At 36.9% G+C, this 72,089-nt stretch overlaps 1 protein-coding gene across 4 annotated transcripts; it reads right to left on the reverse strand.

Annotated features, from left to right (window-relative positions):
• Positions 1–17,894: 17,894 nt before the first annotated feature.
• Positions 17,895–47,725, reverse strand: YPEL1 (yippee like 1). 4 transcript variants are annotated; one of them, XM_053701939.1, is made up of 8 exons: positions 47,571–47,725; positions 42,004–42,082; positions 34,303–34,581; positions 29,035–29,078; positions 23,950–24,058; positions 21,750–22,586; positions 19,544–19,608; positions 17,895–18,871 (listed from the first exon to the last, which is right to left on the reverse strand). In XM_053701939.1, exons 3-6 carry the CDS (start codon positions 34,417–34,419, stop codon positions 22,497–22,499), a joined length of 360 nt encoding a protein of 119 aa, XP_053557914.1. In that variant the 5' UTR covers positions 34,420–34,581; positions 42,004–42,082; positions 47,571–47,725; the 3' UTR covers positions 17,895–18,871; positions 19,544–19,608; positions 21,750–22,496. The 4 variants fall into 4 exon arrangements, with proteins under 4 accessions (XP_053557914.1, XP_053557911.1, XP_053557913.1 ...); XM_053701936.1 differs by having other exon boundaries at positions 19,544–22,586; XM_053701938.1 differs by lacking the exon at positions 47,571–47,725 and adding an exon at positions 47,137–47,299 and having other exon boundaries at positions 19,544–22,586.
• Positions 47,726–72,089: the final 24,364 nt, after the last annotated feature.

Genomic DNA, 72,089 nt, shown 5'->3' on the forward strand with positions numbered 1-72,089 from the left:
ACTGCAATTCTCCGAGACCTGATCACTGCCTTTGAGAAAATTCTGGGAGCTGTGGCAAGGCTAAACGAAAGAACCACAGACAAAGGTGAATCTCAGGAACTTGTGATGATCCCTGTAGATGGGAACATGAAGATACACATCCTTCAGGTCTATGGTTGTCATGAACTGAATGGAACTAATGGTTTACATTTTGAAGGACGGTACCCTGAGAAACTTATTGAGACACTTTAGGTCTAAAATGGGTCGAAAGGTTCCCTCTTTTTTGGGAACCACAAACAGATTTGAATAGAATCTTAGACACTGTTCCATTACTGGAACAATCACTCCCAGGGAGGAAAGTTCCTGAACGCAGTTCAAGAATGTCTTTTTACCTGGTCTGCAGATAATCTTGAGAGGAGGAATCTGCCCCTGGGAGGGAAAGTTGTGAATTCTATTTTGTAACCCTGAGATACTATGTCCAGAGCCCAAGGATCTGGGACATCTCATATCCACGCTTAACAAAACAGGGAATGTCTGCCCCACACTTGATCCGATCCCGGATCGAGGGCCGACCCTTCATGCTGACTTAGACTCATCTGAGGGTTTCTTTGATTGCTTCCCCTTATTCAAAGACTGATTGGGCTTCCAATAAGACTTTGACTGTTCCTGCTTGGAAGAGGGAGACTTTTGACCTTTGAAGCTAGGAAAGTAACGAAAATTACTTTGATGTCCTTTAGGTCTGTTCTTCTTGTCTTGTGGTAGAAAAATACACTTTTTCACCCGTAATATCAGAAATTATTTCTGCCAGAATTAACGTTAAAGAAATTCTTTTCTGCTAATGAAAATGTCTGTGCTGAAGAAATACATAATTTTTCCCCACGAAGTCTGGGAACACAATGTGATGTTAATTTTGATGAAGCGAGAGACTATATGTCTCTTTTGGAATTGGAAATGGAAACCTACAATTTTGGATTGACAAGAGGTAGTGCAAGCTTCAAACCTCAATCTATTTTTTTACCCGACAAAGTCAAGGTGAAGTGTTTTAGAGGCGTTTCATCATCGAGTTCAGACAGACCTCAGAAGCTTGCATAGCCTATTGCCGACCAAAAAAACTCAATCTAACCTTACTTTTAAACAACGAGAGGCTTTGAAGACTCTTAAAGAAAGAGAACAAGTGGTTTACAGGCAAGCAGATAAAGGAGGGAATATTGTGGTGATGTGGAAGAGTGAGTATATAAAGGAAGCCAAGCAACAGATAGAGGATAATCAGGTATATTGCAGATTGCCTAGTAACCCCACAAGTGTTTTCCAGGGACTTGTGTACCATATTTTGGATGATGGTAGGGAGGAGGGTTACATTGATGAACCCACTTTTGAATTTTTGTATGTTTCTGAACCTGTCGTTCCGATCTTTAACCATCTTCCAAACATACACAAGTCTCTGGTGGACATAAAAGGTAGACCAATAGTCTCAGGAATAGGGTCTCTTATGGAAAAATTATCAACATGGGTTGACTCATTGTTACAGCCAATACTTAAGCCGATTCCCAGTTACATACGAGAAACTAAACATCTCCTGAGACTGTAGATGAGGTCTGGCAAGGAGATTTTTCCTGGCTGACTGTTGATATTGTGGGATTGTATTCTACAATCCCACACGACAAAAGAATAATAGCGATTAGATTTTTTCTTGATAGATTTACTAATGTTGATGATAATTTTAAAGATTATGTAATAAGGGTTCTCACCTTCCTTCTTTATCACAATTACTTTCTGTTTAATAGGGAATACTATCTCCAGAGACGTGGGACAGCGATGGGGGCTAAATTTGCCCCATCTTACGCCAACCTGTTTATGGGTTGGTGGGAGCTGTCTCACGTCTATGGAGATAGTAACCAATATAAAAACTGTATCCAGTTTTACAAGAGATACATAGACGATCTAGTGGAGGATTTTGTAAACTACCTTAATGACGATGCAGTTGGTCTGCAATTCCCCTATGTGTTTAATCCCAATGAAATAGCCTACTTGGATTTGTTGCTTAAGGGCAATTTGGAAAAGAGCAAAGTAGATAGTGAATTATATCGTAAGCCACTACAATCAAATACAATTTTTGCATGCCAAAAGTGCCCATCCAAAGCATACAGGTTTTGGGATTATCAAGGGTGAATTTATAAGACTTAAACAAAATTGTTCAGAACAAGATACTTTTTTGGAAGAGAGTCAGAGGCTAAGGGAAAGATTTATTCAGAGAGGTTATACTCATGAAATAATAAACAATGCCTTCAATCAAGTTTTAGGAATAGATAGAAAGGATTTATTGTCAGAGGAACCCAAAAACAAAAGAAGACATGACAGAGATAAACTTACTTTTGTTACTACTTTTTCCAGTCAATATGAACAAATCAAAAACATCATAAAGAAACATTGACCAATCCTGAGGGGAGATAATGACCTACATGATGTGGTAAAACAGGGATGTTGCTTTGTTCCTAAACGAAATCGCAATTTAACCCCTTAATGACCGAGGACGTGCAGGGTACGTCCTAAAAAAAAAAAGGCAGTTAACGCCTAAGGACGTACCCTGCACGTCCTCTGTGTGGAAAGCAGCTGGAAGCGATCCTGCTCGCTTCCAGCTGCTTTCCGGTTATTGCAGTGATGCCTCGATATGGAGGCATCCTGCAATAACCTCACATGGCCATCCGATGCAGAGAGAGCCACTCTGTGGCCCTCTCTGCACCGGACATCGATGGCCGGTATCGTTGGTGGGTGGCCATCGGTGTGCCGCGTGACGTCACGGGGGGCGGGACCGTCGGGGGCGCGCGCGCACAGAGGGTGGCGGGCGGGCGCGTGCACGGGGCGGGAGCGGGTGGGAACCGCTACACTACGGAAAATCTTTTCATAAAACCTGCCTAATCTTGTTTGTGCAAAAGCACAAAAAGCGATCGTGGAGGGGTGGGGGGGTTGGTTTGTGTGTGGGGAAGCTACACTACAGAAACTTTCAACAAATTAAAAAAACAAACAATTTTTTCTTCTAAACTGGGTACTGGCAGACAGCTGCCAGTACCCAAGATGGCGCCCATTAAGTTAGAGTGGGAGGGGATAGAGCTGTTTGGGGGGGGGATCAGTGAGGTTGGGGGCTGAGGGGGGGATAGTACACAGCAGCATATGTAAATATGCTTAAAAAAATCATTAAAAAAAAATATATATAGCTTTTATTTTAGTACTGGCAGACTTTCTGCCAGTACTTAAGATGGCGGGGACAATTGTGGGGTGGGGGAGGGAAGAGAGCTGTTTGGGAGGGATCAGGGGGTCTGATGTTTCAGGTGGGAGGCTGAGCTCTACACTAAATCTAATATTAACCCTGCAAGCTCCCTACAAGCTACCTAATTAACCCCTTCACTGCTAGCCATAATACACGTGTGATGCGCAGCGGCATTTAGCGGCCTTCTAAATACTAAAAAGCAACGCCAAAGCCATATATGTCTGCTATTTCTGAACAAAGGGGATCCCAGAGAAGCATTTACAACCATTTGTGCCATAACTGCACAAGCTGTTTGTAAATGATTTCAGTGAGAAACCTAAAATTGTGAAAAATTTAACGTTTTTTTTAATTTGATCGCATTTGGCGGTGAAATGGTGGCATGAAATATACCAAAATGGGCCTAGATCAATACTTGGGGTTATCTACTACACTACACTAAAGCTAAAATTAACCCTACAAGCTCCCTACATGCTCCCTAATTAACCCCTTCACTGCTGGGCATAATACACGTGTGGTGCGCAGTGGCATTCTAATTACCAAAAAGCAACACCAAAGCCATATAAGTCTGCTATTTCTGAAAAAAGGGGATCACAGAGAAGAATTTACAACCATTTGTGCCATAATTGCACAAACTATTTGTAAATAATTTCAGTGAGAAACCTAAAGTTTGTGAAAAAAATTGTGAAAAAGTGAACGATTTTTTTTATTTGATCGCATTTGGCGGTGAAATGGTGGCATGAAATATACCAAAATTGGCCTAGATCAATACTTTGGGTTGTCTACTAAAAAAAAATATATACATGTCAATGGATATTCAGGGATTCCTGAAAGATATTAGTGTTCTAATGTAACTAGCGCTAATTTTGAAAAAAAAGTGGTTTGCAAATAGCAAAGTGCTACTTGTATTTATGGCCCTATAACTTACAAAAAAAGCAAAGAAGATGTAAACATTGGGTATTTCTAAACTCAGGACAAAATTTAGAAACTATTTAGCATAGGTGTTTTTTGGTGGTTGTAGATGTGTAACAGATTTTGGGGGTCAAAGTTAGAAAAAGTGTTTTTTTTTTCAATTTTTCCTCATATTTTATAATTTTTTTATAGTAAATTATAAGATATGATGAAAATAATGGTATCTTTTGAAAGTCCATTTAATGGCGAGAAAAACAGTATATAATATGTGTGGGTACAGTAAATGAGTAAGAGGAAAATTACAGCTAAACACAAACACCGCAAAAATGTAAAAATAGCCTTGGTCCCAAACGGACAGAAAATGGAAAAGTGCTGCGGTCATTAAGGGGTTAAGAAATGATCTTTCACCAAGTATGGTTACAGAGAAGGATACAGGCAAAAGTCATTGGCTCACCAGCATAGGCCATTACAAATGTGGAAATCACACATGCAAAGCATGCGACCATGCATGGGTAGTCAAGCAATTTCAGTCATGTGTAACACAAAAAGTGTATGATGTGACAAGCTATACTAATTGCAGGACCAAATATGTGGTCTACTTGGTTCAATGAGTTGCACGTAACATGCAATATGTAGGTATGACCACTAGGGAGGCAAGAGTAAGAATCAGGGAGCATTTGAATGATTTCGTCATCAATTCCCTGCTCTGCTCTTGCAGAACATTTCAGAGAGAAACATGGCGGCCTTGTGAACATGTTCAAATGGCTGATCATAGATAAGGTCAGGACTCCAGAGAGGGGTGGCAATCTGGATAGGCTTCTGTCCAGAAGAGAAGTCTTTTGGATCTTTGTACTATATACTAGATTACCCAATCAATTCAATACAGAGGCAGATATAATTAATGTGTGGAAATAGTACTCTTTGACTCATGAACATATATACTTTTATTACTCCCTTATAAATCCATAATTTCAAGTTCATTAATATATGATGTTATAGATGTCTAAATAATTTTGGCTGTGTGTTTTTAGATATGTTTCTAAGGCACGTTTGGGCTATTGAAATTACATAGTGCATGAAAAAACACAATGTGGCAGATATAGGTAAGAGTTTAAGCTTAGGTCATATATAAATACATAAATAAATTTCATATGTGCAAATAATGGGTATTTTTTCAAAACATTAGGGCAGTTGCTATACATATGATATATAAAAGGGATTTAAGGGTTAAATAACAATGAGGGAGTGAATGGGCATATATATGTATGTATGTTTTTCATCAATGACCAACAGATGTTCCCAATCAGTATAAACAGATGCCTATAAAAGGCTAAAGTATGAGTTAATACTTAGGTATCTGATGACGGCTTAGGCCAAAACGCGTCATACCGCTTGTCTTGTACTTGCAAGTATATAATTTTATTGTTTATGTGCTGCTAATTCAATTTAAATAAATGCTTTAGTGCTTTCCTGGGCTATGCTTTTTTCCGTTTTGAATTATTACAGGTCCAAACAAGGTCTTACCCTTGTAAGGAAGTGCCAGAAGCTTGGCCTTAGAGGTAACATCAGCTGACCAAGATTTTAGCCACAAAGCCCTGCGGGCTAAGACAGTGAAGCCAGGCATCTTGGCTCCCAGTCTATTAATTTGCATGTTAGCATCAGAAATAAAAGGAATTGGCTAGTTTGAGAGCCTTAATCCTATCTTGGATCTCCTCCAACGGAGTCTCTACTAAAATTGATTCAGACAAGGCGTCCCACCAATAAGATACTGCACTTGCTACTGTGGCAATACAAACTGCAGGTTGCCATTGAAGACCTTGATGAACATACATCTTTTTTAAATAAGCCCCCAGCTTTTTGTCCATGGGATCCTTAAAGGGAGCAGTTATCCTATAGGGATTGTAGTTCTCTTAGCCAGAGTAGAAATAGCCCCTTCTACTTTAGGCACCATCTTTAATGGAGTCAGCAACAGGAAAAATCTTTTTAAAAAGACAGGAGATGGAGGGAAAAGGTATCCCTGGGTTCTCCCATTCCTGTGAAATAATCCTTGTCACACGGTCTGGAACAGGAAACACTTCCACAGTGGAAGGAACATTATAGTATTTATTAAGTTTACTAGACTTCTTAGGGTTGACAACTACAGAAGTATGGGAGTCGTCCAAAAGTAGCCAATACCTCCTTTAACAGTACACAAAGGTGTTCAAGCTTAAATCTGAAGTTTACTTCTTCAGTATCAGATGAAGGAATAATACTGTCCGAATCGGAGATTTCAACCTCAGAGGCTACCAACGTATCCTCCTCATCAGACTTATGAGGGAGGGCAACCTGTGTAGCAGTAGGTGGAACAGAAACCTTACTATCTGAATGTCTAATTTTCTTCTTGCGTTTTCCCAGCATAGGAAAAGCAGATGTCGTTGCAGATACCGCAGAAGATACCTGTGCAGCAAAATCAGCCGGCAAATAAACTCCTCCAGGAGGCTAAGAGGAACTGCAGGGCACTGTATGTGACGCCATATAGACTTGGGATGTTTGAGAAGAAATCTGTGGCATTGCCTGAACACCATCATCCTGAGAGACATTGGGCTTTGTGTCTCAAGGCATAACACGCATTTGTCTAAAGACACAGTCTTGGTCCATGTCCATAATACTAAATAAAAAATTCCCCAAATTGTAGATTTTTTTTTAAATACACTCACTTTAAGAATTTTTAATTCCACAGCCACTTAACGTTATGCAAAAATTCTATAAAATAATAAAACCAATCAGACAGACTCACACTTATACACAATTTGGCTGCCAGAAGTCTCTAAAACGATCATATAGTAGATAGACACTGAAGAGACTGGAATTCAATGATGCCGCTCCGCTCTGTGAATATCTGACAGCAGAGAGAGGAAACTATGCAGCAAGTAAAAGGGGCGTGTTTCACCTTTGCCTACAACACCAGAGCTTAATATACACAAATGCTCAAGCAGTCTGTCAGTTAGCCTGTTCTAGCTAAGCAAGGTAAGAAAACCAACTGCCAAATTTTAAGTTTATACATAAATCCCTGAATAAAACATAAGCGCCACACACATACTAATAAAGTGTTAACAAAATTAGCCCAAAGAGGAAAAACGTCCCAATAAAGGGAAGATTAACCCCTCGTCTCAACATACATAATGTGCCTGCCCACTGCGAAAGAAAATCCTGTATAAAGGATTTTAAAAATGTCCCCATCTACTGCTTATGACATATTCTTCTTAAGCGCAAGTCTCCAAGACCTAGAAGACAAAAGCACTTACCTGCAGTCTAGCTGTCCGGCAGGAAGACCGCTCACAAGGTGTGAAAGGACACACATACTCCTTACAGGGGCCTGTAGAAAAAGAAAGAACAGAGTAATCAACTCTGGCTTTCTGAACCACCCACTGAAGAATGCGGGTCACCTTCTTCATTGTGAACAAACTGAGTGCCTCCCTGGCAGTTGATGAATGTCACCAAGGAGTTGTCCAATTGGATCTGATAAACTGGACCAAAGCCAGTTGAGACCAAGTTGTCAAGGCATAGAAGACTGCTCTCAACTCTAAGATGTTTATGGGAAGAGAAGACTCCACTCAAGTCCAAAGGCCCTGAGCTTTTAAAGGAGCTCCAAACTGCTCCCCCGCCTAAAAGGCTGACATCCTTGGCCAGGAAGGTCTCAGGAAGCCTGTACCCCGAGACAGATGGACTTGTGAAATCCACCACCAGAGACTCTTGAAGGGGATCCAGAGCTATCCTCTGCAAGAGATCAGAGTGATCTCCGTTCCACTGACTGAGCATGCATAGCTGTAGAGGACTCAGATGAGCCGAGCAAAAGGAATGATGTCCGTGGAAGCAACCATCAGACCAATCAACTCCATGCAAGGAGCCAGTGAAGGACTTTGGATTTTCTAACATTCGTCACAATTTTTTTTTCATGGATAAAGAATCTATTATTGTTCCCAAGAAAAAACACACCCTGTAAATGGAATGAGGGAACTCTTTTTCAGATTCACTTTCCACCCGTGGGAATGTAAAATAGACAACTTTGAGGAATCGTAGTAAGATCAAAAGGAAGGGCAACAAACTGGAAATGTTTGTCCTGAAATGCAAACCTCAGAAACTGGTGATGTTCCCAGTGAAAGGGAACATTAAGATCAGCGTCCTTCAGATCTATGGTCGACATGAACTGACCGTCTGGACCAAGGGAAGAATGGAACAAATAGTTTCCATTTTGAAGGATGGAACCTTGAGGAATTTGATGAGACACTTAAGGTCTAGAATGGGACGGAAAGTTTCCTCCTTGTGGACCACAAAAAGATTTGAATAGAATCCTTGACCCTGTTCCTCTATGGGAACTGGAACAATCACTCCCAGGAAAGATAGGTTCTTTAAGTAGTTTAAGAAGGCCTCTCTCTTTACCTGGATAGCAGATAACCTAGACAGGATAAAACTGCCTCTGGGAAGACAAAACTGAATCCTATTCTGAAACACTGGGATACTATGTTCACGGCCCAAGGATCTGGGACATCACGTATACAAGCCAGTGGGAAAAAAAAAAAAATTATGCTTACCTGATAATTTCATTTCCATCGAGGGGAGGAGAGTCCACAGCTTCATTCATTACTTGTGGGAATTAAGAACCTGGCCACCAGGAGGAGGCAAAGACATCCCAGCCAAAGGCTTAAATACCTCCCCCACTTCCTTCATCCCCCAGTCATTCTGCCGAGGGAACCAGGAACAGTAGGAGAAATAACATAATTTATGTAAGAACTTACCTGATAAATTCATTTCTTTCATATTAGCAAGAGTCCATGAACTAGTGACGTATGGGATATACATTTCTACCAGGAGGGGCAAAGTTTCCCAAACCTCAAAATGCCTATAAATACACCCCTCACCACACCCACAAATCAGTTTAACGAATAGCCAAGAAGTGGGGTGATAAGAAAAAAGTGCGAAAGCATAAAAAACAAGGAATTGGAATAATTGTGCTTTATACAAAAAAATCATAACCACCACAAAAAAAGGGTGGGCCTCATGGACTCTTGCTAATATGAAAGAAATGAATTTATCAGGTAAGTTCTTACATAAATTATGTTTTCTTTCATGTAATTAGCAAGAGTCCATGAGCTAGTGACGTATGGGATAATGAATACCCAAGATGTGGATCTTCCACGCAAGAGTCACTAGAGAGGGAGGGATAAAATAAAGACAGCCAATTCCGCTGAAAAATAATCCACACCCAAAATAAAAGTTTAAATCTTATAATGAAGAAAACTGAAATTATAAGTAGAAGAATCAAACTGAAACAGCTGCCTGAAGTATTTTTTCTACCAAAAACTGCTCAAGAAGAAGAATACACATCAAAATGGTAGAATTTAGTAAAAATATGCAAAGAAGACCAAGTTGCCGCTTTGCAAATCTGAACAATCAAAGCTTCATTCCTAAACGCCCAGGAAGTAGAAACTGACCTAGTAGAATGAGCTGTAATCCTTTGAGGCTGAGATTTACCTGACTAGACATAAGCATGATGAATTAAAGATTTCAACCAAGATGCCAAAGAAATGGCAGAGGCCTTCTGACCTTTCCTAGAACCGGAAAAGATAACAAATAGACTAGAAGTCTTTCGGAAATTCTTAGTAGCTTCAACATAATATTTCAAAGCTCTAACAACATCCAAAGAATGCAATGATCTCTCCTTAGAATTCTTAGGATTAGGACATAATGAAGGAACCACAATTTCTCTACTAATGTTGTTAGAATTCACAACCTTAGGAAAAAAATTAAAAAGAAGTTCGCAACACCGCCTCATCCTGATGAAAAATCAGAAAAGGAGACACAAGAAAAGAGCAGATAATTCAGAAACTCTTCTAGCAGAAGAGATGGCCAAAAGAAACAAAACTTTCCAAGAAAGTAATTTAATGTCCAGTGAATGCATAGGTTCAAACGGAGGAGTTTGAAGAGCCCCCAGAACCAAATTCAAACTCCAAGGAGGAGAAAATTGACTTAATAACAGATTTTATACGAACCAAAGCTTGTATAAAACAATGAATATCAGGAAGAATAGCAATCCTTCCGTGAAAAAGAACAGAAAGAGCAGAGATTTGTCCTTTCAAGGAACTTGCAGACAAACCTTTATCCAAACCATCCTGAAGAAACTGAAAAATTCTCGGAATTCTAAAAGAACGCCAGGAAAAATGATGAGAAAGACACCAAGAAATGTAAGTCTTCCAGACTCGATAATATATCATCCTAGATACAGATCTACGAGCCTGTAACATAGTATTAATCACAGTCAAAGAGGTTTCTCTGACTCTAAGAATCAAGCGTTCAATCTCCATACCTTCAAATTTAAGGATTTGAGATCCTGATGGTAAAAATGGACCTTATGACAGAAGGTCTGGTCTTAACGGAAGAGTCCACGGATGACAAGAAGCCATGCAGACAAGATCTGCATACCAAAACCTGTGAGGCCATGCTGGAGCCACCAGCAGAAAAAAACGAGCATTCCTTCAGAATCTTGGAGATTACTCTTGGAAGAAGAACTAGAGGCGGAAAGATATAGGCAGGATGATACTTCCAAGGAAGTGACAATGCATCCACTGCTTCCGCCTGAGGATCCCTGGATCTGGACAGATACCTGGGAAGTTTCTTGTGTAGATGAGAAACCATCAGATCTATTTCTGGAAGTCCCCACATTTGAACAATCTGAAGAAACACCTCTGTGTGAAGAGACCACTCGCCCGGATGTAACGCTTGGCGACTGAGATAATCCGCTTCCCAATTGTCTATACCTGGGATATGAACCGCAGAGATTAGACAGGAGCTGGATTCCGCCCATACCAGAATTCGAGATACTTCTTTCATAGCCAGAGGACTGTGAGTCCCTTCTTGATGACTGATATATGCCACAGTTGTGACATTGTCTGTCTGAAAACAAATGAACGATTTTCTCTTTAGAAGAGGCCATGACTGAAGAGCTCTGAAAATTGCACGGAGTTCCAAAATATTGATTGGAAATCTCACCTCCTGAGATTTCCCAAACCCCTTGTGCTGTCAGAAACCCCCATACAGCTCCCCAACCTGTCAGACTTGCATCTGTTGAGATCACAGTCCAGGTTGGAAGAAAAAAAGAAGCCCCCTGAACTAAACGATGGTGGTCTGTACCACGTCAGAGGGTGTCGAACAATCGGTTTTAAAGATATTAAATGAGATATCTTTGTATAATCCCGGCACCACCGGTTCCGCATACAGAGCTGAAGAGGTCGCATGTGAAAATGAGCAAAGGGGAACACGTCCAATGCAGCAGTCATAAGAACCTAGAATTTCCATGCATAAGGCTACCGAAGGGAATGATTGAGACTGAAGGTTTCGATAAGCTGAAACCAATTTCAGACGTCTTTAATCCAACAGAAACAGAGACATGGACACTGAATCTATCCGGAAATCTAAAAAAGGTGACTCTTGTCTGAGGAATCAACAAACTTTTTGGTTAATTGATCCTCCAACCATGTTCTTGAAGAAACAACACTCATAAAAAGCTGGAAAGGATCTTTCCATTGAAAATGAGCAAAGGGAATTGAATCCAATGCTGTTAAAACTTCTATGCATATATAGCAACTGAAGGAAATAATAGAGACTAAAGGTACCGACAGACGGAACCCAAATCAAATTGTCCCTTGTCTGATAGAGACAAAGATAGTGACATAAACCATCTGGAAACCTAAAAAAGGTGACCCTTGCGTGAGGAATCAAGAGCTTTTGAAAAAAAGATCCTCTAACTATGTCCTAAAGAGCAAGTGAAACATATGAGATTCCGCATCCACAGGAAATAATCTGAATGAAAATGAATATGCATTTATTGTATCTAATGAAAACAAATAATGCTATCAATGACCATAAAAAAGGCAGAATAGTTTGAATAAAACTCCAAAACCCAGTTCCTAGAAAAAGAACTGGAAGAAATACCCCAGAAGATTCCAGGTCTGAGCAGCGCTTGAGCCATGCTTCAACAGTATCCAGAATATATAGGACAGAAACACACTGAAAGAAAGTGTTAGCCTTACTGGAATAAAATCAAAGAAATTTGGACAGAATAGAACCAAATAAATTTCAAATAAGTCTTAACCTGCCCCTTACCAGCCAAGCTGGAATACGGCACGTACATCGCAATATTAGGGAGCTGATTTCGAACCCCAATTATAAACATGTTACTTGGGAAAGAACTCAGGAATTCGTTCCTTAATAAGAACAACCAAACTAATATAAGCTTAAAGTTTAGTCTTAGAACCCAATCTTGAAGCCCATAGTAACAGTTAAGAATTGAATCCAATTATAATTGATTATCTTAGAACAAAAGAAATATGGATTTTCTTTTTGTTTTTTTTGTTCTTTGTTTTTTTTTTTTTTTTTTTTAAAAACACAAAATTCTTCTAGCTAAAATAGCTAAAGACATAGATTAACCCTCATTTGCGAATATATTCAATGAAGTCATTAGCATGATAGTCCAGTTTAAAGGACCAGTCAAAACAGAGGACTTGCAAAATGCAAAACAACAAGACAAATGCAACAGCACCTAGTCTAGTAAATGTTGTCCCTTTAACAATGCTAAAATAAATCATAATCTGATACTTAGAAAAGTACCTGAAACTAAATAATTTTCCATAAATAAGATATAACTATATAAAGGAAAATAAATACTATTTTGCTATAACAACAATAGCATAATTAGTAGGAGTAGAGATAGCTCCAATAAATTGGAGAACCCTCCAAATTAAATTTAACTGCTGACAAAGAATATAGTTTAAAAATAAAAGAAAATTCTCAGCCTATTCCATTCCCTAGTATGGGGAATTGGAAGGAAAACCTCTGAAATCACAGAAGAATAAAAAGGCAGAAATATAGTGTCAGCTAGTTTTAAAGAACTAGTTACCTTAATATCCAAAATAATCAACACCTCTTCAACAAAGAACAAATCTACTTTAATAATAAAAAATTTATATAAAAAAGTAGATTTGTTAGTGTCAATATCTGATGAAGAGAATTTCTGAAAGAGAAAAAAACATCATCAGAGAAGGATAAATCAGTATGTTGTTGGTCATTTGAAACTTCAATAATTAAAAAAGAAGTGAAAAAGACCTAAAAATTGTATTAGAAGGCACGAAGTCAGACAAAGCCTTAATCAGAAAAAATATTTCTTATAAATCTTCTAAACATTTCTTGTACTTAAGAATGGAAATGTATAAAGCATAAATACTAATGGAATCTGCATGTAAAAGTATATCATAATAACTTAATACAAACCATAGCTAAAGATAAACATTTATAACATTTAAAATAAATGTAGAACTGAAACTCAGTTAAGCATTTTTCCAGAAGTGGCTTCTGACTCAGGGACAAACGGAGACATCTTGCAATATGTAATAGAAAAAACAACATATAAAGCAAAATTGATCAAATTCCTTAAATGACAGTTTCAGGAATGGGGAAAAAAATGCCAGTGAACAAGCTTCTAGCAACCAGAAGCAATAAATAATGAGACTTAAATAATGTGGAGACAATAGTGACGCCCATATTTTTTAGCGCCAAAAAAAGACGCCCACATTATTTGGCGCCTAAATGCTTTTGGCGCCAAAAATTACGCCACATCCGGAACGCCGACACTTTTGGCACAAAAAAAGTCAAAAAAATGACGACACGTATGACGCCGGAAACAGAAAAAAAAAATTTGCGCCAAAAAAGTCAGCGCCAAGAATGACGCAATAAAATGAAGCATTTTCAGCCCCCGCGAGCCTAATAGCCCAGAGGGAAAAAGTCAAATTTTAAGGTAAGAAAAAAATTGATTAATCCATATGCATTATCCCAAATATGAAACTGACTGTCTGAAATAAGGAACGTTGAACATCCTGAGTTAAGGCAAATAAATGTTTGAACACATATATTTAGAACTTTATATAAAAAGTGCCCAACCATAGCTTAGAGTGTCACAGAAAATAAGACTTACTTACCCCAGGACACTCATCTACAAGTAGTAGAAAGCCAAACCAGTACTGAAACGAGAATCAGTAGAGGCAATGGTATATATATAAGAGTATATCGATCTGAAAAGGGAGGTAAGAGATGAATCTCTACGACCGATAACAGAGAACCTATGAAATAGACCCCATAGAAGGAGATCATTGAATTCAAATAGGCAATACTCTCCTCACATCCCTCTGACATTCGCTGCACGCTGAGAGGAAAACCGGGCTCCAACCTGCTGCGGAGCGCATATCAACGTAGAATCTAGCACAAACTTACTTCACCACCTCCATAGGAGGCAAAGTTTGTAAAACTGATTTGTGGGTGTGGTGAGGGGTGTATTTATAGGCATTTTGAGGTTTGGGAAACTTTGCCCCTCCTGGTAGGAATGTATATCCCATACGTCACTAGCTCATGGACTCTTGCTAATTACATGAAAGAAATCAGGGTAAAAAAAGGTGCCAGAAGATGAATAAATTTAGGGCCGCCCAACGGAGATACGGGCGGGAGCCGTGGACTCTCCTCCCCTTGATGGAAATGATATTATCAGGTAAGCATAATTTATGTTTTCCATCTAAAGGGTAGGAGAGTCCACGGCTTCATTCATTATTTGTGGCAAACAAATACCCAAGCTCTAGAGGACACTGAATAAAACCGGGAGGGTAAAAAGGCAGAGCCTAATCTGAGGGCACCAGTGTCTGTAAAACCTCTCTCCCAAAAGCAGCTTCCACAGAAACAAAAACGTCAAATTTGTAAAACTTTGTAAAAGTGTGTAAGGAGGACCAGGTAGCCGCCTTACAAATTTGCTCCATAGAGGCCTCATTCTTGAAGGCCCCAGACGAAGCCACAGCTCTAGTTGAATGAGCCTTGATCCTCTGAGGAGGCTTATGTCCCGCTGTCTCATAAGCCAAGCGAATCAAGACAAAGTAGCAGCAATGGCCCTTTGCCCCTTGCGCTTCCCAGAATACACCACAAAAAGAGATGTAGACCGTCTGAAATCCTTTGTAGCCTGAAGATAGAACTTCAAGGCACGAACCACATCCAGGTTATGAAGTAACCTCTCCTTTGAAGAAGAAAGGTTAGGACACAAAGAAGGAACAACTATTTCCTGATTGATGTTACTGTTAGACAACACCTTGGGGAGTAATCCCAACCCAGTGCAAAGTATAACCTTATCCGCATGAAACACCAGATAAGGATGATCACATTGCAAGGCAGCTAGTTCAGATACTCTGCGTGCCGATGCAATAGCCAGCAGGAAGAGAACCTTACAGGACAGAATCTTAATGTCTATGGAATGCATAGGTTCAAGCAGAACCCTCTCTAAAACCTTAAGCACTAAGTTTAAGCTTCAAGGCAGAGCCGACTGCCTAAAGACAGGCCTGATTCTAGACAGAGCCTGAACAAAAATATTGAATGTCAGAGAGCTCAGCGAGTCTCCTATGCAACAAAACTGATAATGCCGAAATCTGTCCCTTTAAGGAACTAGTGGCAAGACCCTTCTCCAAACCATCTTGGAGAAAGAACAGAATCCTGGATACCTTCACCTTATGCCAAGGATATCCATGCTTCTCACACCAGGACAAGAAAGTCCTCCACACCTTATGGTAGATGCGACGAGTGACTGGCTTCCTTGCCTGAATTAGAGTATCAATCACACTTTCTGAAAAGCCTCTCTTGGCTTAGACTAGGCATTCAATCTCCACGCAGTCAGCCTCAGAGAATCTAGATTTCGATGTTGAAAGGGGCCCTGTGACAGGGTAACCTCCACCGCGAAGAGGATGACATCCCCAGAAGATCCACAAACCACGTCCTCAGCGGCCACGAAGGAGCAATCAGAATGGCCGAGGCCCGCTCCGGTTTGATGCGTGCCACTACTCGAGGTAGAAGTGGTAGCGGTGGAAAAATGTAAGCTAGGCTGAATCCCCATGGAACCACTAAAGGCATCTATCAGTTCTGCCTGGGGATCCCTGGACTTTGACCCGAATCGAGATAGCTTGCAATTGAGTCTGGACGCCATGAGATCTATCTCCGGCGTTTTCCATCTGTGACAAATCTCTGCAAAAACCTTGGAGTGAAGAGACTATTCCCCCGGATGGAAGGATTGTCTGCTGAGAATGTCTGCTTCACAGTTGTCCACACCTGGTATGTGAATGGCTGAGAGCAAGCAGTTGTGGGACTCCGCCCACTCCAGAATCCGAGACACCTCCCTCATTGTAAAGAAGCTCCTCTTACCCCCCTTATGGTTGATGTAAGCCACCGAGGTAATGTCCGTCAGGAATCTGATGCAACTGACCGACTCCAGAGAAGGCCATGCCTTCAGAGCATTGTAAATTGCTCGTAGTTCTGTTGATCGGAAAAAGGAGAGACTCCTCCCTGGACCACCATCCTTGTGCCATCCTGCCACCCCAAACAGTTCCCCATCCTGTCAGACTGGCATCCGTGGTCACAATCTCCCAGGATGGTCTCAAGAAGGATGTCCCCATGGACAGTTGCTCCGGACAGATCCACCAAGAGAAGGAGTTCAGAGTCCGAGCATCCATGGATATCAGCTGTGATACATCTGAATGATTGCCGTTGCACTGTCTCAACATGCACAATTGAAGAGGTCTGAGATGGAACCTGGCGAATAGGATGACATCAATGCTTGACACCATGAGATCTATCACCTCCATACATTGAGCCGACTGGCTTGTGGAGGACTATAGAGCAAGACAGGTGGACGTAAGCTTCCTGTGCTGCTGATATGTGAGAAATATCTTTATGGACAGAGTCTATTATCGTGCCTAGGAACTCCACCCTGTTGCTGCGAAACAGAGTGACGAAAAAGCGCAACACCTCCGTGACTCCCAAGGAGCAAAAAAAACACACACACAAAAAAAAAAAAAACACAACGGTTAGTCCGGTCATAGATCTAAAATGTGAAACACATAAGTCTCATCTTATATACTTCGCTAACCCCACTCATGAAATAGGTATCCGAAATTCCCTATGCCAGACCAGCCTCTCCATATATAATAAATAAAAAACTCCTTGTGCCCTTTTCCATATTAAAGATGCCTCCACGGCCCAAAATGACCCTGCCATGTGTCTATTGGAAGGGATAGGTCTAATCCCCACCAGGAATCCTTGACCTTAACTCTTTAAGTGCTGTCCTCCCACCTGGAAGGTAAAAAGATACTTACCTGTTCGGTTGTAGGACAGGAGCACTTCTAGGTGTGACAGATTACCATATCTATCAGGGACCTGTAGAGAAAGAAAATGCAGAGTAACCAACCCTGGTTTTCTATAACAGGGTAGCATTAATGTTAAAAGTTAAGCAAAGACTACCTCACCATCTTCTATCTGCTAAAAGCCACCATTACTCTTACTAAAAAGATTGACATGGACACAGCATAGCCCGAATTCTTGCTTGCAGGGAAAAGTACCCATTAAAAGGATTAAATCTTCTGACACCATCTTTGTACATCCTCCCGTGACAGAGGCAAAGAGAATGACTGAGGATTATGGGTAAGGGAAGTGACACTTAACAGCTCTGCTGGGGTGCTCTTTGCTTCCTCCTGCGGGCCAGGAGTTGAATATCCCACTAGTAATTAGAATGAAATTGTGGACTCTACATGCCATAGGAAAGAAACAATGTCCTAAATTCATATATGAACTCTACGTTAATTTGTACAAAAGAATATTTTTAAGCCAGTGATGTAGCAAATAAGACACAGAATTGCTGATTAAAGCTTTTTATTGTGATATCTCAAATAGAATACAACGTGAAACAAACAATCACACAAGTGTTGTACAATATTGCTAGACAGAACAACAAAGCTATGTCTGCTTAAAAAAAGAAAGCACTGAGTGTAAATAAAGTGACTTTGCGGCTTATACTATGTGTAATGCATCATATCATGCAGTAATTCCTCTCACTCAGTAGAACGGACAGAAAAATTGTATCTTCAAATGCAGTATCAGAATTCAGTTGCCTTGGTGGCTAATTGTGCTGGAGCACTGCTCTGTAGGTGCCTAACACTATGGATTATCCATATGAACTCAGCAACTCATCCAAAAGTAGTGACCTATCATTCCTTAAAGGGACAGTCTACATCTTAAAGTCTTACTTTAGATTAAGCTGCAAATATCCTCCTGCACCCTCTCTATATCACGCAGCAGTAACAGTAAAAAAAGGTATTTTAAAATGACTTGTTTGTTACCTTTGAAATGGCTGCAAAGCTCTGCTCACTGATGACATCACGACACAGGCTGCATTAAAGGCTTCACTAGTTACAGAAATATCACTAATTGGATTTATCAGACTGTCAATGCTATTTAGCAGAGTGCATAGATGCAGCCAAGATTGTGATGTCATCAGTGGGCAGACCTTGGCAGCCATTTCAAAGTGACCAGCAACAATAGTCATTTTAAAATAACTTTTTTACTGTGACTGCTGCATGATATAGAAAGGTTGCAGGAGGCTATTTGCAGTTTAATTTAAAGTAAGACTTTAAGAAAGTGTAGACTGTCCCTTTAACTCTACAGAGGGTCTGCAAAGAGATGAACTAACCTTGCCTGAACCATCATCAAAAACATATAGAGAATCTGCAAAAGCTTACAGATATTCACAATATACTTTCAAACAGTGCCCAGTTTTATTTATTTTCATATTGCTCTGGTGGAGATGTTGCTCTTCAATGCCAAGGATAGAAACTGGATTTAAAAAAAAAAAAAAAAACTAATGAGGATGTGTGTGAGGAAACCTATGTGCCTTAAATAAAGAAACATTCTTTAAAAAGATCAATGCCACAAACTCCTGGTTCTCTCTCAATACAGAAACTTTAGGTGCTGGAGAAATGACTGTTGTAAGAAAAAAGAAAAAAAAAAGAATGACAGGAGTATAGGAGAGGAAAAAAAAATGTGATAACCTTTTAACTACTGTGATCGCATTGCTATGTGCAGCAAGCTGCTTTGGGAATAACAGGTTAAGAACACTTGAATATAGATAGTACAAAGACAGAAAAAGTATTTACCAGAGTTACTCAGTTACCAGAGTAAAAAAAATCTTTAAACAGATGAAGATATAAATATGCAGTAAACAGATGAAGTATGACATCAGAACATCAAGTAACTGTATGTGGGAAACCCCACATGCTCGTTGCACATTGATCTCCAGCGCACTAGAGCTCAAAGAATTCACTCTGCAAAGGGATACGCTCCATTACATTTTAGGTCTATAGATGGAGTAACAGGTGTCAGAGTCCTTTTAGCTACTAAACTGTTTTGCCAATGGGGCGTAAAACGTCATTTTATAGCAGACAGACTAAGCATGTATTCTGGGTAAAATATACACTCCTAAAAAAAAAAAAAAAAAAAAAAAGGTACCTTTGTTTCCCTGCACCCCCCTGCCTACATTGTGGAGTTGGTTCGTCAATAAGGGCATGGAGACACTGAAGATGAAAACAAAGGGTGAAAACCGATTTCACAATAGCTTTTGAATACAGCTTATTAAAATACGCACGCACACAAACATCCGCACATGTTAAGTCACTACAATGATCATAAAAAAGTATGGAAAGGTATAACAAAAACAAACTTTTCACACATTAACACACAAAAAAAAACAAAAATCATTTTAAATATTATCCATATTATGTACAAAAATTGGTTAAATGGAAAATGCTTTTTTTTTCATTTTTATATATATTTCAAGTTTTATGCAAATTGCTGGAAAAAAAAAAATAGGATCAGTGACCAGACTGACCCGTGTATTACCTTAGCCACAACCAGGAGTTTTTTTTAAGCGGGTGCTTTGTTCATGAGGCAAGAACTGGCTTTTGATGGCAGCTGAATAGATTTGGTTACATAAAAAATTGTAAGCAATATTTGCCATAATCATAAGCACAGAGTTAAACAGCAGAGAGCATGGGGTGGTAATGGTTAGGAATTCTAGAAAATATAATTCAATTAAACAATCTTATGTAGAATACATCTCTGCACTACTAATTAAGTTAACCCGTTGACAACCAAAAGGGCAAAAACCTTTTTTAAAGGGTTGACATTAGCACATTGCATACAAAGATTACCCCATTTTAAGATAACCAACATAATATATATATATATATATATATATATATATATATATATATATATATATATATATATATTAATATTACACATATAGACACACATATACAGTTATCGTCTCCACCGCCTGTAGCGATTGCACAGCAAATGGTTTCTAAGCAGGGATGGAGTTAATGGGCAATTGAGATAGGTACAATATTTTGTTGCATAAAAAGGCAAATTTGCAACTACATAATAGATTTAGTCTAAAGTAATTCTGTACATGAATCAACAATGCACTGAAAAAAGAGGTTTCATATCTTGAACTATCTTTAAGCAATAATAGAAATTGAAGCATACCTTATGATTAAAGTGCAATCCAGCGAACATCTATAGAGAATGCATTAAGCAGCATTAATTATTTTATCTTACTGAAATAGTTTAGAGAATCATATAGTAAATATTTGGGGAAGAAACACAGTTTCTATTGCAAGAATTCCCATATTATTTAAGTCAAAGTGCTTACAGTAATTGTAGTGTTGTATATAAAAATAAATTGTCCTGCAAACCCACAGATCTATGTTTACAATTCAGTAATGTGCTTTCTTACAGGACAGAACTGTGGCTAGAATTTGGCTAAATTTAGCCAGTCCTGACCAGCTAGCTAACATGCAAGACTGCATTACAGACAAACACAAAGCCATAAGCTAAAAGGATTTAGCAAACGTCCTGTTGGCAGCTACTAGGGGAAGTGCGACATGCATCATGTATGAAGAGAAAAAGCGGAACCTTTCTAAAAAGCAGCACTGCAAAATAAGGCTGAAAATGCACACATTAGTTAATGGAGCATTTAAGAACAAGCACCTTTTCACTTCATCCAGATTCATCAGCAGCAGAGAAGCCTATGTTAGGAGTTGTTTAATCTATGTTTCATAGACATCTTGTGTTTTTTTTGTTTGTTTTTTTAACACTTTCAATGATTTTACACAAAAAAAAAACAAAAAAAAAAAAAACACACATTATGAAAGAAATGATTCAACCAGCAAACCACCCCAATCCTAGGATTTACATGAACTATTCTACAAAAGAAAATATGGTATCTAATAGTGTACAAATAGGCTTAGCTATGTGAACGTTTCCAAAATGCTAGTGTGCAAAATTCAGGAGCAACATTAATAACTTATTTCAAATGCCCTCTTTGTCCAGTGCATTAAATTAAACCTGCAATGGTTTATGGAACCAGCCATAAAATAATATCAAATGTACGTGCCAACATTATATAGGAATCATTTTTGTTAAACAATTTTGCAATTATAAAGTTGTCTTGGCAACTATAGGGACTTATACAGAGTGATATCTAACACACTGGGTAAGCAGAAGTTGTCCCCCACCCCCAAAGGGGAAAAAAAAATACATATATTTCACCAGATTGAACAGAAGCAAAAACATTTGCAGGGAAAAAAACAAACATGGTTTCCTGCAACTTCTTCCCAAACCAGCAGAGAGTCCCAGACTCTTTTTTTACCGTTTCTTAAACATCTGTAAACTAAATTACACGCTTGGAAGTTGAAGCTTTTTAACATCAGTCCTGCCCCTTTATAGAAAGCTTCTTCTGACACTAAAGGGGGTTAAATGCTTGATCTCCCATTGAAGGCGTTAATATCGCTGTACATCTCGTTCATCTTGCTTCTTAAGCCTTCACAGTGAAGTGAACAGATTTTGCAAACAATCATAAATGAAAGTCTTTGTACTACAATATTGTCATATATACATGTAGCAAAGGGTTTTTAAAAGAAAGAAAAAAAATCTTGCACATAATTCTCTTCTTTTTTCCTTTGGACAGGTGCACAATTACTTATTCAGTTTCTGAGTTATGATGCACGATTCTTAGTCTGAGAGAGAAAATGTAGAATACAGACATGCACAAAAATAACTGCAAGCCTAAAAAAAAAAAAAGTTACAAGGTTAAACTAGATCTCTCTGACTATGCATTTGGAGAAAGCAAAATCCTTTCCCACCATTGCAGGTCCCTGTAGTAGTATCTGGGGGAAAAAACAGCTAATCACACACTAGCATGTTCACAGAGGGTTAAAGAGAAAAAAAGCTGTAAAAAATGACCACGTGGCAAGGAAAATTTGACCACCTTGTGCCCATGAACTACTCTACCAGTCTTGTGAGTTTTTTTCTTGCTTAGAACTTCATTAATATCTTCAGCTGTCTGATGAAAAATCACATTGTCTAATGTACACGTCACAGACTCCGTTCATTTAGCTCACTCCCAGCCATTGTCCTTTATCATGTGAGCCAGTTCGATGATAAACTTTCCTTCCTTGTATTTCTGACTGCTTTCAAAGGCGTGTTCCTGTGGATAAGCAGGAAGAGAGAACAAAAGAAAAACAAAGTTCAACTATTACATTTATTTAAAAAAACAAAAAGGTTATCCATAAAATGGGACACAAATACATTGCCTGAACCCCAGAATGTTAAATAAAAAACATTGGACAGCTTACTAAATGTAATAAAGAATCAAGAATGTAAAGGTTGCTGTAAGTAAACAATCACGTTTCTTTCATTATTCAGATAGAGCATGAAGTTTTAAACAACTTTTTAATTTACTTCTATTATCACATTTTTTAACTTGGTATCTTTTGTTAAAAAGCAGGGATGTAAGCTCAGGAGCGTGCATGTGTCTGGAGCACTTTATGGCAGCAGTTTTGCAAAAGTACTAGGTGGCAGCACTATTTACGGTCATGTAGTGCTCCAAATAAACCTAGGTATCGCTTCAACAAAGAAAACAATGGGAACAAAGCAAATTTTATAACATAAATAAATTGGAAACTTTTTTTTAAAAAATTGCATGCTCTGTCTGAATCACAAAACACGATTTTTGGCTTTCATATCCCTTTAAACACTAAATAAATGCTAGCTAGAATAATGTACTAGATGCCCACCATGTTGTAACCTAGGTTTTCTAGGGGCAGTTAAACAATTTCAAAATGTTGCAAACCACAAGACCTTTAAAAGGGACATTGTACACTAGATTTTTTCTTTGCATAAATGTTTTGTCGAGGATCCATTTATACAGTCCATCTGGGAGTGTTTTTGTAACAATGTATAGTTTATTTTTTTTGTTTTTTTTAAAATAAAATTGTGCTGCTTTTAAGACCATTGTTTCTCAACAGTGGCCCTCATGTACCCCCAACAGGCCAGGTTTTCATTATGGCTGAAACAGTGCACAGGTGAAATAATCAGCTGATGGGCGAGAGCAGGTTAGTAACCATGGTTACGGATAAGCTGATTACTTCACATGTGCACCGGTTCAGCTATAATGAAAACCTGGCCTGTTGGGGGTACTTGAGGACCACGGTTGAGAAACTGTGTTTTAGACTCAAAAACAAGCCCCTAAGTGTCAGATGTATACGCTTGTTTACAGACTACTGCTGGCTCCAGTTTGTCTAATCATATGTAAGGAAGTAGGTAGTGTCTGATCTGCCTGATTTCCCAGCCCCATTCAGTGGGTGTCCCAGCCTAACCTCATCAACTGTGCTAAACTTGGAGCTTCTAAGTAAATTTTTAAAAAGGTTTTATACTGGATTTTTAGATCAGTATGTGTGCAAATTCTTCTTTATAGTAGTGTCTATTACATGCATATGCAAATTGGTGTATACTGTCTCTTTAATATGTGTTTAGATGGGAGTACTCTATAATAATATATTAAGACTCACATATTTCCAACCAAGTGTGGTTTTGCAGTTCTCACAGTAAATATCAGCTACTGCATGTAGACCGGTTAGAAGAACCCTTTCTTCTGCTGGACCACAGCCCACATTCACCCTGTAGAGTAAAAGAAAACAGTTAACGGCTTATAATGATCTTACCTTGTCTATTAAATATTTAACATGGGTTACAAAAGCAGGTGGTTCTTGTTCAGAATCATGGGACAATGACTGTAATATAGATGCTGACCTTTAAGCTTTGAAAACACCATCTATGCTCCATATGTTGTTAGCAGGCTATAGAAAAGAGCCCCAGAAAGAAGCTGCATGGACTGTCCCAACCATCCTAACCAGAAGAGAGGCTTTTACAAGACGTTACCACAAAACAATACTAAATACACTTTAGACAAGGGTCACCACCTTCCAAACATGCACGGGTCTAGTTTGAAGCAGCTAGTAGCGTCTAAGTTGCATCACTTTTTCCTTGGGGCATGATTGCTTAAAAATAGTTGATGTATTCAGAACATGAATGCCCATTTAAAAAAAAAGAAAACACAAGGCACAGAAATACATTTTTATATATTCTTTTAGATGGATCAGATCATTTTGTGGGTCTTTAAACTTGTTCAGCAATTACACTTAATTAGCTTTTAAAATAGTAAATGGAATGACGGCAGAAAGGGATAGAAAAAGTAATTTAAAGGGCCATGATACCCAAATGTTGAAACACTTGAAAGTGATGTAGCATAGCTGTAAAAAGCGGACTAGAAAATATCACCTGAACATCTCTATGTAAAAAAAGAAAGATATTTTACCTCAAAATGTCCTAAGTATTCACACCCCATTGTAAAGGACTTTAAGCAGCAAATCAGTATGTCTGTCCCGGGACCTGAAAGGGAGTGAGCCTCACGCACATGTTATTTCCCTATTCAGTTTAAGGAAGTTTACTATGAAATCTCATGAGATCACAGTAAAAGAGTTCATGACCTCAGCACTGTTGATGCTGATTGGCTGCAGTTAATTTCTTCTTTTTTTTTTTTTTTTTTAACCTGCAGCTGGACAGCAGCTAAAGTATAACTCTTTACATAGGACTTAGTCTGGTGAGCTAAGGAAATTGTGAGGTAAAATATCTTCCTTTTTTTACATAGAGATTCTCAGGTGATATTCTCCTGTCAGCTTTTTACAGTTATACTGCATCAGTTTCAAGTAATTTAGCACAGGGTTCTTCAAACTTTTTTCCCCAAGACCGTGTCATGATACCACATATCTTCGCGACCCTATTTTTATACTTTGTTTGAAAATATTAGTAACTAATATACAAGTTAGCTACAATTTTTGCAAAGTGACTAAAATGTGTGTGTACTTTATTCCTGATTGTAGTCAAACTTCAAAGTGTTTTAATAACACACACTCTCATGCCACAGACACACCACACACACACACTCTCATGCCACAGACACACACAAGCCATGACCCAGTAAACATGGTGTTGCGACCCAGTAATGGGTCCTGACCCGTGGTTTGAAGAACCCCGATTTAGCATATGAGTATTATGTCCCTTTAACAAACCAAATAAACAAATCATGCTACAACTGATCAACTAAATATGATTACACATGGGGGGGGGGGGGGGGGTTAAAAACTCGTCCTTTGAGTCTAGCCTTTTAGATCTCATTCATATGTTTAAAGATGGAGAATAAAAACATTTAGCAATTGTTTTAAAGGAAGACAAATCATTTATGCTCAAAATTGTAAACTATTTACTCTCTTGGGGATGACCCCCTCACTAAAAAAAAAAAAAAAAAAAAGGTAACAGATCATCTTTTTTCTTTCTTTCTAGATCTGGTTATGTTTTTGCAAACCAGTCTTTATAATAAGCATTAGTTAAAATCCAAAACAAATACCATCTAAACGGGGAGATTAAAGTTACTTTGTTTCTTAGTTCCATTTAAAACAGGAAATTTCAAAATGTATTACAGCTTTCTGGTTTCCCCCCCCTTTTTATAAAAATGGAGGTGCAGGCCATTAATAAAGCTACTTTTTACATGTGTGTGTAGTGAAGGAGCATGTTCTTAACATTAAAAAGGACACTAAAGTTAAAATGAAACTCATGATTCAGATAAAGCAGGTAGGTCATTTTACAACTTTACAATTTACTCTCATTTTCGGTTTGTGCTTCGTTTTTTTATACGAACACTTTAAGAGGCAACTCGTACTGAGCATGTGCACTAGTTTACAGTGTATACAAATACAAGCCTGCAATTGGTATGATGGCTGTCACATGGTACAGTGGGCAGGAGAATGTAAGAAATTGTTGAAAATTCTCAGGAAAAAAATTTAAAAATAAATAGTGATCATTTGAAATTGAGAGGAAGTGCTATTGCATGTGGAGATGATACAATTCTGTTGTATTTAATGGTCCTTAAATAGAGCGGTCGCCAATGTCATCAGCTAGTGATATCAACACCGATATTGCAATTTACAGGAGATACTGGTTTGTGCTGAGCTAACTGCTTTAAAAGCAACCTTTATGTGCATTTTTTTATTTTTAAAAGGGACATTTATGTGTAAAAACTAAACACTCTAATGTGTAGGAGCATTTTATTAGCGCACTGTTGCTTGCATATAAAAACATCAGCGCCAGAGCAGCTATGCACTACTGGGAGCAGAAGAATGTGAGTGTGTGTAGCCATCAATCATCATCTAGCTCCCAGTAGTGCACTGCTTCTATCTAAATAGGCTTTTTAACAAAGGATACCAAAATAACAAAGTGCACTTGATAACAGAAGTACATTGAAAAAAAAAATCTCTATAATGTAATGCTCTAACAAATTAAATAAAAATTTTGAGGTTCATGTCCATTTAATAAGCTTAGTTACTGCATTCATATGTATGACCTTTTTGTGTTTGCTGTCTCTTTAATGCTCTCTCCAAAATCTGGAAATCATTATCTAGGTAGAATAAGATGTAGAACTTCAATTATTCTCATTATGGAAAAAACTAAGGTAACATATAATGTTCTTTACCTTTAAGAGGTAGAAAACAAAAAAAACTATCACAGAACTGCATTTCTCACACATGAGGGAATAGCAGGTTAGTTAAGCCAGATTCCAGTTTGCAAATCCTTGGCAGACTTATATGAATAGTATGAGTGTTTCAGATATTTTGTTAATCCGTCCGTGAAAGGGACACACATAGTAATCAAGTATCTGCCCCCAATATAATTTCCTGCTTATAAAGCCCTTTAGAAAGAAAAAAAAATTGCCTGGCACCCATTCAAACCAGATGCAATGCGCACCAGGTGCAGTCAAGTGAGAGCAACCACTATGTCTCAGCATTTTCCCCCCAACTGGATCTTTTTATAGCCCACAGTTTTGACAAAGCACTCATAAGATTATTAATTAGAACATGACCTGAACACGCCTTTACATTACAGACTGTGTAAAGCCAAGGCTTTACCCCAAGCTCTTTACATTTAAACAAAGAGCAGGGACTCCTACAATCTCACATTTTTTTTTAAACAAATAAAAGTGGAATGTGGTCACTAGTGACAACACTGAAGCAACATTACACTCAAAATATAAATCCTCAAAATGTTTACCATGTGCAGTCAAACTCTTTAAAAAAGGCACATTAAAGGGATACTAAACCCACATTTTTTATTTCATGATTCAGATAGAGCAAGAAATTTTAAGTAGATTTCTAATTTACTCCTATTATTTTTTGTTAGTTCTCTTGCTATCTTTATTTAAAAAGCAAGAATGTAAATCTTAGCAGCCAGCCCATTTTCGGTTTAGCACCAGGGATAGTGCTTGCTTATTGGTGGCTGACATTTACCCACCAATACGCAAGCATAACCCAGGTTCTCAACCAAAAATAGGCCGGCTCCTATGCATCACATTCCTGCTTTTTAAATAAAGACAACAAGAGAACAAAGAAAAATTGATAAGAGTAAATTAGAAAGTTGCATGCTCTATCTGAATCATGAAAGAAAAAAATTTGGGTTTAGTGTCCCTTTAAACACGTTTAGATGGTAAGATAAAAAAACTGCCATATACCACCTACATATTTATTTTGTCCCCTTTTACTGTTCCATTCTGAAATTGTGAGCTTTTCAGTTCCGGTTATAAATGGAAGTACAGAGCAATGTTTTATTCTACACAGCCATTGGCTGCACACTAGTGACCTTTAGTGTTTAATGTCCCTTTAATGTACAAAGAGTGCTTGGATAGGAAAGTAAAGACTATGAAGCGGCAACAATACGCTCAGATAACACTAAACACTTTCAGGACAAAGTTGTTGGTTTTTTTTTTTTGCCTAAAGGGCCAGTAAACCTAGCAAATAATGTTATATAATTCTGCACATAGTGCAAGATCATATAACATTAGCTTAGCGCCAGGTTTCTAAAGCAAATTGTTAGATAGATATTTAGCAAAGAAAACAGAACGCCGCTCCAGGCTCTACTGAGCGGGTCTGTTTTCTTCTTCTAAGCGCATCTGGGCACGTTGTCTAATCACAGCCAGCCCAATTGTGCTATTAAACGCAATGTAGCTTTTAAGACCAGAGCGGGAGTGAACTACGTTGATTTTAATAGCACAATCGGGAGCGCTGTGACTAGACAGCGTGCCCACAATGCGCTTGGCAGAAGAAAACAGACCTGCTCAGTAGAGCCAGGAGCGGCGTTCTGTTTTCTTTGCTAAATATTTAACAATTTGCTTTAGAAACCTGTTTAAAATGTAGGAGCCAGTAAAAATATTTAGGAGCCAGACAGTGGTATTTGTAAATAGATATGAACAACCCAAAAAATTAGGAGCCAGGGGTAAAATTATAGGAGCCAGTGGCTCCCAGGCTCCTGGGTTTGTCGAGCCCTGCGCTAAGCTAATGTTATATAATTCTGCACTATGTGTAGAATTATATAACATTATTTGCTAGTTTTACTGGCCCTTTAATACACAAAAAAGGTATGCGTTTTAAAATTTCCTTAGATGCAACAAAATTATTTTTTTAAAATGCCACTATCCCTTTATTGAACGTCAGCAGTCTTCAATGTACAAAATGCAAATAAATTTAGAATACAAAGCCAGCTACACTTACACAGAATTAAAGAGGTAGGCTCTTCCTTGACTTCCCTGAAATGACTGCAGAAAAAAAAAAAAAGTATCATTAGAAATCATCATGTTCTCACCTTAAATCATTAAAAAAGAGGTACATCTGTTTATGTGAAAAATCGTGTTAGTCATAATTATTAATATTCAATGCCATTCAGAAGAAATAATTCAGTCACGATGAATATCCCAGTGATGCCCCTTTCCACAACAGTGCAACTATTATTGTAAATAAGTCTACGAGCTTATCCAGCCAGGGGAATAATTGTAAATTATTAATTGTAAACTCTATGAATCATTGTCCAATAAATTGCTTTAGGAAGAATACAGAAGCCACACGAAGACAATACAATATGAGCATACTCTACTAATCCAGCATGCTCAATAGTGCTCACGCGTAATGGCTTAGATTCAAACTCCTGTTAGACTATAAATATGATAGCCTGATCATGAGCTGGAATTGAAAGTAAAAACTACATGCAAAATAAACTAAATGTTTATTTAGTAAAACTATTTTACAATAAAAGAAGGAAAAGGTTATTTAACCCTGGTGTTTTGATTATATCTGTATTGCTTGGTGGGTGCATGAGCTGTCTCTCATAGAAGATGAAAATCGTGTCTGAACCAGGTAGACATTGTTCAGTATGTTGAACGGAAAATAGTAATAATCCCTTTCAAGTGTAAATGTGATGGAGGACAGATATATGTGGGAAGAGCAGCTTGCATAAGTTTTTTTTTCTGTCTGTACATGACAGGGACAGTAAAGTCAGATTCAGATAGATCATGTAATTTTAAAAGAACTTTCCAATTTACTGTTCTATTATCTAAATGTGTTTAGCTCTCTTTGTATCATTTATTTAAAAGAATACCTAGGTAGGTAGGAGCAGCAATGCACTATTTGGAGCTAGCTGCTGATTGGTGACTGCACATATATGCCTCTTGTCATTGGCTCACCCAATGTGTCCAGCTAGCTTCTAGTAGCTCATCGCTGCTCCTACCACAAGGAGTACTAAGATCTTGAAGCAAATTAGAAATGTGCTGAAAATCGTATGCTCTATATGAATCATGAAGGAAAACTTTGTGTTTCATGTCCCTTTAATACACGTCATACATCATCACACCTTTTAATGCTAGAACATACTAGCACTTGTGCAAGACAAAACATTGGTCTACAAATAACTGTTCATTTGAAAGTAGTTATATTAATTTGCATATTGTCACATATATTAATTAAATAAGTAAAAAATCTTAAAAGGGACAAACAAATGCATTAAAGGGACAGTCTACTCCAAAATTGTTATTGTTTAAAAAGATAGATAATACCTTTATTTCCCATGCCCCAGTTTTGCGTAACCAACAAGATTATAGTAATTCTTTTTTTACCTATGTGATTACCTTGTAATCACAGAGGCGATTACAGACAGCCTCCTTATTTCAGTTCTATTGTCAGTGCCCTCTCATAAGTAACTCAACGGGCGTGAGCACAATTTTATATGGCACACATGAACTAGCTGTGAAAAACTGTCAAATGCATTGAGATAAGAGGTGGCCTTCAAGAGCTTAGAAATTACTACCTAGGTTTAGCTTTCAGCTATGAATACAAAGAGAACAAAGCTAATTTGATGATAAAAGTGAATTGGAAAGTTGTTTAAAATTGCATGCCCTAGTCGATAAATTTGGTTGGACTTGGTCATTGGGAAATGTAGAGAAATGGCTAGTTTTAGCTAAAAATGGCCTAATGTCAGTTTCCCCCATATATCGAGACCTAATCTCCTCAAAAGGCAATTCTAGCTTGGAAAAATTACTTGATAATTGGGCGGTGGCTCTATCGCAGAACTTGGGGGATATTGAATTAATTCAATATTCACTATCTGAGGTCTTAAGAATTACTCTCTCCTCATCTTGGAGAGAATCCCATATAAGATTATTACTTATGACTTATTTCACTCCTGAAAAAGCTGTGCGATGTAGGAACACTGAATTTAATCTATGCCCTAGATGTTCTTTACCATCGGCCAATCTTCTACATATGCTTTGGAATTGTCCAAAAATTCAACAGTTTTGGCTGAAGGTACAATATTGGCTTAATACATTAGGAATCTCCCCTTTGACTCTCTTGCCAGCACATATTTTTCTATGGAAAGAATCGGAAGACCGACTAATAAATACTAAATTAGTTAACTTAGCTATTTTAGCAGCAAGATACTTAATCTTAAAAAAATGGAAAAATAGGTCAGTCCCCAGTATCCAAGAGGTCAAAAACTGCCTTAAAAAACAATGTATTCTGGAACAAATAGACACCAATCTGGAAGAAGAAAGGGATATTATTCTGTTTTTCAGAAAGTGGTCTGTTTTTATTAGATTTTTTCCCTCGAATGAAATTGACAGTTTAATATATCCATTCAGAAATACTGAATTGGTTTTGCTTGGCCTCTGGTAAAATTCTATTTTTATTTCTCCCTTTTTTTTTTTTTTTTTGTTCTGTCTTGCTGAGTGTTGCAATGGCTGCATTGAATTGTATATGTCTTTTGTCAAGGGGGGGGGGAATAAAGAAAAAGGAAAAATGTATTTCAACAGTTAATGATGAAGTTCGAGGAGTATCGGACTGAAACAATATGTTAAGATTAACAGAGGTTGAAAGCTCTTAAACTTTACAGAAGGGGTTTACCCTTTTTTTTTTTTTTTATTATTGTTTTTTCTTTTGTTTTTTCTGTTTTTTTCTTTTGGGCATATCAAGATATGAAATGTAAAATATTGTTGGGTTTCTAATTACTTGTTTTGCCCTTCCTTTATGTTGCTTCCTCTGAAATTGTATGAAATTTTATAACTGTTGAAATACAATAATTAAAAACAAAAATATAAAAAAAATAAAAAAAATTGCATGCCCTATCTGAATCACGAAAGTTTAATTTTGACTCGACTGTCTCCTTAAGAAAATATTTGCTGACAATGCAAAAGATCCTACGTTTAATACTTTTTAAAAGGAACAATAAACACCTTGTGATTTTTGTATAAAATATGTTTAGTTATGAGGAATTAAACTTTACAATATATTTAATTTAGCTCTGAAAATTGAGCAATTTCTAATTTTCGGAACTTGAGATGCACACAACTGACTTTCCAAGACGAACGCTGCTATATATTTATCCCCAAGTGGCTTTAACAACTGGAAAACAATTGTATACTAATTTTTATAATAGCCTTTTTGTCTGTGGACTAAATGGCTTCTCCAAATAGGGTAAATGGTAGGTGAAGTTTGGCTATTGAAAAACAGAATTTATGTTTACCTGATAAATTTCTTTCTCCTACAGTGTATCCGGTCCACGGCTTCATCCTTACTTGTGGGATATTCTCTTCCCCTACAGGAAGTGGCAAAGAGAGCACACAGCAGAGCTGTCCATATAGCTCCCCTCAGGCTCCGCCCCCCCAGTCATTCGACCGACGGTTAGGAGAAAAAGGAGAACCATAAGGTGAAGTGGTGACTGTAGTTTACAAAAAATAAATTTAAACCTGACCAAAATGCCAGAACGGGCCGTGGACCGGATACACCGTAGGAGAAAGAAATTTATCAGGTAAACATAAATTCTGTTTTCTCCTACATTGGTGTATCCAGTCCACGGCTTCATCCTTACTTGTGGGAACCAATACCAAAGCTTTAGGACACGGATGAAGGGAGGGAACAAGTCAGGTAACCTAAACGGAAGGCACCACTGCTTGCAAAACCTTTCTCCCAAAAATAGCCTCCGAAGAAGCAAAAGTAATGAATTTGTAAAATTTGGCAAACGTATGCAGTGAAGACCAAGTCACTGCATTACAAATCTGTTCAACAGAAGCCTCATTCTTGGAAGCCCATGTGGAAGCCACAGCTCTAGTAGAGTGAGCTGTAATTCGTTCAGGAGGCTGCCTTCCAGCAGTCTCATAAACCAACCGGATGATGCTTTTCAGCCAGAAAGACAGAGAGGTCGCAGTCGCCTTTTGACTTCTCCTCTTGCCAAGATAGTAACTTAATATCTATGGAATGTAGAGGTTCAAACGGAACCCCTTGAAGAACTGAAAGAACTAAATTTAGACTGCATGGAGGAGCCACAGGTCTGTAGACAGGCTTGATTCTGACTAAAGCCTGTACAAACCCTGAATATCTGGCATGGCTGCCAGACGCTTGTGTATCTGAAAAAACACCTTATTTATAGTGAAAAACATGCTAAAAAGCAATCGATTTTAAAGCCCACAATAGTGTCAACCAGCATAGAGCCCTAAATATAAGCCATCATTTTATATAGAGTCTATTAGAAAGAAAAAAAAAAATGGCTTAGCAATCCCAGAGGGAATTTCTGACAGTCTTCTAGCATTACATGGTCTTGTTAGAAACATGACTGATCATACCTGAAGCAGATAACCAGAGAACATCAGTTGGGGGGAACAGTTTGCAGGCTTAACAGTCCTGCGTGGGAACAGCAATGGATTTTAGTTACTGGTGCTAAAATCATACTCCTCTCAACAGAAATCTTCATCACTTTCTGCTGTAGAGTAAATAGTACAAACCGGCACTATTTTAAAATAACAAACTCTTGATAGAAGAAATAAAAAACTACAACTAACACCACATACTCTTTACCACCCCCATGGAGATGCTACTTGTTCAGAGCGGCAAAGAGAATGACTGGGGGGGGCGGAGCCTGAGGGGAGCTATATGGACAGCTCTGCTGTGTGCTCTCTTTGCCACTTCCTGTAGGGGAAGAGAATATCCCACAAGTAAGGATGAAGCCGTGGACCGGATACACCAATGTAGGAGAAAATAATTATATTACAGTAAAGGATGTTAATTTGTTTTAAAAACATACTACAGTTAAACAACAGAAATGTCTTGTAATTACAAGGTGTTTACTGTCCCTTTAAAGACAATATAATAAAGACAAAGATAAAATAAAGTTCAAATGAAAAACAAAAACAAGACACGTCTAAGTTAGAAAACGGATACGCAGCTAACTAGACCTAGCATACTAACTGCTCTAAAACCTATGATGAATAATGATGATGGAATGTATCATGTCTGGCCAGTAAATGCAGTGCAATAACATCTGTTATGTAAGGAGCGTGTGATGGGTGTGAGCTGTCTAACCTTACTAGTTTTTTTTTATTATTATTGTAAATACATTCATCTAAAAAGCAGCTGGTATTGAAATCATGTAAAAACATAACGTTAACATCAGAAATGGGCAGATGAGCAAACTGTTAGCATGACAGAAAAAGCACTTGCCTTGGATATTAATTCATCGTGGTTGGCTAAGTGTGCCCTACAATGTATACAGCTGTAAGTTCTGTGACAGTTTGGCAGATAAGCCTGGAAAGTTTTTGATTTTGTCATCTTCACCATTTCGGTCGGTGGATCCTCACTCAGCTCGGGGCTGGCACTGGAAGAATTACAACTTTGCTGCACTCGCTGACAAAAGAAACACTGGAAAATGCAAGCAAAAGCCGTTGTTGGTTTAGGGAGTGTGTGGCACTTCCCACACAGGTGCCAGGGGAGAAAGTCAACCTGTAAAAGAAAGAGCAAAAAAAGGTTGTTGCCAAACAAACAGACTGAAGAAAAAGGTCTTGTTTTAAAAAAAAAAAAAAAAAAAGACATATTTAAAGATACTAGCAAAGTTAATTTCTAATATTAAATTGCCAGAATGTCAGCTGAATAACTTAAAATTGTGACTAGAAATAAACCATCCATTAAGTCACCAAAATATCACTTTAATTTATGATGTCTAGTTTACAATTCATATCTCAGTGGCTTAGCTGACAGCAGAACCTCTCCCCTCCCCATGGAGTGTGTATGCCATTTCAACTCTACTCAGTGCCCATGGCTGACCTGGACCCTAAGGAAACAGTTCCCTGATGCACATGTTCTAGTCAAAAGTTTTGGCTACTGCTTTAAAAACTCTATAAAATATTTTGATAAAATGTCAAATTAAAGTAAATATATGTCTGGGTGTGTTGTCTATTAACTACTTAGTCAATAGTAACAGTAATGTAATGTGTAATTGAAAATGTTATTGTTTAAAAAGATAGATAATCCCTTCATTACCCATTCCATTCTCCACTTTTGCATAACCAACACTGTTATATTAATATAGTTTTTTCTTCTATGGTTACCTTTTTCTAATCCCCTGCAGGCCGCCCTCTTATCTCAGTGCTTTTTAAAATCTGGCACAACAGTTAGAGATAAGGGGCGGCCTGCAGGGGATTATAAACAGGTAATCGTAAAGGTTATAAGTTTATAAATAGAAAAATGTTGGTTATGAAATGTGTTATCTATCTTTTTCAACAATAAAAAAATGAAATTTAAAAAAATAAAAATAAAAAAAAAAATCAAGTAGACTGTCACTTTAACTCTCCTTTCCCAAACACCCAATATCTGCAGGAAACAATCTGTTCTATTGAATCAGTGAAGTTTCTTTAAGTATGGAGTACTTTTAGGATAAAAGGGACACAAGAGTCATGTTGTGTGGAAGAGTATTTTAAAATGCATTAGGTCTTTTTGTAAAACAAAATGTACATATACTGAGGAAAAAAAAAAAGTTATGTTTTTATGCTCAAGAGGTGTATTTAAGTCCAGCAATAAGTCAGTGAGTAACCACTAAATACAGTAGAATTGAATAGTTAACAAGTGCATAATAAAAAGACAATGCAAAGGCACTTTCAAATAAGCCGTATAAAAAAAAAAAATAAAAAAAAGTCTGGCAAAAGTATTTATCTATTTTTTTCTCCTATTTTACAGCCCCTGTATCATGTGACAGACATCAGCCAATAACAGACTAGTATACGTATACCCTGTGAACTCAGAAAAAAAAACTGCATGCTCTTTCTAAATCATGTAAGTGTATTTTGACTTCAGTGTCCCCTTAAGGCTTAGTCACACTTCCTAAAAGTGTTTTTTTGTTTTGTTTTTTTTAAATAAAAAACAAACAAACCTCCTTTAAAAACTGAACCTTTTTTCATCTCCACAAAGAATACTGAGAGCAACAGAATATGGGGTACCCCCACCAGAAAGTATTTCTCATAAACATAGCATTCTGAGGCTGACAAACTACCCAAATCTTCATATACCGTGTGTGTGTACAGAAATCCAAAATCCAAACTTATTGTTAAAAAAAATTTTAAGGGATAAGAAAGACAAAATTAAACTCGCATGATTCAGATAGAGTGTGTAATTTTAAGACACTTTTAAATTCACTTCTATTTTCAAATGTGCTTCATTCTCTTAGTATCCCTTGTTAAAAATGAATATGCACATATCATACACTAGTGGGAGCTGCTGCTAATTGGTGCCTGCACACATTTGTCTCTTGTGATTGGCTAACTAGATGTGTTCAGCTAGCTGCCAGTAGTGCAAATGTTGTCCCTTTAGCAATGGATAACAAGAGAATGAAGAAAATTTGATAATAGAACATATAGTTTTAAACAACTTTCAAATTGACTTCTATCTGAATCAAAAAAAAATTTGGGGGGTTTATTATTATAATAGTAATTTTTTATATTTTATTTTACAAATATATATAATTTTCCCACTTGTAAGTCACAATCGTCTCTGTCTTTGGTTTCTTTTTATGTTATAAAACGCAAGTACGGTAATGGTCTATATTTAAACAACAAACAGTATCTTTCTGATTACAGTACTTCTTGAAAGCCATACGGCTAGTCACAAAAGGCAAGGCTTTATGCTAGCCATATGGCTTGTAAGAAGATTGGATCCGCGCTGAAAATATCACCTCTATAAAAAAAAGTGTACTTCTAAGTGGTCCTGCGTTGGTGTAGGTAAGGAAACTTAAAGGGACATGAAACCCAATTTTTTTTTCTTTCATGATTCAGATAGAACACCATTTTAAACAACTTTCCAATTTACTTCTATTATCTGATGTGCTTCATTCTCTTGGTATCCTTTGTTGACAAAGCAGCAATGTACTACTGGGAACTAGCTGAATGCATCGGGTGAGCCAACAACATGAGTCATAAGTGCAGCCACCAATTAGCAGCTCGAGTCCATCTAGGTATCCCTTTTTAACAAAGGATATCAAGAGAACTAAACAAATTAGATAAAAGTAGAATGGGAAGTTGTTGTTTTTTTTAAATCACATGCTTACTGAATCATGAAAGAAAAAAAAAGTAGGGTTTATGTCCCTTTAACATCAGAAAAAGATTTAACCATTTCAAATCTAAATACAAATCTGAATACATTTTAATTTAAAAAGGTACAGATTTACATATATATGCCATCTTTGTCCATATGTATCATTAAAGGGACACTGAACCCAAATGTTTTCTTTCATGATTCAGAGAGCATGCAATTTTAAGCAACTTTCTAATTTACTCCTATTAGCAAATTGTCTTCATTCTCTTGGTATCTTTATTTGAAATGCAACACCCACTCCTAAACATGTCCTGCAACTGGAAAGCACTTTACATCCACAGTTTTGTCCACACTTTTTCCCCATAATGCATAGCTCTTATCAGTTACATTTAATTAGTCTGAGAACACTGCCCATGACATATCCAGCCTATGAGTGCCGTCTATCACCAGGTTTTATATGCAATTTCCAGTTGCAAAGAATAGAAGAAAACTGTATAAAAGACTAGCTCTTCTCCCTGTGTATTCCAGCTGTCAATTACCTTGTACAACGCCTGCAAACAAAGACACTGACCTGAACTTACAACTAAATATAGCCTACACAGCAAACCCTAAGGTTAGTAGCAACTAGTACAAAGGAACGATGTAGGGCTGCAACTAACGATTATTTTCATAATCGATTAATCGGCCGATTATTTTTTCGATTAATCGGATAAAAAGAGAATCAATAATAGTTTCCAATATTTTGAATAAAATCCACATAATGAGTGTTACAAATATAAACTTCAGACTAAAATTTTACATTAACACAACTGTTTGTCCAATTTTTAAGCAGCAGAGCATAGTTTTATAATTAAACAAAACCACAAACTGTTTGAAAAGAGGTAGGACTAGAAAGAGTTAGACTATCACTGTTAATAACATTCTGTTATTCACTCTTTCAGAAACTTTGCATTGAAATGCAAAAATCACAACATGTCCACATGCTTCTGGCTAAGGCTGGTTCTCTGTTTGCAGCTATATTTCCTGCAGCAGAGAAAAGGCTGTTGAGGTGTATAAGTAGGGTTTTGCCAATTTCACCAAAGTGGGATATTTATCTTTGTTAGCTCTTCACCAATGCTAAGTGTTTTCTACCTTGGCAAGGGGCCTCTCAATAAAGTAACCCTTGACTTCATTCTAACATAAAAATATCTTGAATATCTATATGCAATGGTAAATAACCAGCTATAAGGTTAGGGGAAAATATCTAATCCGCTCTAAAAATAACAGATATATACTTATAAAGGTTGAATCTGGTACATATTATCACATTTTATTAAAAATATTAAAAAAAAACACAATAAAAAACAAAAATAAAAAGTGCCAAGGAATATATATCAATAACAGGACAAAGCCTTACACATTTATTTATACAGTACATATAATCAGCAATAGCAAGCAATACGCTAATAATTGTGTAAACAGATAAAAGTGCACATCAATGTAAACAACAAGCTTGGCACTATATCATGAAAAGCATAGTTCCAAATCACCAGATTTAATATAAACAATCCAAATGATGACTATTATATCTGAGTTTCACGTAAACCAGGGGTAGTTGTAAACGTATACTGTCCTGAAAAAGTGAGAAGTAGATGTTTGTAGACGTCCTTTAGGCTAAGGACATAACCATAAAACACAATACCATGTGCAGGAGTTCTTTGGAGTGAAGCAGCTGGTGTTGTGCACAGACCAACTAATTGCAAACCAACTAATAGATTATGAGATTCGTTGACAACTATTTTCATAATCTATTATTATCGATTATGACGAGAAGTTGTTGCAGCTCTAGAACTATGCCACAACAAAACAGAAGACAGTGTTTATGTGTACCCCATATGGGTTTAGCTTCAAGGAATCTGCTACACAATAGTAACTGAGCAGGCCAGGGGACTGACTGGTCCCAGATGCACAGTAAAATAAATGTTTGTATACATTATCAAATGGTTTGTAGACTCTAAAACATACATATCACTGCAACGGATTAGATAATCAAGCTACAATTGTAAGCAGGCATGTGTCATATGGTCTTCAAACAAAGGAGGAAAGCACATGGCAGTTCTGCATTACTGTTATCACAACATTCATTCATATGCTTTATGTGTTTTATTATTAAAAAGGTACAGTTAAGTCAAAATGAAACTTTTATGATTCGGATAGAGCAAGCAATCTTAAACAATGTTCTGATTCACTTCTGTTATCAAATATGCGTTGTTCTCATATATATTGAAGAGAAAACTAGGTAGGCTCATAAGAGATCAAGAGTGTGCACGTGTCTTTAGTAATTCTATAGCAGCAGTGTTTTACAATATTGTTTGTATCTTTAGTATTTTATGGCAGCAGTGTTTTGCAACATTGTATAACAAAGACACGTGCACACTAATGCGCCTAACTAGTTTTACTCTTCAGTAAAAGATGCCAAAAGAACAAAGCACATTTGATAACAGAAGTAAATTGGAATGTTGTTTAAAATTGCATGCTCTTAACCACTGTTGGAGGGGGTGTGGAGAACTGGCAGATATGTTACATGTGTGGTGGGGGTGCGAGAGGATGGAGACATTCTGGAGGGAGGTGGTTGCACATATCAACAAAACACTAGACACAAACATGACAGGAGGCCCAGAAATGTTGCTTTTCCACAAATTACCAAACCTTAAAGATGACATAAAACAAAAATTGCTGTTTATCATGCTCAACAGCGCCAAAGCGCTAATCCCACAAAGGTGGAAATCCACGGAGGTTCCATATACCACTACATGGAAAAATAAGGTAGATGAGCTGCTCCTCCTGGAGAGGTACCACTTCCTCAAAGTGGGCAAATTGGAGATACACGAATACATGACGATGCGATGGAACACACATAAAACTGACTGACTTACATTGAGACACATACAAACAGCAGAAGGCGAGCAGAAACATTTAGGATCGGATAGATAACACCATGCAATACATAAGAACAGTAAACTATTTCTTTTTTTTTTTTTTTTTTTTTTCTTTTCTTTTCTCCCCCCTGCCCTCTTACCCTAACCTTACCCACTTTCTTACGGCTTGAATTGTTATAACTTTGACAAATAATGCATTGCATTGGAACATGGAGAATAGATGGACAAGATGCGGCTCTAAATGGGCTATTACATTTGTGACAGCCACCCAAGTGAACTAATTGCACTTTTATAGCCCAAGAGTGGCTAGTTTAATCTCGATTGGACTTGGCTGAAGGTATTTAATAGAATTGGTTTGGAGTTATATACTGATCAACAACTTGGAATATCATTATACACATGTTATATTGTATTAATTTTTAAAAAAAAATTGTTTTTGGATATTATCAAGGCTCACATTGTATCCAGAGCCAAGTGTTAATAACTGAGTATGATTCAATAAAGCTCTTTTGAAACCAAAAAAATTAAATAAAATTGCATGCTCTATCTGAATCCTGAAAGTTTACTTTTGACTTTACGGTCCCTTTAAATAATGAATTAGAGCTCCATATAACTTTCTTGTGAGATTGACACCCAGAGGCAGAACTTTACTTCATTTTCTGCAATAAGAAATTTTAGTGAAAATGTTCTGCAGGTCATTTTGAAATAAAATTCAATTTTATATATTAGGCGGTTACACTTAAAGCACCAGTTCAATTGCATTGTGTTTATTAACTGGAGAGTAAAGCAATTGCAAATTAACTGCAGCAAAACTATATATATATATATATATTTTTATTTTTTTTAAAGTTTATAAATGTCTCTTGAAAGAATGTGTTTCCTTTTCTCTTGGTTTAACATCACAAGGTAATGGTAAATGTAGTAATAAAAAGGTGCATTGCTCACAAGAACATCTCACATTCAGAAGTCACAGCTTTGCAGACTTGGAAAGGCTAGGAGGTGGGGTTGAAAAAATCCCTGAGAGCCAGTCAACAATAAATGCACTGCTGCTGTTCTCTTCAAACAGCACTTATCTCTGGATGCACTATATTAAGGAAAACTTACACAGTGCAGCCAGAGCAAAGCTCTGTTTAAATAGAATAATTTGGCTTTATATTTTCTAATAACACACAACCCTGATGTTATCCCTTGATTAACAGGCGTCACACAGCAGTTAATCCTTTGATTGCCAAAACCAGACATGCACAATTAAGGGGTTAAATCACTACTATGTAACCAACAAGTTAAAAAGCGAGTGCCATGTTCTTGCAAGCCAAGCACAGTATCCTCCTTCCCTGTAACAGGGAACAGCAGTGGAAGCAAAGCATTGAGTCAGAGTGCTCTGTAAACTCTTGCCAGCTAGCAAAAACGACCAATGGCTGTGCACATCAAGGAGAGTGTCACACTAGACTGCAACTCCTTTACCCAGTATGGCATCCAGCATTTATTGAGCCCTGCCTTAAAGGGACATAAAACACAAAATATTACATTCATGATTCAGAAAGAGCATACAATAATAAAAAAAAAAAAAAAACTTTCCAATTTAGTTCTATTTACAAAGCAGCTTCATTCTAATGCTATTCTTTGTTGAAGTGATACCTAAGTAGGAAACATGCACATGCCTGGTGCTCTTGCAAATTTATAACATCTTGCAGAACTGCTGCAGACACGTGCACACTCTCGAGCTTACTTTCCTGCTTTTCAACAAGGGAAAAAGAGGACAAAGAACATTTGTAATGTACATAAATTGGAAAGTTGTAAAATTGTATGCTCTAATTGAATCATTAAAAGAAAAGTTTTGGGTTTCATGTCCCTTTAAATGTATTAGTCACAAAGTAGATCCTATATATTTATATATCTTTGGATAAATATAAAGTTAGCTTACTTGCAGTCTTTGGTCCGAACCCCTGGCATGGCTCTCTCTTTAAAGGGACATTGTAGACAACTTTTTTTCTTTGCATGATCTAAAAGAGGACATTTCAAAATGTATTTTAGTTTTTGTATTTAAATCTAAAATTTCCTATAGTGAATAAACAAAACTTGTCACACTTGCAGAGGAGTTTCCAACTCCACCAATAAAGAAGAGGAAGTTGTCTTTTATCAGCCAGTGAGGATTAGTAGGAAATTACAAACCCAACATTGCCTCATTAGCTTTTTCCTTACCATTTTTCAGACTATTTTTTTTCTTTAATGTGTAAATGCTGTTCTCTCATTTAAACTCCACCTTTTTTTAGGCCAAGGTTTCTTTAAAAGGGACAGTCTACAATAGATTTTTTTATTGTTTTAAAAGATAATCCCTTTATTACCCATTCCCCAGTTATGCATAACCTACAGTTCTATTAATATACGTTTTACCTCTGTAATTACCTTGTATCAAAGCATCTTCTGACAGCCCCTGATCACATGACTTTATTTATTGACTTGCATTTAGTACTGTGTTGTGCTAAATCTTAAATAACTCCTCAGGCGTGAACACAATGTTTTCTAGATGGCCCACATGAACTAGCAGTCTCCTTTTGTGAAAAGCAAAAAAACACAAAAAAAAACAAAACATAAGAGGCTGCCTATAGTGGCTTAGAAACAGGCAGAAATGTAGATCTCTAAATGTAATAAAGTATATTAATATAACAATGTTGGTTGTGCACAGCTGGGGAATAGTAAAGGCGTTATCTAACTTTTTAAAAAAAATAACAATTTTAGTGTAGACTGTCCCTTTAAGTAGTCGGAGATGAGAAGAGCCAGAGACTGCATCAACCCAATTCATAATATACTACGGATGTGATGTGCACTCCATAGGCTACGTGTTATTTAGGGTACACTGTCTAAATAAAAGCCATCAGCAAGATCAGGCGTATGCCAGCCGCAGTATGCAGAAGCTATTAAAGGGCCACTAAACCCAAAAACTTTCTTTCATGATTCAGATAGAACATACAAATTTAAACAACATTACAATTTACTTCTATTATTTATTTTGCTTCATTTTTTAGATATCCTTAGTTGAAGAAAAAGCAATGCACATGAGTGAGCCAATCACATGAGGCTTCTATGTGCAGCAACCAATCAGCAGCTACTGAGCATATCTAGATATGCTTTTCAGCAAAGAATATCAAGAGAATAAAACAAATTAGATAATAGAAGTAAATTAGAAAGATGTTTAAAACTACATTCTCTTTCTAAATCATGAAAGAAAAAAAATGTGGGTTTCATGTGCCTTTAAGTTTATTTTTTTCCAAAAGCAGCTATTTGATATAAAAAAAAAATTAAGGTAAAGAAGCAATTTCCAAACAATTTTAAAAATTCCAGCAAATAAAACAGATCAGTGGAAACACATTAAAAGGGAGAAAATAAAGCAATGCTCATATGTCCATATGCCATATGTCCAGTAGTGCCTCAATAACTCTTTGGCAATACTGCCTTTGATAGACGAGATCATTTCAGCCTACAAATAAATAAGCCAGGGTGCTAGACTAAGATGCACAGCAGATGACTATTGTATTAATGCAAAAACAGATTATTATTATTTTTTTTTACCATATAACAACTAGAAGAGATGCAAACCATTTTGAAGCCCCTTTAAGACCCCTATGATTGAGTAAGACAGCACATAAATAAAACTAAAGTACTGGGGTATAATGACAACAGTGCATTGCCATAACCTAAGCCGATTCTAGAAAAGCACCCGGATGTATAAACACACAGTTATGAAACACAGGTGAGCACTTGCAGACTAAAGAGTTGTATGTCAGGAAGAAAAAGTAACCCAGTGTAAAATGTCCCATTCTAAAGCCTCAACAAAACAAAGAAACACTACCAATACCTAAACAGCTCAAATTAAAAAAAAATGTTGCATAACTACATTATAGAAAAGGTCACCTTATACAGAAACAGTGGCAAGAAAAACACATTACCTTGTACAACGCCTGCAAACAAAGACACTGACCTGAACTTACAACTAAATAAAGCCTACACAGCAAACCCTAAGGTTAGTAGCAACTAGTACAAAGGAACGATGCCACAACAAAACAGAAGACAGTGTTTATGTGTACCCCATATGGGTTTAGCTTCAAGGAATCTGCTACACAATAGTAACTGAGCAGGCCAGGGGACTGACTGGTCCCAGACGCACAGTAAAATAAATGTTTGTATACATTATCAAATGGTTTGTAGACTCTAAAACATACATATCACTGCAACGGATTAGATAATCAAGCTACAATTGTAAGCAGGCATGTGTCATATGGTCTTCAAACAAAGGAGGAAAGCACATGGCAGTTCTGCATTACTGTTATCACAACATTCATTCATATGCTTTATGTGTTTTATTATTAAAAAAGGTACAGTTAAGTCAAAATGAAATCTTTATGATTCGGATAGAGCAAGCAATCTTAAACAATGTTCTGATTCACTTCTGTTATCAAATATGCGTTGTTCTCATATATATTGAAGAGAAAACTAGGTAGGCTCATATGAGATCAAGAGTGTGCACGTGTCTTTAGTATTCTATAGCAGCAGTGTTTTACAACATTATTTGTATCTTTGTTATACAATGTTGCAAAACACTACTGCCATAGAATACTAAAGACACGTGCACACTAATGCGCCTAACTAGTTTTACTCTTCAGTAAAAGATGCCAAAAGAACAAAGCACATTTGATAACAGAAGTAAATTAGAATGTTGTTTAAAACTGCATGCTCTATCTGAATCCTGAAAGTTTACTTTTGACTTTACGGTCCCTTTAAATAATGAATTAGAGCTCCATATCACTTTCTTGCGAGATTGACACCCAGAGGCAGAACTTTACTTCATTTTCTGCAATAAGAAATTTTAGTGAAAATGTTCTGCAGGTCATTTTGAAAAAAAATTCAATTTTATATTAGGAAGTTACACTTAAAGCACCAGTTCAATTGCATTGTGTTTATTAACTGGAGAGTAAAGCAATTGCAAATTAGCTGCAGCAAATATATATATATATATATATATATATATATATATATATATATATATATATATATATATATATATTTTTTTAAGTTTATAAAATGTCTCTTGAAAGAATGTCTTTCCTTTTCTCTTGGTTTAAACATCACAAGGTAATGGTAAATGTAGTAATAAAAAGATGCATTGCTCACAAGAACATCCCACATTCAGAAGTCACAGCTTTGCAGACTTGGAAAGGCTAGGAGGTGGGGTTGAAAAAAATCCATGAGAGCCAGTCAACAATAAATGCACTGCTGCTGTTCTCTTCAAACAGCACTTTTGGATGCACTATATTAAGAAAAACTTACACAGTGCAGCCAGAGCAAAGCTCTGTTTAAAGAGAACAGTCTAATGTGGAGCAGTGTTGCAAAGTGAAAGTGCTAAAGGTTCCTGTATGTGTCCCATTCTTCCTGCAGACATGCTGCGTTTTCTGCAATCTAAGATCACAGCAAGTTCTGGCTTGGCACAGAACACATTTATCTGGATTATAATAGCTACAATGTTAACCCATGCCCTAAAACAAAAAGTAAGCATAGTTTGCTCAAACATACGATTTTCAAAAATAAAAACAATAGTTTCAGATAAAAACATATCCATAGTTTAAATACTATAAAACTGTCACCTAAAAACTGGGCACAGAAGCATTTACAATGAAAATATATGGAACAAACCAAACATACTCGTTGAACACAAAGCCCTGCATCCTAACAGTCAGGTTAGAAAAATAAAATACAGATCCCAGAAAGACTGAGAGCTTTGTTGTTTTCAACATGGAATATATTTTTTTTTTACTGATGTACAGTATCTAAAAATGTAGCTTTTTTCAGACATGCTGTTAGATTCTATAAATAGAAACAGTGCAACTAGCAAGACAAGTCTCAGCGACAGCTTGGGGAATTACAAAAAAAATTCAAAGTTGACCGTCTTCAATGTACCCCTAGAACTCTCAATTGCTATATAACCTTAAAGAGAAATCCATATCTTACCTAAAGATAGCTGAATACTTTCTAAAGCTTAAGGGTTAAAATAGGAAGCTTATGGCAAAACATGGGGGTGGGGAGAGATAAAGCTGCCTTGCACGGAAGTCTTTGTTTAGTTAATCATACAAGGGTATATGTGATCAAAACTGCTGGGTACAGGGAAATAACAATAATTTTGTTCCCACACCAAAGTAAACCATGCCCTTCATATTGGGCACAAAACTGTATTAGTCTATAAATATCCTTTATAGTGTCGGCAACACATGAATTCTTTACGCCAAGGGGATAGAGCAGATTGGCACACAGCCTGAAACCACACAAAGGACGCTCACCACACACCTCAATTCAACACAAACCCATTTGCACCCTAGAGATGAATCTGTGGTACCGTTTCCCACTGACAAGAGTGGAAGTAAGTGCCTTGAAGCTTGCTTGAATGTTTGTTTTTGTCTCTTCACAAATGCAATGCAATATATTCAACTTATTCTTTAAAATTATTATTTTTTGTTTACAATAACCGGAAAGAAAAGAAACTTGAAACATATCTCTGCCCATTTTCTGTGGAAGTGGTAAAAAGAAGACCACACACTTTTGAATATAAAATAAGCAACATAACCATATTTAAGCTATCAGTCCAAATCAACAACAAAATACAAATCTATTGTTTTTCTCTGTGACGTGCACAAGATGTTAAGCCAATTACACAGTTATGGATATCACACATAATAATATGTGAGTCAGAAAAACCTACACTGATGTACACAACAGGAGGTTGAGTTATAGGTGTCAGTGTCACCATGTTAAAAGATTATATATTATTATCTACACATCACCCAAGGTGATCATTATCTTATTGCAACACAGATCCCTATAGATAACCAAGCTTATTGTCAAAATAACATGGTTAGTACTCCATGAAGAGTTAGATGAAGATGTTTAAAAGTGGGCATAAAAAAAAACTCCATACAATTTTTATATTTTATTTTTAAATTATATTATATACATTCTGTATATAGTGGTAGACGCATTGAGTGTTATGTGATAAAAAAAAATGCCATACCTGAGAGAAGGCAATAAAAGTCTGTTGTACACTGAGCTAGACAAAGAGCTTAGACACAATACACAACAGCAGTCTCACACCACGCACATGACCAGCTTTGCTATTGGGTTTGTTGTCATTATATCTTTGCCACGACTGAGCTACGATTATGAGCTTGTCATAGCCCCCACGAGACCTTGCAGTAGAATAATTAACCCAGTATTGTACTTAATGCCCCAGCTCCCATCTGATGCACCCCAGAAGATACACCGGGTTCTGATGATCCCCCACTCTTTTCAATGTCCATTGTTATTAAAAAAAAATCTCCAGCTCTACCAGTGATAGTCCAGCTCCTATTCACTCAACATACCACGATTATTTGCCCTTCAAACCCCCTATTCCATGCGACACCCCCAACATCCCTTGTAATGCCCCCCACACTCCCTGATTCTCACTCGTTGCCGCAGTGACGTTCTTCACTAATGCCACTAACAGATCCCACGTCGCTCATTCTCCAGGCGACCTTGCACTTTACGGTCCCCGCCACCACCACCTCCTCCCGCCGCTTTTGTTTTGTTTCTGACAAGAAAACGGCCAACGGCGCTTTACAGAGAGATGAGAGGCTACGTAAGAAGGATATTAATGGGAACCAATGAGAGAGCACTTGCTCTTTTCCGTCATTAAACACAGCAACCAATAGTTATGCTTTGCAAAGCAGAGGTGCCATGCTGGCTAACCACTGAACTGTACCTTTTGCGTCATACCCAATAAGCGCGTTGACTTTGGGGAGACTAACCAATGAGAAACTCGTGCTGCCTCGAGACAAAGGATGTTTTGGTTGCATTAGGGGAGGGCACTACAGTATGTAGGCGTGCCTTAAGGATGGCAACAAGCGTTTTGAGCTGTCTGTGCAATGATTGCTCAAATGCAATGGCAATCTCTTAGCTGATCCAATCGGACCCTAGAGGCGGGAGTCTCGTGTTTTGTTTGGGTTCTAACAACAGGCGCGACCCCGAGCTGCACGCGGCGCGTGGGAGGAGTTAGAATGAAGCGCGCTTAGTGTATAAACAACAATTTCGTGAAGCGTTTGAACAATTAAGCATTAACTAAGGGGCGGTTTTTTATGTTAATCAATACATATTACAGATGGCAAGTAAATTAACAATTATAACAGATGTTAGTATATATAACGCTTTAGTTTGCTGTGTTCTGGCTATTTTTAGAGGTGAAACTGGGACCACCTGGTGCGGTGCCAGTGGGGGTGTGGTCAGGAGCGTGGTCAAGGGGGCGTGGCAGTTACCGGTCCTTTTAAAGTAGTAGCTTTTATGTGTGTAATGTTTTGTGGATACTCTACCCTTCCTCAGTCAAACAAGTGAATCACACATAGGGTTGCCACCTGTCCCTTAAAATACAGAACACTTATAAGTTACACATGCTGCAGGGTGTGCAGGGAGGAACATAAATAGTGCTGTCCAGAAACACAATGCATGTTCCTCCCAGCACACCCTGCAGCATGTGTAACTCATAAGTGTCCAGTAAAACATGGCTGAGGTGGCAACCCTAATCACACAGTTTAAATAGACCATAACACCACCCCCTAGTGAAAAAGGCACCATTATGTTGTCATGGCAAATAAATCATTAATTTAAATCTCAGATTCTAAATAATGCCAAACATCAAGCATAATTATCACTTTCATAATGATCAATTTCACAATTTAATATCTGCAGTGTAATATGTGTTTTATGTGTCTAATTAAGGAACAGAGCCAAATACTGATAAGGCATAAATACAACATTGAATGAAAGTAAAAAAGAAACACGTACTGTACCTGCTAAAGCTGTTTAAGAGGCTACTCTATACCATAATGCAGGAAGATTACAGCCAAAATGCTATCCTGCATGAAGCAAAGCAAGATCCAGGCCAAAAATCCTGCCTGTCTGTACTTCCTAGTCATACCCATATGATTCCCCTAAAGGTGTATTACCGGCAATGTCACCAGGGGTCGGGGGGGGTGTTAAATTCTTAAAAAACCTGGAGGTGGCAACCCTACTGGGACAGAATGAACAACTGGGTGGGACACTGGGACAGCGCCTCCAAACCGGGACAATCCCAGTAAAAGTGGGACTTCTGGTAAGCCTACTTAACAGCCACATAACGGCAAAATTAAAACCATTCTGCCTTCTGTAAGTCATCCTCTCAATACTGCCTCCTGCTGAAGTAAGACCAGACACTTTTACTACAGTGTCTGCTTTCCATTTTCTTGCTATAAATTAACATTTAATTCCTCATACAGTGATTAATTACGTGTAATAATATAGAAACTTTCTATATTATTATTGCCTGCTTTTCCTGCAATATAAATCTTAAAATTCAGTTTTTCCACTTCCCCAGAGGGCATTCTACAGGATCTGGAACCTTATCCCTCCCTGCAATATTCTCCACAGTGATTGTTGTTCTACAGGAGCTCATTTATACCTGTCTCTAACTGCCAACTGCAGAGAAGATAAGATAAACATAGTCAAGGGTATGTTTCTGGTTTACTGTGAGACAAAATAACATAAATTAAGTTTTAACTAACAACATGGAGACGTATCGCTACATTTATTAATATTATTTTATTATTATTAAATACAATTATAAAAAAATACTGTATTATATGAAATCCAGATTTTAAGCCAGGATCTGAGTACCCTTTAAAGAATGGAAGGATAGAGGCATATATAATATAGGACAACTGCTTGATCCTGTAAATAATACTCTTATTAGTTTTCTGGATCTACAGAAACAATATAATTGACCTAAAATCCTTATTTTATGCATATCTTCAGATCATGCACTATATCAACAAAAATATTATACTCTGGAAACAATTTATGGGAATCTCCATATTTTAATGTTGTTATATCCCTGTACAAACAAGGTATATTTAGAATAACCATAATGTATAATGTATTAATGGAAAAGACTGAGGCCATTTATAGTGGGAAAATAATAGACAAATAATAAATACAAATGATTAATTTAAATATAAAAAATATTGTATGTGAAAGTATAAGGAAAGTTTAGGATACAACTATATCTAATGAATACAGAGGACAACAACTAAAGATCATTCATAAAACGTTTCTTACTCCTAAAATAATAGCACAATAGTCTAAAACTATTGAGAATAAATGTAAGAAATGTGGTTATCCAGAACCAAATATGCTAGATTACTTCTGGTATTGTCTAAAAGTAAAAACAATTTGGAATAGAATATGGCAATGGATTAATAGAAATTTGAATATTTCTTTTCCATTGCAAGTTGCCTTGGTCCTATTCCTTGAAATTCCAAATGTGGAGAATGACATAAAGGAATTATTATATGTCTGTTTAATTATAGGAAGGAAGGCAATTAGACAACGTTGGATACATTAGAAAATGGGGAACATTGTTAAAGAAACAAAATATACAATTTAAAAAACAAATACTTAAAGGACCAGTTAACACAGTAGATTTGCATAATCAACAAATGCAAGATAACAAGACAATGCAATAGCACTTAGTCTGAACTTCAAATGAGTAGTAGATTTTTTTTTCTAACAATTTTAAAAGTTATGTCTTTTTCCACTCCCTCTGTACCATGTGACAGCCATCAGCCAATCACAAATGCATACATGTACCATGTGACAGTCATCAGCCATTCACAAATGCATACACACTTATTCTTGCACATGCTCAGTAGGAGCTGGTGACTCAAAAAGTTTAAATATAAAAAGACTGTGCACATTTTGTTAATGGAAGCAAATTGGAAAGTTGTTTAATATGGCATGCTCTATCTGAATAATGAAAGTTTAATTTTGATTGAGTGTCCCTTTAAACCATCAATAAAAACTAGCAACATGGAAGAAGTTTTAAAGGGACACTAAACCCAAAAAAAATTCTTTCATGATTCAGATAGAGAATTAAATTTTAAGCAACTTTCTAATTTACTCCTATTATCATTTTTTTCTCTTGCTATCTTTATTTGAAAAAGAAGGCTTCTAAGCTAAGGAGCCAGCCAGTTTTTGGTTCAGACTCTGGACAGCACTTGTTTAATGGTGGCTGACATTTAGCAACCAATCAGCAAGAACAACTAAACTTACATTCTTGTATTTCAAATAAAGATAGCAAGAGAATGAAGAAAAAATGACAATAGGCGTACATTAGAAAGTTGCTAAAAATGACATTCTCTATCTGAATCATAAAAGAAAAAAAAAATGGGTTCGGTGTCCCTGTAATGAGGGGGGAATGGAATAACATTCTGTAAAATAATAAGGGTTTATAATTTTATTTTTTTCACCTTTTGGCAGACTGGAGTGTCCCTTAATCTTATGATTGGAGTAATATTATAATCTCACTTTTTTTCTCTCTTTTATAGTACAAGAGTGCCTATAACTATATATGTGTGTTTAAATAATTTCAGGAGTGGTTGTTTTTTTTTTTTTTTATTATTGTTTTTTTTACGCTAGAATGATTACCATGACTTCAGAGCTGTGGTTAACTGTTTTGTGAAACATAAAAGTCTCTCAAAACACATAAAAAATACATTACAAAGTACACTTACACTCATAATAACGCCATCTAATAAAAAATATTTTAAAAAAATTGAACACAAAAGTTATAAAGGCTCAAAGATATAAAGTCTCAGGTGTTAGGCATAACAAGCAGCCAAAGGATTTTAACATAGAGATACATAAATATACATATCTAAATATACAGTATATATATATCTTTGTGTGTGTATATATATATATATATATATATATATATGTTCTGAGTAAAGTCCGAAATCTGGGTAATCCTAGGATTACCCGGGTAAAGCTGACATTACCCAAGCGTCTCTGGGTAAAGCCAGAAGTAATGTAATTCCCCCATCTACACAAATTTTTTTGCCTCTGCCTAGGGAGTTGAAGGAAGGCGCCCCGCCGATCCTCTGGCATCCACCCCAACTAGTGAACCTTGGGGAATGGGGTTCACAAGGGGGGCTTTGCTAGGATTACCCAATTTCGAACTTTACCCGCAACACATTTATATATATATATATATATATATATATATATATATATAGGTATCCAAAACACCGGATCTTGCCCACAGAGGAAAACTGCCTGGGTGCAACTTTGTAAAGAATAATACCCAGAAAAAATGCACTCTCAGGTCTTTCACAAACAAGTTACTTTTATTCCTGTAACGTTTTCGGAGGTCTTGCCTCCTTCATCAGCATGCTGATGAAGGAGGCAAGACCTCCGAAAACGTTACAGGAATAAAAGTAACTTGTTTGTGAAAGACCTGAGAGTGCATTTTTTCTGGGTATTATATATCTATATATATATATATATATACTGTATATATATATATGTTTGTGTGGCATTAACATGAGAAGTATACACAGTGCTCAAAAAATATAACAACGTTGCACAGAACTATGTATATGAATAACATATTCACAGCTTGACAAGGACATAATGAGTCCCACAAAAGGTGTTCACTTATGCGGAGAATCCACAAAAGGAGTCAGACTACTTACGGACAAGCGCTCAATCTAATGAGGTAAGGCCAAGCACTTGAAAGGAGGGGGTATCACACCCCTAGCATACGTTGATTCTTGACTTCACTGATGTCGATACATTCTTTTATTGGCACGTCTCCCACGTCTGGAGAAACCTTCAGTCGGATTAGGTACAGACAAGTACTTTAGAGAAAAGGGTGTCCCACTCACGTCTTTCGTGCAATGATAACGTCACTGGTATCAATATGTGCAACTGCATACGTCCTCCTCGTCTCTCTTATGAAAGAAATTTCAGAGGCAGGGCATAGCGTAAAACAGTTTAATGGTCAGGTAAAACACATTCAATTGCGCAAGAATCTTACATTTTATAACCTCAATCTGATATAAGGTATCACAATGCATTGCACGTTTAACACAAAGTGGGGTCCTCAGTGCACCACAATGGCGATGGAGGCAAGTCTCTAAACCGTTAGGTAACAGATATACTGGTAGGGTAGTTTATAGAGTCCCATCAAAGACAAAGGGTAAAACGGCTATCCTGTGGCTGTCAGCAATAAATGTCTAATGCCGCTAGGATAAATACTAGAACATTGGGAATAAGTAAAATTGATAAAATATAGTAGCCAGGCGTCCCACCGTATAAACCTAACACGTTTCGAAGATATAACTCTTCCTCAGAGGTGATAGGACATATAAGTAAACCTGGCATAAACTAACTGTGTATCGTGGCTGGCTGCTAATGATTGGCTACTACAAGCTATACCTATTCACAGGTGCAATATCCTAATCATGATTGAACCCATTATCGTGAATAAGCATTATTATATAGATAAAAAGAATAAAGCTATATACCTAAGACAATGTTTGTTACACCAATTACCATTGATACAGTATATTCACAATCTGTATGCAGCTGCTCCTGAATTGTACAACAATCTCTAGGGTATTTCATATTTCTCATATGGAATTGGATATGTCTATAACATCTATCTATAGAGACCTGATGTGATGGAAAACAGTCTTATTAGTCTTCGCTATATGAGATCTATAATAGCAGACGGAGCCAAGATTATACATCTAAAAGAGGACACATACATGATACTGTGAATTCCTTTTATAAAAATGCCACAATATCAATATCGATATTTAGACCTTCTAGTTGTAGTGTATTCATATAGTGGATCTGGAATGTCTCTCTTTGTCTTAATTTTAACATATGATTGCCTCCATTTCGGGGGGGGGGGGGGGTACACATTCTTAGATCGTACCCTTAAAGGGACAGTCTAGGCCAAAATAAACTTTCATGATTCAGATAGGGCATGTAATTTTAAACAATTTTCCAATTTACTTTTATCACCAATTTTGCTTTGTTCTCTTGGTATTCTTAGTTGAAAGCTTAACCTAGGAGGTTCATATGCTAATTTCTTAGACCTTTAAGGCCACTAGAGGGTGTTAGTTCATGTATTTCATATAGATAACACTGTGCTTGTGCACGTGAAGTTATCTGGGAGCAGGCACTGATTGGCTAAACTGCAAGTCTGTCAAAAGAACTGAAATAAAGGGGTAGTTTGCAGAGGCTTAGATACAAGATAATCACAGAGGTTAAAAGTATATTAATATAACTGTTGGTTATGCAAAACTGGGGAATGGGTAATAATAAAGGGATTATCTATCTTTTAAAACAATAAAAATTCTGGTGTAGACTGTCCCTTTAAGGCACCCTGAGTCTTGTCCATGGACCTTTCTGTAATGATTCGACAGACTGTGCCCTTTTTCTCAATTTTTAATATTTTCTATGTGCTCTAATAATCTGACTTTGTAGGGTCTTTTCGATCTACCAATGTATTGCATTTATTGATCTGCATAAAATGGTTAGAAAACAAACATTACAGAGACATTTAAAAAAAATAAATAAAGATAAAATAACATCATATGAGGACCTTAATGACATAGACTTGGAGGCATTATTAGCCCTAAAGGAACTTGAATTAGAAAGTAATGACATACATATCCCCCCCAAAAAACATAATTCTAATTTAAAACCAAATTCCAATTTCTGTAATGATTCAACAGACTGTGCCCTTTTTCTGCATTTTTAACATTTTTAATGTGCTCTAATAATCTGACTTTGTAGGGTCTTTTCGATCTACCAATGTATTGCAGTTTGTATCTGCATTCTAATAAATAAACTGTATTCTTAGTTGTACAGTTAGTAAGCGTAATTATCATACATATTTTATTATTAGCATTGGAGATGACAGATTTTGTCTGTTTATTTTCATTATACGCATGTTTGCAACCTTCACAATTCGCACAATTGCATTTAAAAATTTTTTTTTTTTGTTCTAGCCAATTTATCTTTCCTTTTGTTTGTTTTAGTCTACTTGGAGCTAGTAGGTTCTTCAGATTTTTATTTTTCTTAAAGACAAACGGCTAGATTACGAGTTTTTGTCGGTGATGGTGTGCGGTGCTAACGCACAGTTTTTCCTTACCGCTCACCTACAGTAACGCTGGTATTACGGGTCTTTAGAAACCCGACGTTAGCCGCAAAAAAGTGAGCGGAGAGCAGAATTTAGCTTCACATCTCACCTCAATACCAGCGCTGCTTACGGTAGCGGTAAGCTGGCAAAATATGCTCGTGCACGATTTCCCCATAGGAATCAATGGGGCAGAGCCGGCTGAAAAAAAACCTAACACCTGCAAAAAAAGCAGTGTTCAGCTTCTAACGCAGACCCATTGATTCCTATGGGAAATACAATTTATGTCTACACCTAACACTCTAACATGAAGAGGTCCTCCAGACTTCTGGCCGTCTGGAGGACCTCTTCTGTCCGGATAGGATGAAGACTTCGGACTGTCTGGAGGACCACTTCTGCCCGGTTGGGTGAAGACATCTCAAGGTAGGGTGATCTTCAAGGGGGTAGTGTTAGGTTTTATTAAGGGGGGATTGGGTGGGTTTTAGAGTAGGGTTGGGTGTGTGGGTGGTGGGTTTTAATGTTGGGGGGGGGGTATTGTACTTTTTTACAGGTAAAAGAGCTGATTACTTTGGAGCAATGCCCCGCAAAAAGCCCTTTTAAGGGCTATTTGTAATTTAGTATAGGGTAGGGATTTTTTTTTATTTTGGGGGGCTTTTTATTTATTAGGGGGATTAGATTAGGTGTAATTAGTTTAAAAAAATTGTAATTATTTTATTATTTTCTGTAATTTAGTGGGGGTTTTTTCGTACTTAGTTTATTTAATTTAATTGTAATTAATTGTAGTTTATTTAGGTAATTTATTTAATTATAGTGTAGTGTTAGGTGTAATTGTAGCTTAGGTTAGGTTTTATTTTACAGGTATATTTGTATTTATTTTAACTAGGAAGTTATCAAATAGTTAAAGGGACACTGAACCCAATTTTTTTTCTATCGTGATTCAGATACAGCATGCAATTTTAAGCAACTTTCTAATTCACTCCTATTATCAAATTATTTTAATACTCTTGGTATCTTTATTTGAAATGCAAGAATGTAAGTTTAAATTCCGGCCCATTTTTGGTGAACACACTGTGTTGTTCTTGCTGATTGGTGGGTAAATTCACCTACCAATAAACAAGTGCTTTCCATGGTCTGAACCAAAAAAATTGCTTAGATGCCTTTTTTTTTTTCAAATAAAGAAAGCAAGAGAACGAGGAGTAAATTAGAAAGTTGTTTAAAATTGCATGCTCTATCTGAATCACGAAAGAAAAAAATTTGGGTTCAGTGCCCCTTTAATAACTATTTAATAACTATTGTACCTAGTTAGAATAAATACAAAGTTGCCTGTAAAATAAAAATAAATCCTAAGATAGCTACAATGTAACTATTAGTTATATTGTAGCTATCTTAGGGTTTATTTTATAGGTAAGTATTTAGTTTTAAAAAGGAATAATTTATTTAATGCTAGGAATATTTATTTAGATGTATTTAAATTATATTTAAGTTAGGGGGTGTTAGGGTTAGACTTAGATTTAGGGGTTAATAACTTTATTATAGTGGCGGCGACGTTGGGGCAGCAGATTAGGGGTTAATAATTGTAGGTAGGTGTCGGCGATGCTAGGGACGGCAGATTAGGGGTTAATAAAATTTAACTAATGTTTGCAAGGCGGGAGTGCGGCGGTTTAGGGGTTAATATATTTATTAAAGTGGCGGCGATGTCCGGTCAGCAGATTAGGGGTTCAAATTTTTATTTAAGTGTTTGCGATGTGGGGGGGGGGCTCGGTTTAGGGGTTAATAGGTAGTTTATGGGTGTTAGTGTACTTTTTAGCACTTTAGTTTAGAGTTTTATGTTACAGCGTTAGCCCATAAAACTCTTAACTACTGACTTTTAAATGCAGTAGGAGTCTTGACAGGAGAGGATTTACCGCTCACTTTTTCCAAGACTCGTAATACCGGCGTTAGGAAAATCCCATTGAAAAGATAGGATACACAATTTACGTAAGTGGATTTGCGGTATGCTCGAGTCGCGGAAAAAAAGTGAGCGGTACACCTGTACCTGCAAGACTCGTAATACCAGCGGGCATTAAAAAGCAGCGTTGGGACCTCTCAACGCTGCTTTTTAAGGCTAACGCAAGACTCGTAATCTAAGCGAAAGTTAGGCTGGTCCTCAATGTATTTTTCAATAGTGGGTCTTGTTCTAATATAGGCCAATGTTTTTTATTATTTGTTTGATTGCTGGAACAGCTTCGTTGTACGTAGTAATGAAACCTATTTTGTTACGTGGCCTCTGGCTCTTTTTCTTATTTATGTTTTTATTATTACTACTACTTTTGTGTGTTGTGTTTTCTGTAGTTTTTTTTCTCAAACGATTATCTCTATCCATCATTCTAACTCTATTATATGCTCTATTTAGTCATTTTGGGGGATATTTTTTCTCTATAAATTTTGACTTAAGGGCTTGAGTTTCTCGTTAAAAGTGTTCCATCTTTGAGCAATTTCTATGAACCCTTTGAAATTGCCCAAAGGGAATATTACGTAGCCATGACTGATAGTGCCCACTGTATGCTCTGAGATATCCATTGCTATCAGTCTTTTTACTATATAATTTGGTATAAATTTTTTCCTGTTCATGGCATAGAATCAGATATAGAAATTCTGTTTCTGTCTCCGAAACTTTGAAAGTAAATTTAAGATTAATTTAATTAGTGTTGATATATTTTACAAATTCCTCCATAATAAATTATTCCCTTTCCATATCATAATAATATCATCTATGTATCTACCCCACCAGACAATTTTGTCTAAGAATGGGTTATTGTGGTAGATTATGTCGGTATATACCAGAGTTACAATATCATTTATTTATTATTATCTTTAATGTAACCTCCAATTAAAATGTATTAATACTTAACAATATATTTTTTAAAATTAATATGTATTCCTTAGTTCTAGACTAGTTATCCTTATAGACACCTTGAATTATATTTATGTAGAGACTAGATTATGAACCAATTATATGTCTATGCTGTTACAATATTCTTTACAAAGCAAACCAAAATATATCCCTAAAATGAACCTTACTTACAATAAATACCACAAATGAGATTCCCAGCACAGTCTATAATTAGCCAGTTAAATCACAAGAAATTTTGTATTGTTAATGCAATAGCCAATTTATATGCCAATTAATCTGAGCTGAAATAACCTCTCATTTAGCCACAATAAATTCATGCTGAAAGTATTAAAATCCTTTTAAATCCCCTCATAAAAATGTGATTTTAAATACATCTCTTAAAATATTATAAGTAGAATTGTATGGAAATATACATCAGATAGGTATATTATGTAGATTTAAGATTGTGTATAAACCTAATATCTGAGGGTGATGCTGATGCCCCATAAGTGGAGGATCCGGAGATGCTCTGAGGGCGCAGATACGAATCTTCCGTCCACATGTTACTATGTTTGTTCAGTTTTATTGTTGCCATTTGTCCATTTTTTTTTTGTTTTGATGTGCCTGTTGCACTCTTTTACCTTGTCAGATGGCTCCAATGGGGCTGTGTTGGCCCTTGTCAACTCCCTCCAAGGACTGTGATGCACTCTTTTACCTTGTCAAATGGCTCCAATGGGGCTGTGTTGGCCTTTGTTGGCCCTTATCAACTCCCTACAAGGACTGTGATGCACTCTTTTACCTTGTCAAATGGCTCCAATGGGGCTGTGTTGGCCCTTGTCAACTCCCTCCAAGGACTGTGATGCACTCTTTTACCTTGTCAAATGGCTCCAATGGGACTGTGCTGGTCCTTGTTGGCCCTTGTCAACTCCCTCCAAGGACTGTGATGCACTCTTTTACCTTGTCAAATGGCTCCAATGGGGCTGTGTTGGCCCTTGTCAACTCCCTCCAAGGACTGTGATGCACTCTTTTACCTTGTCAAATGGCTCCAATGTGGCAGATTTTTAAATATGTTTTTTGTAACGTTATCTTATTTCTTTATGTTTTATGACATAATAATAAAATACATGTCATTCCAATATTATTTGTCCTCTTTATTCATGTCATTGATTGAAATCTATAGTTTATGTGGTTAATCCTTAAAGGGACATGAAAAAAAATAATGGTCTTTCATGATTCATAAATATAATACTATTGTCAATAAATGTAATATTTACATCTCAAATTGAATTTGAGTCATTTTTTTTTTTTTTTTTATTTATTATTTTTATACAAACATACATACAGAACATCTGAATATTGAAACAGTAATCGTGTCTAAAAGAAAATACAAACACAATACATATTTCGAATGATATGCTAAACATTTGCGCAAAAGCAAAAATGTACAGAAACAGATATGGCATGGGCAAACACCTTAAAGGATTTCCTAAAATATATCATTCCTGGGCCATTCCGTCAAACACCAAAAAACGCAAAGAATGATAAACACGGAAAGCAAAAGACGAAACAATACAAAACAAAACAAACATGCGAATACACAAGCAGACAAACAAAAAACAAACAAAACAAAACAAAAAAAAATAAAAAATTCATAGAACAAAAAGGAGGGGAGCCCCCCCCCCTACCACGACAACCACCCGAGCTGGCCAAATTAGCTATTATCCAGGATAGTTCCGCGAATTTCCCCTCTCAAAACAGCATTTTGAATCCATAAAGAGTTCTTGAAAGGTGAGATAAGTCTCCTTTGCAGCTCTATTGACTTTGCGAATATATAATCGCACCACTTATTAAAAAAGCGTTCAATCTCATTTTCAGACCCTGTTGGAATATCATACTGTTCCAATATTAATTTATTGTCTAACATATTTAGTAACGCCACTAGCGCCGGTCTCTTCTTGGATTTCCAAGAAGAGAATATTACATTTCTAGCACACAGTATTATGAAATTGATAAAATCAATATTCTCACCCCTATCATATTTTTTCAAAAAGACAATATCTACCTTGTCCAGAACCACTTCATGCTTTAAAACTTTGGAAATCCAATATCTTACTTTGTGCCAAAATTGATTTACCTTGGGACAAGCCCATATACAGTGTATCAAATTCGCGTTAGGGGAACTACACCGAGGGCATACGTAAATTTGAGCCTTGTTCCATCTGCCTAAATCCACTGGAGTAATATATATTCTGTTAATTAGCTTTATATGGGATTCCCTCCAAGAGAGTTGCGGGGTAGCTGCCCATGCTCTGGTAACACTTTTTTCTATTGTCTTGGTTCCTATACTAGGGATATCAGTACACCATTTTTCTCGCAAACGTTCCATGGCCATATGTCCTTCTTTAATTAATGACAGATTATACCATTGGGATATAGAGGTTTTACCCTGAAGGAAAATACTCATGCCAACATAAACTCTTTCCCAATTCTTGTGGTAGTCAATTAAAGACTGAACATTCAAGAAGTGTCTAATTTGAAAGAAGCCAAACATGTCTCTATTAGGAAGATCAAATTTTTCCTTTAAGGTACTGAAAGAGTGAATGACATTCCTATCTAAGTCTAGACATCGATAAAAAAAATTCCAATCCCTTAAATTTCCATCTTTTAAAAATTTCTGAGTCAGTCCCTGCAGGAAATACCGGATTGTTTTGTATAGGCAGAAATTTAGAGCATTGGTAATTAATATTTTGATCCCGGCAAAATTTTTGCCACGCTATTATCGGGTTTTTAAAGGTATACATTTTTTTGAGCAATAGGGGCCAGGCTTTGTGATTCATGTGTACAAGTGCCTTAAGCGAGCAAGGTTTGAAAAAGTCAAATTCTATATCCCGCAGAGCTAATGCCCATTTATCCGTTAACCAGTCTGGGACGATCTTTAAGAGACATGCAATATTATACTTTTGTATTGATGGAAGACTTAATCCAGCCTGCTCTTTCGGCTGGCTGAGTCTTTTTAACGAGAGCTTTGATTTAGTATTCCCCCATAAAAAGCGACTGAAAGCCGTATTTAGCTGTTTCATGTCCCCTTTTTTTAGGAAAAGTGGAATATTTTGCATAACATATAACAATTTAGGTAACGCAATCATTTTAATTAAATTTATTTTGGCCGCGAGTGTTAAAGGAAAAAGTGACCATTTTGACATATCCTGTAAGATTTTCTTAATTACTCCAGAATAATTTGCCTTATACCACTCCTCTGGGCAGGTTGACACAAATATACCTAGATATTTTATATTTTTGACTTCTTTAAAAAGCGATGCCGAATAGGAATCTCTGGTGCGATTTAACCATAGAATTTCCGATTTTTTGGAATTAATTGCATAACCTGAAAAAGATCCGAACATATCCAGCAAATTCAATAATACCAGTACATTTTCCCCCGTATTGGAAAGAAATACAAGTAAATCGTCCGCGTAGAGAGAAATTTGGACAGCTGAGTTCCCCACTTTAATCCCCTTGATGGTCTTGCGAAGGGCAATTGCGAGAGGCTCAATACAAAGATTGAACAATAGCGGGGACAACGGACATCCTTGACGCGTGCCTCTAAATAATTGGAAAAACTCTGTACATTCTCCGTTAACTATTAGTGCGGATCTCGGATTCTTATATAAGGCCTGGATAAAAGATAGAAAAGGGCCTTTAAGGCCAAATTGTTCCAGGGTAAAACTTAAATGTGCCCAGCTAATAGAATCAAAGGCGTCTAAGGCAATAATTGCCTTATCCTCAGATTCTAATTCATTTAATTTCTTTCTTGCGTTATAATACTCCACCGTCAACAATAATTTCCGCAAATTTAAAAATGACGATCTGCGTTTTAGAAAGCCTGTTTGATCCGTGTGAATTAAGCTGGGAAGAACTTTCTGAAGCCTTGTTGCCAAGATACTGGATAGAAGCTTATAGTCCGTATTCAACAACGAAATAGGACGATATGAGTCTACTTTTTCTACATTCTTATCCTTTTTCGGCACTAAAACAATTAATGAAGCGCTAAAATTGACCGATATTGGGTGATCCTGGACAAAGTATGCATTAAATAGAACATATAAGGGCTCTATCACTTGATCTAGCAAAATTTTATAATATTCTGCTGGCAAAGTATCAGGGCCCGCCGCTTTATTAAGACTACATTCATTGATCGCCTGGCTAATTTCTTCTTTATTGATTGGCGCCTGCATGGCTCCGACTGCTTCGGGTTCTAAACATGGTAACTTACAGGTATTCCAAAAGGCTGTTTTATTAGCTTCATTGGTATCTCGCGCAAGAAAGATCTGTTTATAGTATTCGAGAAATTCAGCGCTAATATCCTTAGAATTAGTAAGCCTTCTGTCCTTAGTCGCTATCACTGGAATATAGTTGGGACCCCGATTTTGTCTCACTAAATTAGCTAGGTTCTTCCCTATCTTACCCCCATATTTATACATCCGTGCATTAGACCGAGTAAGATCACTTGCCGCTTTTTGTTGAAGAAAGATCTCTCTTTCTTTTTTAGTTTGCAAATACTTTTGCCAATTAGTTGGGGATGCCTCTTGTATATACGTACTATAAGCGTTAGATAGCTGATTTGAGAGCTGGACGTCCCGAATCTGTTTTTTTTCCATACTTTATGTAAATAGGCTTTTACTTCTCCGCGTAATACCGCCTTAGAGGCCTCCCAATATGTCTCCGGACTGGAGACAGACCCAACGTTATTATATTCGAATTTCTTCCAGGCTTCAATCAGCCAATTCTTAAACTTACAATTCGAATACAGATATTTTGGGAAGGGGTAAGCAGAATTTCTTTTTGAGGGCCCCGCCACTGGTAGCGTAAGCGAAATGGGTGCATGATCCGAAATGATAATTTCGCTTATATCTGCTACTGCTACCCCCATTAATTTTTCATTAATGAGAATATAGTCTATCCGAGACAACGTCTTAAAAGTATTTGACTTGCAAGTGAAACCCTTTGTCTCAGGATTATGCATACGCCACACATCCTTTAAGTTTAAGGCATTTCTAAACTTTCGAAATAGAGTGATATCCTGTTTCTCTCTACTTACCACCTTCTTTCTATGGGGCCATCTGTCTAGAGGGTATTGAGCAATCAAATTAAAATCCCCCGCTACTATCAGCTTGCTCTCTATGAATTGCGATAATTTACCCTGTAATCTATCCCAGAATTCCCGTATATGATTATTCGGTCCATACACATTGCATAAAACATAATTTTGACCTCTTATCTCCAACTGCACAATTATAAATCGACCATCTGCATCTATCTCGGACTGTATAATCTTGTACTGTAAATTTTTATGCAGGAGGATAGCTACCCCACGTTTCCTGGCGTTGCCTGATGAAGCAATAACTTCCCCCACCCAACCTGTTCTGAGTTTATTTGCTTCATTTTGAACTATGTAGGTTTCCTGAAGAAATGCAATATTACATCTAAATTTTTTTAGGTTTTTTATAATCATTTTTCTTTTAATTGGGGAGGTAATGCCTCTAACGTTCCATGAAATAAGATCTATATTAACTTTATCTGTCATAGTAGCAAGGCAAGATAGCTACCAAGAGACCCATTACTGCTCTAATACCGTACTTATGCCCGCTCGGAAAAGCCATTGGGGGGTGGGGGGACCAGGAAAGGGGGAAAAAAAAAATTCCACACAACACATAAACAAAGTAAAAACCTTCACCTAATATATAATCCATTAACTTTGTAAGCATTATGGCCTACTACAGCTTAAGACTGTTATATACTTCTTATTCATTTTCATCTAAGAACTTATACGCTCCCTGTTGTGTATTTAATATGTGCCAATTATTATCTTTGAGCACCTTGATCCTAGCAGGGTATAATAGAAAGGCTTCATAGCCTTTCTTAATAATTCGCGTACAAAGAGGGGCCATCACCTTGCGGTGATTAGTAGTTTCTATGGAATAATCCTGAAAAAGGAGTAATTTACCTCCTTCTAACACTAGCTCTTTCTTTTTGCGGTATGCATTTAGTAGATCAACTTTGTCCTGGAAATTAAGCAATTTGGCGATTATAGGCCTAGCGATCTTACTACCATCTGGCCTCAATCTCTCCTGTCCTATTCTGTGGATTCTTTCAACTACCAACTGGCGTTTTGGGCCGGGCAATTCTAAAAGCTGAGGAAGTTTTTCCATAAAAAACTTTTTTAAGTCTGTATACTCTATTGTTTCAGGTACACCAATGATTCTGAGGTTATTCCTCCTGGTTCTATCCTCCAAGTCATCTATCCTATCCTGTAATTTTTTAAAAGTGGTCCTGTAAAAACTTGTGTCTTGTTCGGCTATGTGCATTCTATCTTCAATATCTGAAATACGTAATTCAGCTGCTTCAATCCTATTATTAAAGGAATGAATCTCATTCGTAAGAGAAAGCATATCCTGTCGTATCTGATCAAATTGTGGAGTCATTGCATCATAGATGGCTTTGACCAGTGCTTGAGAATCAGTATCCATTTTAGCAACACTAATTTCTTCCACAATGCTCTCCTGCAAAGCAGTACTTATTTTACCCTTTCTGTCTTTTTTTGGTGCCATTACTGGCGATTTAGCTTTAACAGAATGGACAAATTTCTCCATATGTAATAAATGGAAATCTTAAGAAAAAAAAAAAAAAAGAAACCAAAAAATCACTCAGCTATACAAATCACACCACCTATGCAAAATCAGTCTAAATAGTTAATCTTTTTCTTATTTCCTATAAAAGTCTAATGTGCCTAACTCCCTTTCCTCTCTTTTTCTCTTCCTCTCTTCTCCTCCCTCTCTTCTTTTCAAAAATGTTTAACTTACCCTATTTCTACAACCCTCGTAAGTCCGAATAAAGCTTGGGTCAGACTACTTGAGTACCCTTATACCCCTATGTTCTGTGTGTGATTTTTATTCAAACAGACCTTTATGGTCTGACAAATTGTGACACTACTATCTAACTAAATTTAAAAATAACTACCCAAGGACCGAAGAAAAAAGAGAAAACACAAGAAGAAAAAAAAAAGAGAAGAAGAAAAAAAAAAAAAAGTAATTATTCCCAACAAGACTTAAATCTTAAGAGGTTGTGCCACACTTACTTTACCTATTTAGTGATAAATATGAGAACATTTCATGATTAACACATTTTGGTTAAATTTGTCTATAGGCCTAGCAAGGTACAGAGCTCTATCACTGTGGATCCCTCTCTTTCCAAACATGCACACAGGGGCTGTAGCTATACAACTAGATATCCCTGAGTACAACCAAGATTCTCAGAACAGCTTAAACCCTGCAGGATTTTACCACAGTTAGCACAAACATATACAATGCAAGTCTACGTGTGCTATCATTACATTTAACCTAAACATATACAGTGAAAATCAGCATATACTATTCAATTCATGCCTATTACTGTGCAATTCTAACCCCTACACTCTAATATAATTTAATATTCGCCACCTAAGCACATGAGAGAGAAAGGTGAATATTTTCAGCAAAACTTAAGTCTTAATAGGCTGTGCAGCAATTCTTATGCCTTTTTAGTAATAAATATAAAAACATTTCAAAAGTGACATGTTCAGTTAAATTTGTCTGTACACTAGCAAAATACACGTCTATATTACTGTAGCACCCACTTTAGACGCCTAAGCACCAGAAGTCTGCAGCTAGATATGCATTACAAAAGATAGGCTTGCCAAGACAGCTTAACCCCTGTCAAAATGTTTCAACATTTAGTATACAGATAAACCATGTAGGTCAGCATATACTATTGTTGCAACTTTAAAGTGTCCTGAGGGCTACTCACATTTCCAAGAAGGTAGGATATACTGTCCATACTGTAAATGTCATACATCTGTTAAAAAAAAAATATCTTAAGGCAGTTCTGATACCAAATATTTTCTATACACTTCGGAGATAGAAGGAAGGCTTATAGTCCCAGAATTTCTCCATAATTGCTTTATAGACTTAGTGTTCAACAAAGGAGTGTTTATCCAGACCCCAAAAGGCTATTATGTTAAATTTTGAAGCATTAGAAATAGCCTTGAGGCCTATTAGACCTTGAGTTTATCTTTTTCAGAGTCGATGTGGAGGCAATACAGGAGCAGGCTTAATGCAATACTGTGCCTTTAAGGAGACCAGCTTTCTCGAATTTCACCATTTTTAACAATATCAGCTGGAAACTAGGGGATACTTCACTGGATACTTTGATAGGGACTTTATATAGGGAAGGCAGGGCTGAGAGCACCAAGTTCCTCCTCAGAGCATATGTATATACCCTCCAGTTTTCAGCCTTATCCCTCTGATCTTCACCCTTCTAAAATGTACCAGACTTGCTTTGCCCCTGATTTTAATAATAGTCCCAATTCACTGGGTTGCTTCACTGCACATAACGACTGAGGGACTTACCCTGTTAGACATCAGACATATGTTTCCTATACCAGGCAGGAAACCCATATGCAAATTGAGTCCCAAATGCAATTTCTAACACTCTTCACCCTCTAAGACTTATGTCAGACTAGATATACCCAGGAAGTAATATGTTCTTACAGACTTATGCCTTGGCTGAGAAAGCAATTAACTTAAGGCTATATATCAGGTAGAATGTCTATGGCCACTAGACAAAAATAGGCCTCTCAAACTCTAGGGTTACCAGATCAAGCAATGCTGTTTTGCTTGTGCGACGGCCGCTGTCCTTTCCCACAGCTTGACTCGGGCAGGATACTCCGGCCAAGAGATATGGCGTCGCTGGCTCGGCGGGCATGTGTGTGCAGGGACTGCTCTGCTCTGCTGCGATACAAGCTCCCCTCTTCCCAGCTCCTAGCCTGCTAGGCTTGAAGGGCCTTCTCCCTGTGTCGGCACTCTGCAGCACCAAACACTCCTGACTTGCAAGCGTTCCCCGCCACTGCACGCACGCCTACGTCATGAGCGTGACCAAACGCTCACCCGGCAACCCTCCTGCTGCAAATGAATAAAAAGGAGTCATTTTCTTGATATACTTTTCATAAAGGTTTATCTTTGCAAGATTATGATTAGCATAGGACTGAAGTTATCTATATATATATATTGCTGGTTGTAAATATATATATTTATATTTTCTTTTTTTGCCACATCCATGTGTTCATTTCTAAACTATTCGTGAATTGATGCACCTTTAACAAATGATCCCAAGATTGATATAATGATATAATCTATGCAAATTGAAAATTTTATGTAAATAGTATCCTCTCTGTGAATCCATAAACTTAATTGTTTGTATTTCATGTCCCTTTAAGTGATGCTGACCACAATTCTTAAGGAATGGATATGCATTTCTAATGTATTTGTGTCTTTTTACATCAACATGGACATATAATATTTATAAAAACAGACTCTTATTTGAATGTTGACAGCACATGTATTCCAATTTCACTTATATCTTATTGTAGTAGTGTACCAAAATCAATCACTGTGTGTAATGCGCATATTTTAGATGATTTATATCTTTCTCTTATTCTTTTTTCTCTTTAATTATCCTACGATATATTGCTATAGGTAGGCTGACCATATTTCAACTTAAATAAGTGACACGTTTGATCAATACATGTGTCATTATTGTTATTCCAAATAAATCTTAACATATCTTAAAACATCCCTGACATATGTATTTCTCATGTGTCCCTTTTTAAATGGTAAAGATGGACACCATAGCTATAGGTAACATATAATGTATAAACAATTCCTATTTTCATAATGTATCTCCTAGCATTATTTCACATTTAAAGAGACATGACACAATAATCCAAAGATTAAAATTCAATGTGAAAATGTATTTCAAATTGCAATGTCCTACATATTCGTGTAGCATAAAATGTTGTTTTCAGGTCTATTTAAACCCTGCTGCTTACTAAATAGTTAATAATCCTCTGCTTCTAATGAAATATATCCTTAGTTTCAACAATGGATTCTATTTCATATATCACAGTATTACGTTATCTAGCGGGACATTGCTAGCTACCAATATAGCACATACTAGTTTATAAAATATAAATACGTTTCTTATTGACATGCCAAGCTGTCAAATGAGTCCTTGTATTGGCTGACGTTTTTACGCAATGTCGGATGCGCCATGTTGCTTAAGACGTCACCTGCCAAGCTGTCAAATGAGTCCTTGTATTGGCTGACATTTTTACGCGATGTCGGATGCGCCATGTTGCTTAAGACGTCACCTGCCAAGCTGTCAAATGAGTCCTTGTATTGGTTGACGTTTTTACGCGATCAAGGATGCGCCATAGATTGGATGGCGTTTTTACGCGATCAAGGATGCGCCTTTGATTGGATGGCGTTTTTACGCGATCAAGGATGCGCCATAGATTGGACAATATAATCCATCTTGTTTAATTTGTTTGTCAACAATATTTTCCTTTTTATAAATAATGACTGTGTTGTGTTGAATTTTCTACATATCTAATTCCTAAAGATGCGCTATTGTATTTGAATCAAGTAAGCAATATGCATTGACCTTTAACATATGCTAAATATATGAGATGCCTACTTATTCTAGATGTTATGTTGTGTTATTTTTTATTAAAGGGATATTATACACTCATTCTTTCAACACATATATGTTTTTTCAATCTATTTATATAGTTCTTTTTTTTTTATAATCAATGTCTAGTTTTGCTTATGTTTAAATAACATTGCAGTGATTTTCTGACTCCTACCCAAGCCTCAAAGATTGATGTGAGTACCATCAGCTACCTTCTCCAGCTTGCTCCTGTTTGTGTAAAGGTTTTTATATGCAAAGGAAGGGGGATTGTCTTATTTCCCACTTGGAATGGGCTTTCAAGCTAACTTTTCAACATAGCTAAACAGATTTTCTAAGTAAGTCTTTAAACCGTTTTCTCATGGATTTTGATATCAGTATGTGGTCATCTTGTTGTTTATAGTAGTGTCTATTACATGCAGTTCTCTTAAAATTATTGTATACTGTCCCTTTAATGTAAATGCTCAGTATTGTGTCATGTATGAGTTCCAAATTGGTTAATCTCCAAATATATTAGTGTGAGCATATATTTCTAAATTAACTCGTAAAAGGACCCGAAACCATATTCATTCTAAATGAAATGTCTTTCTTAAATAATTCAAACACAATAATGTCTCTTTAAGAAAATAGACTTTATTTAACACGTCAATAGAAATATGGCATACAGGCTTAGTATCCTATTCCAATATTTTCATGTTTGAACAAGTACATGTAGATATACCAACAATCTCTAAGGATTAGTATATGTTATTTTTTAAAGGGACAGTCAAGAAAAACAGTAATGATTTTAATGTCGAAAAATGCATTTTTTCCAAAACTATATCTCAAACGTTTATCACCAATTTCTCTTAGTTCTCTTGTTTTTATTAGTTGATATCTAAACTTTGGAGGTTCATCTGCTCATTTCTTAGAGCTTGAAGAGTGCATCTAATCTGAATGCATTTTGACCACTAGGGGGGCATTTTTTTTGCATTTTCATATAGAAAACATTGAGCTCATACAGTATAGTTACCCTGGATTGATCAGTGATTGGCTGTAATGTTGGTCTGTCAAAAGAACATAAATAAGTGGTAATTTTTCCGAGGCATAGATACAAGGTTAATCACAGAAGTAAAAAGTGTATTTCTCTAAGTGTTGTTTTTCCAAACTTGATAATGCGTAATAAAGTGTTTTCTTTGTAAAAAAACAATAATGTTCTGACTGTCCCTTTAAGCTGTGTTGTTGGCATTCAAACAGTATTATGCCATCATGTATAATTGTAATGGTAATTTTGTTTGAGATTAGGGAAACAGTTTGGACATCACATCGCAGAAACCAATCAATGCAATGAACAAGGATAGGTATGTGATGATGTGGTGTCCACACACTTGTAACCCACACTCTGCAAATAATCTGCCTCCATGGACCCGGTCCCATATAAGCAGATTATATACAGAGTGTGGTCCACAAGTGTAAGAAGACCACATCATCATCACATAACTATTCATTACACATTAAATAAATAAAAATATATATAGTAAAAAAAATTACTTCCTCTTCCTTCCCCTCTTCCCAGAGACTGAGGCTCTGGGGGGGCCAACTGCCCCCTCCGATGAGTTCTCATGGGAGATGTTTGTGGAAGAGGGGAAGGAGGAGTACTGGGATGACCTGGCTGAGGAGGAGGTTGAGAAGTACCAGGAGCAGATGGCCCAGGATCAGATGGCCCAAGATCAGATGGCCCAGCAGCAGATGGCCCAGCAGCAGATGGCGCGTTATGCGCCTCCCGGAGGACCTGCAATATAGCTCTGAGAGTATTTAAGATCTCGTCTTGTCCTTCTCAAATGGCATGAATATCTTCTGCCATCTGCATTCTGCTTTGAGGATTTTCCCTCTGGGAGGCACACATCTGTTCTTGAACATATTGTAATATTTGCACCTCTGGTATCTCCTCCTGAGGGGCTGCTGGTGCAGGAGGTGCTGCTAATGCAGGAGGGGCTGCTAATGCAGGAGGGGCTGCTGGTGCAGGAGGGGCTGCTGGTGCAGGAGGGGCTGCTGGTGCAGTGGGGGCTTCTTCTGAGGAGGAGTATAGAGGGATGTCTTCCATGTCTCCCTGAGGTGGCGAGTCATCTCCACCACTCTCATACCTGGGTGAAGGAGGAGCCTATAGCTGGTGTGCTGCCTCCTCCCCAGACTCTGTATATTGCAAAAAGAAATAAATGTATATATTAGCATAGTTCCAAATAAAGATGTAAATGCTTTTGCTTACAATAGAATTACAAATGCAGCCTCATTAATCCACTTTGAAATATAACAATCAATATGATTTCCGCATTTTCCAAACCATGTTTCTGATATCTATCTGGTCAATCTGAATGTTTTTTGCGTTTGTTTTCAGTCTGTTTAAATGCACACCTAATCTGTAGCCTAGATACTAATGTAATCGCAAGGTAATTGTGAATGCGTTTATGTAATAATGTGTTAAAAAGCATAATAGCATTAACCATATCCTTAAATACATTCTTTATTTTTGATGTTACGAGATTATTAAATGAGCTTACCGTCAGATGAGAGTGGCAGGTTCGCGGTATCGACTCCTGCTAATAGAGTTTATCCCTCAAAATAAACAAAGGTGGTTGGTGCAAAGATTAATAATAATTAGCAGCGCTTAAAGCATGGAAATGATCAGTTTGTTTGAGATTTATATACCAAATTAAATGTATTCCAAAATTCTATAATAAAAACCATCAATTAATGCAGTATAAACACATATGTAAATGTAAAATGAGGGACGTCTCCTTGTTACTTAGATGAAACTAAATATATTAAAAAATCTTTTTAAGCGTAATAAGTTTACAATAAAATATAAACTTTTAAAACAAAAATTGTGAGATCCGTTTTCCCAAACTTGTATTTCTTCTGTTAAGTGTGATCAGTCCACGGGTCATCATTACTTCTGGGATATTACTCCTCCCCAACAGGAAGTGCAAGAGGATTCACCCAGCAGAGCTGCATATAGCTCCTCCCCTCTACGTCACTCCCAGTCATTCTCTTGCACCCAACGACTAGATAGGATGTGTGAGAGGACTATGGTGATTATACTTAGTTTTATATCTTCAATCAAAAGTTTGTTATTTTAAAATAGCACCGGAGTGTGTTATTATCTCTCTGGCAGAGTTTGAAGAAGAATCTACCAGAGTTTTTGTTATGATTTTAGCCGGAGTAGTTAAGATCATATTGCTGTTTCTCGGCCATCTGAGGAGAGGTAAACTTCAGATCAGGGGACAGCGGGCAGATGAATCTGCATAGAGGTATGTAGCAGTTTTTATTTTCTGACAATGGAATTGATGAGAAAATCCTGCCATACCGATATAATGTCATGTATGTATACTTTACACTTCAGTATTCTGGGGAATGGTACTTCACTAGAATTACACTGTAAGAAATACATAAAGCTGTTTAATAACTAGAGATTATGTTTAACGTTTTTGCTGGAATGTAAAATCGTTTTCATTTACTGAGGTACTGAGTGAATAAATGTTTGGGCACTATTTTT

The sequence above is a fragment of the Bombina bombina genome, chromosome 2, assembly GCF_027579735.1.
Source record: "Bombina bombina isolate aBomBom1 chromosome 2, aBomBom1.pri, whole genome shotgun sequence".
NCBI classification, from domain to species: domain Eukaryota; kingdom Metazoa; phylum Chordata; class Amphibia; order Anura; family Bombinatoridae; genus Bombina; species Bombina bombina.

Bases quoted from the DNA above. Each gene is read 5' to 3' on its own strand.
- YPEL1 (XM_053701939.1), bottom strand. From the start codon at position 34,419: ATGGTGAAGATGACAAAATCAAAAACTTTCCAGGCTTATCTGCCAAAC. The intron at 29,079-34,302 runs GCAAGTGCTTTT...TTTTTTCTGCAG, and splicing joins ACGATGAATTAATATCCAAG to TCATTTCAGGGAAGTCAAGG. The intron at 22,587-23,949 runs GTGAGTCTTAAT...GCTTATCCACAG, and splicing joins CCACACTTGGTTGGAAATAT to GAACACGCCTTTGAAAGCAG.